We start from the raw sequence: 72,089 nt of genomic DNA on the forward strand, positions 1-72,089 counted from the left end.
AAAAACTGGGTTCATTTGTCCTATACAGTGGCTGTCCAAATTTGGTTCCGAAAATAATAATACGAAAAAAACAGTTTTTTTACCTAAACTTTGAAATATCATAACTTACTCATTTCTAAACATTTTTTAGTGTTTCAAAAGCTCAATTTTATGTACTCAATCTCAACAACATCACAGTACAATTTAATTTTACAAAAACAATATACAGTGGCTGCTTGACCCCTTGGAAGTCACAGCTTAAAACATGTTTTGTTTTAGGGTATCCTACAAAACCCTTGGGGGTTTTGGTTCCCATTTTCAAAAATCAATACACATGCATCATAAAATTATTAAACAACTACCATAACCTTATTACATCATCAACAAGAAACTCTAAGCATTAGATATACAAAATAATGCTTAAAACTAAAAACCCTACAACAAACTCATCAAAAGTAAACTTTTTACCTCTTTGGTGTTCTTGCTTAAGGTTTGGACCTTCCTATAAGCTTTGACTCCTTCAAAACCTTTCAAAAACCCTAACAAACTTCCCCCAACAACATAGTCAATTAGCTATTTGAAACTCTATGCTTAAAACTTTACAAAAACCTAGATTAGTGAAAGTTTACCTTAGGGAAAATACTTCCTAGACCAAGACTTAGCCTCAAAGTTTCCTTGGTGTTCTTGGGCTTGAAAAATGGAGAGAACACTTTGAAAGGTCTTAAAAAATCAGATGAGTGAATGAGAGAGGGTGGTGTGGTCGGTTGGGGAGGGATGGTAGAGTTATATACTATCTAATTTATCTCAAAAACACTCAAGTGTTTTCCTCCCACTTGCCCACTTGACTTGACTTAGTTAAAATGAGATTTTATCTTTATTAAGTTGGGTTCACACCACCTAAACACCACATGGCCGGCCAACCCTTTGCCATATATGATCATTTCATTTTTTTTTTTTTTTAATAAAGGTTAATAAAGGTTTCATAAGAAGAAAAGTCCAAATTGGCTTTTGACACCTTTTTCACTTTTATTAAGTTTAAATCACCAAACTTAACATTAATTAATTAAATTAAATGTCTCTCACATTTAATTTAATTAATCACATAATAAAATTTAACTTAAGGTCCATTCATGGAATAAAATTCCCTATTTCGGTAAAATTAGGCATTTAACACAAAATGCCCTAAAATTTCCATTTTCTTTTAGGTTTATTATTTTTGACCAAACTTTAACTTTTATGAATGTATTTTATGCCCAAAATATAATTGCCATGATTTTTCATTTTATTTTCCGAGATTTTTTACCCGATCAGGGTTTTTGTGTCGGTCCAAGACCGAAAGTCTTATCTTGACTTTTAAAATCACAAAATTCATATTTTGGCTAGCAATAACTCATGGAATACTTACAAACAAAATATAATATTATTTAAAATAATATTCTTAACCCGGGCGAAAAATCCCGACCCGAGTCGTTTAAAGGTACCCAAAAACATAGGACGTTACAAGAGGCACATGGCTCCACCTCCTCGTCCTTTGAGTCAGATTCATGGCCTTGTCGCCTAGCCATTCTGAGCATTATCCACTCCAGACTTTCTAATTCTGCACGGAGCGGGTCACAATCCCAGTTGACGCTCTGAGCCGGGTTATCTCTTCTCCAAGCGTTTAGATTATCCCGGAGGTCCGACGGATCTCTCCCACCGGGCTCGCGTCCCTCTGCCTTATTCCATCTTTGGACATTAAGGTTGTATCGTAGGTCAGCATGTCCTCGAAACGCACCATTACCCTCAGGATGAGCCACTTCGGTCTCTCCTTCGGACTCGACATTTTCGTTTACCGAAATACTGATCCCGCGTTCTCAATTTTATGTTATATTATGTTATAATATAATGTAATATTATATTATATTATAATATAATGTTTTAGATTAAATAAATGTGACAAAGTGTGTCACATATTGTAACATATAATAGAGAGTTACAATATTTAGATATATGAGATATATCCAAATAATGTAACATATTTGGTGTTACAAATTTGTAACTTCCAAATATTACCCTTTGTTGTGTAAAATTGTTGTTACACAATATTGAGATGAATTTCATAAATCCATATGTGATATGGCTGTTAGAGATATGATTTTAACCCCAATAATGTGTTTTGGGAGTTACAAAATCATTTGGGAGGGTTTGGAACTGTTTGGAAAAACAGCACATTTTTTAGTGCTGAAAATGGTCGGTGGCCGCGGCCTGTGGGACAGAGGCTAGTGGCCGCGGCCACAGGCCAAAAACTGACCATTTTTTCAGTTTTTTCAATATTTGTTGAACAGCTCAAAAAACCCAAATAACTCTCAAATCTCATTTTTAATACCATATTAATCCAATTAAACATTGGTAACAGCCATGGGGTTGGTGGAATTTGAAATTCAAAGGGTGTCTCTAAACTCTATAAATAGGAGCCTATAGCTCACTTGTAAGATACAACATTTCTATCCATTAGAGCACTTGGATAGAAACACCTTGAGGCTTGATAATTCCAAAAAGCATTTCCAATATCTGAGAGAGATCCCTTAGTGCTTGAGTTAGGGGGAAATAAACTTTTGGACAAAGGTTTTATACCTTGTTCAAGTTGGTGATCCCCAACACTCTTCACTTATGTTGTGTGAGTGAGAGTTTTCTTTGTTTTGTTCTTACAATTTCCTCTATTGCTTTTCTTCCCATTCCTCTTGTTTTATTTACTTGTAATTTTGTTTAGAGTTGTAATCATCTTTTCTTTTCTTTTGTTTCAAACACTTTACTTTATTTATAACCTTTTGCTTAGAGTTGTATTTTACTATTCTCTTCTTCTTCATCATCTTCTTCATTTCCTTTGTTTATTTGTAATTTTTAGTTATAGAGTTGTAACTCCTTTTAATCAATCATTATTATTTGTAATATATTGCATAGAGTTGTAATATTATTATCAATTTCCATTGAGGCAAAACATTTTTTCCTAATAGAAATAATAATGCTGGTCGGAGGACCACTGACAAAGCCAATTCTTGGGGACCGGGCAGAAGCAGGAGTAACCCCCCTGGTCGGGAAGATGACGGGGTCCGATCCAGAACTGCCTCAACGCAGAGGGATAACTCTAGAACCCCTTCCAAGAGCCACCGATCAGAAACTTCTAGATCAGGGAGTCACCGATCGGGCAGTAAAAAGACTCTACCCAGGAAGGATCAGACCAGGACTCCTCGAGATAAGAGGACTTCATAGTTCAAAGATGGGCATGGTCATGATGAGGCTGATAGTCATCACACCGACCAGTCAAAGGATACAGAAGACAACAACCCACAAGGAGGAAAAGACTGCCTGGGACGTACCGAAAAGCCTCCACTACATCCTGGCCAGCAGCGTAGTGGGAGAGAAGAAGTCCCGCGCAGTAAGCCATCTGAAAAATCTAATAGCACAGTATTTGATCGATTGGGAAGACACACTTCTCAGAAGGATCTAAGGGATGTTGTTAGTGACAAGAGGAGGATCGTCCCGGTTGAAGGGCAAGATCTGAACCGCCCTGTCAGTCTAGTAGAAATACTTGACGACAGTGCACCAGATGGAAATGCCCGACCAGTCGGTCAAGACCTTGAGACCCCGACGGTCGCCCCAACCATCCAAGCCTAGCTTGACGCGCTAACAGCTGTGGTGCAAGGTTTATCAAAATGACCTTCCGGAATGGATGCGGTAGACCACAGGCGTGGCAGTCCATTTTGTGCTCGGATTAAAGCAGCCCCACCGTCGACAAAATATAAAGCACCAGTACTGCCAGTATATACAGAAAAGACAGACCCCATAAGGCATGTTGGGAAGTTTGAAGACCAAATGGAGCTGCTCGGAGTGAGTGATGATTATCGCTGTAGAGTTTTCCCCACTACGTTGTCCGATACTGCCCAAGAGTGGTATTGGAAATTCAAGCCAAACTCCATGACCTCTTGGGAGAGTTTCAGGAAAGAATTTTGTAGACAGTTCAGTGCTGCTCGGACTCCTCCAGTTTATGCCAATCACTTGGCAAATATCAAACAAGGGAAGGATGAATCTCTCAAGAATTACATACAGAGGTTCATGAGAGAGGCCAACCAAGCAACTGCTGTCGGAGACGAGGAAAGATGGTTGCAATATCCTCTGGGATAACTTATCGGAGCCCCTTGTGGGATAGTATACATCGCAATCCTCCAACAATTTCTTGATCGAGCAAACAAGTATATGAAATTGGATGATGCAATCGAGAAAGAGGAGAATGGCATAAACAATCCGGGCAAATCAGCTGACCCTCTTAAGAATGGTGGAAAGAAACGTGGGAATAACGGATCTGACCACCATGAAGAAAAGAAGGCTAAGTTGAGTTCAAATGAAAAGCCAACCAAGTATGAGCCTCAGTTCACTAATTACACCACTCTCTCGATTAGTTGAGCAGAAATATATCTTGCTAGTCATGAAGAGGTTCCCTACAAGAAACCTCCACCCACCAGGAAAGAGATGAGGAAGAGAGACATGAATAAGTTTTGTTGTTTCCATGGAGATTATGGTCACGACACGAATGAATGCAATCACCTCAAGGAAGAGATAGAATTTCTTCTCCAGTCAGGCAAGTTGAGAAAGTACCGGGTAGAGACACCCCAAGGAGAAGGAGGCAGCAGTAATCCTGGGTTCAAACGACAAAGATCTCCACCCTTACAACCTGGGCCTATGGACTTTACCTTAAACACTATATGTGGAGGTCCACACTTGGCTGAGGATAGCAACAAAGCAAGGGAGAGGTATGCCCACATACTTCGACATGAGCGAGAGTGCTAGAACCAGATTGGGTGAATGGAGCTTGATCAAGAACCACTGGAATGGCGAGCATCGGAGGATATATTATCACTAAATACCGCTTTTAGAGTGGTAGTTTAATTTCAAATTGTTTAACTTGTTATTTAAATTTGGTTTATGAGCTAGTTATTTGCGACCAGTCATATATTTTTTAACAATTTTTGTTGTTTAAGACTCGTTATTAGATACATTTTGTCCTTTTTTTATGAGTAATAAAAGAGACTTCGCGCAGCGTGGTCGATTCTTGCTACAAATGTGTATGTGTGTTAATTATTCGAACAATGTTCAACTGGTTGGTAAAATCGGACAGTGTTCAACTGGTCGATATGTTCAAGCAGTGTTCAACTGCTCGAATATTTTCCATATATTCTATGTGTTTCACAAGTAATTAACTGCTCTAACAGATTCGGTCAAGTAGCAAGTGACTAAGGATCTTTCAACCCTCGATCACTTGGGGGCACGTGGGGTATACTGGTATATAATTTAACACAGGCAATAAGAGCACGAGTTAAGATATCTGTTTTTAGGCTGACTTGTAAATTTTCGAAGTCCAAAAAGGCCATTAAGCTAATTTGTTTGACAAAGATTAAGTAACTTGGAATTTTTTAAAATTTCAAGTTAGAAGCAGATATTCGTGTGACAATAACCATTATGCTCATAAAATGTTAGAGCAATAAGAGTGTGAGAAAGTATACTTAGTATGGACTTATGAAATATCTAGAATTTCTAAGTTAGAAAACTAAGTACTCATACGAAAATATAAGACATACATCAGAGTGACTTTACTATTCACAAAAAATTTATAACTTTTTAAGTCTTTAAAGACTTAGAATGTTTCAAGTTAACAAAGAAAAGTAAAGTATAAATGCCAACAACTCGGCTGTACGAGAAAATATCAAAGTTGCTAAGCAACAATTGTCTTCACCAGAAAAAAGAGTAAACTACTAGCCAGGTACAAATTTTAGCTGATCAGGTGCAAAGTTTTCCTGGTCGGGAGAGCAGATACAACTTCCCTGGTCGGCTGAGCATATATCACTGGTCGAGTAGGAAACTCTGTTGTTGAGCATGACTAACAGTGATGAGTCCCTGGAGTGAACCAAACAAACACGAAAAATGAATGCAAAGTAAAAATATTTACTACACAGTGAAAAAAATTTCTTTGAGAAGAGAAATCAATTTTCCCCAAGATCGATTGAGATATTCGAACAAGGTGTTTTAATGGTGTTCGGAGGGATAAGTTTTAGGCATATGCTTAAGTAGCTATGCCATATGCCTGAGCGGTTATGTTGCATGTCTGAATGACTCGACAGACATGCCGAAGAGCTGCTGGCGCGCGCGCATCCGAGGAGCTCCATGTTCGAGCGGCTGTGTGCGTCCAAGCGGCTGCATGTGTCCGAGCAGTTGAGTGCGCGTACGAGTGGGCAGGTGTGCATCCGAGGAGGCAGGTGCACCGAGAGGAGTTTGGCACATCCGAGGCTACATGTCCGAGAGGCTGGCATGTCCGAGCGACTAGGGTAGTGTCCGAGTGTTGGGGTGCATGTCTGAGGAGCTGTTGGCTGGCCATCCTAGGAGCTCCATATCCGAGCGGCTGCGTGCGTCCGAGAGGCTGTGGTGTCCAAGTGGCCATGCTGTCTACCCGAGCGAATGCGCCATGTTCCCAAGTGGATGCGCGTAGTGTCCGAGCGGCTGAGGGACATCCGAGGAGCAGCATGTCCGAGTAGGCATGGGCGTCCGAGCGGCTGAGGTGCGTTCGAGGAGCAGCATGTTCGAATAGGCATGGGTGTCCGAGCGGCTGGGGTGCGTCCGAGGAGTAGCATTGCCAAGAAGTTATTTGGGTTCCAAGGCACAAGGCTTCCGAGGGACAAAATAAATTTGATCGGTTAGGAATGGTAAAAGAAACAAGTTTGATGGGCTAAAGGAAATGTTTGATCGTGGGTTCACTTCAGAAGTGAAAGTTACTGACCGGGTGGAAGCTTTTGGACGACGTGAATAACTATCAGCTAGAGAAAAAGTTTATCATATGAGAAAATCATATAATAAACTTGGGGGGGCAAATGTTATCCCCAAAATTTCAGTTTGATGACGTGGCAATCAGAAGTGACAAGTGGCAATGCATGGTCAGTAAATGACACGTTAATAGTCAATAAATGAATTGGCCAAGGAGGGAAAGGTTTGGGATTAATCTTTGGAGTTGTGAAATTACTGGTCATGAAAATTATTTATCTGGTTTGGAAGTGATTTGACCGACCATGTAGAATTTTTGTCCGCCCGGTAAAGATTTTTGACTGACCAGTAAAATATTATGGCCGATCAGTAAAATGTTCTGGCCGACCAGTGGAGTATTTTGGCCGACCAGTCATTTGTTTTGCTAGACCAGTAAAGTGTGTTGCTAGACCAGAAATGTGTCATGCTAGACCAGAGATGTGTCATGCTAGACCAGAGATGTGTCATGTTAGACTAGAGGTGTGCTAGAGGAGTGCTTTGCCTATGCCGACCGGTGAGTTGTCTTGGCCGACCAGTCACTTTGGGGATGGATTTGGTCGGACCACGGATCAGAATCTCAGAAGTTACCGTCTAGTAACTCTTCAGTAAAAGCTTCAGTAACAAATTCAACCCGAATCATTTGCAACTGCCGCGGGAATCTCTCAGATATCCCGAAATAATAGCTATATTATTGAAATTTGAATTTATTTATATTTTAGTTAATTAAAGTATGTTGGAAGAACCAAGGACCCGATCAAAAGGATATATCTGATGTACGATCCATGAGCCTATAAATAAATGGCTCATGCCATCATTTAGGGGGATCTGATCTTTTTGGAGACGGAAAGAACTCTCTAGTTTTTAGACTTTGGGACTGTTACTTGGGGCATTCTTAGGGCATTTTCTGAGGGAGCTTAGAGAGAGAAAGCTTATATTCTCTAGAGAGAGAAACTCTATATTTTTCTACTTACACTTAGGAAACTCAGTTGGCTCAAGTTCATCTGTTCTTAAGTGTAGGATCTATATATCACAACTCCAAGTGGATTAGGCTATTACCAATAAATTGGGGCTGAACCACTATAAAATTATCAGTGTCGTATTTTTTGTTGAAGGTTTACTGTAGTTTTGACGTCTATTCGTTGTTGGCCAAAATCGTGGTCAACAGTTACAATTAAGCTATTCCAAGGCTAGGAAAAAGACTAAATTACACCTAGCCTTACCTTAGTTCTCTAATGCCCCCAATGACAAAATTGTCTTTTGCCACCATTTCCCCACTAATCTCAATTAACACCTCATAATTCCTCAATTAATTCCAATATCCCCAAGTAATTACCAAATAACTTCTCATTACCCGATAAATCCTAGTAATGTACTAAATTACCAAAATGCTTATGGGCTCACCCCGAGCTGGGTATTTGACCCTGTTGTGCCTAAACCGCTAACTTGCTCACTAGGATCGCCTCATGCCGAATAACTCAAATATATCCACATAATAATATGATTTCAATCATAAAACACATATATATTTACAATTATACCCTCAACGGGTCAAAATTATGAAAATGTCATTATAATAAGAAACGAGCCCACATGCATGTTTAACACACTTAAACATGCAAACATAGTCATATCATAATATAACTCACTTAATTCACATAATCATGTATATAATCACATAAACATATAATTAATTCAATTATTGCCCTCCTGACCCCCTAATCAAGACACTAAGCCTTATTAGGGAAATTGAGATGTTACATATTGTTAGTCATTAATCATCATTTGCATCAAATTTTTTTTAATCATTTAAAATTTTTTAGGATCTTAATTTAAGTACAACAAATTAATTTGTTAGTGACTTTTGCTGCAAATATTTTTAGAACATAATGGTTAGATTAACAATTGTACTAAAACGTAATATTAGAGACTTTAGCCATAAATTTTTTATGAGGTACAACTTTGAAAGGCTACAATTTAGGGGTAAAATATCGATTTCTTCTAAATTTAATATAAGAATAAAAATATTAAATTTATAGAAGTAATTAGAATGCTCTCTCTTGACCAAAAAAAATGATATTTTTTCTTAGTTTATAGAGGTTCTATCTAAATGGCCAAAAAATATATTTTAATATTAATTAAAGGAAGTATATTAATATGTTTAATATTTAAGTAATGATATGTGCACAAAAAATGTGCACCTACACAGAGTGATGTGTCACTGGTTCTAGTTTTGATAAATATGATTGATTATTCTAAACTGCTATGTCAGTGTATGTAATATTTTGATATATATTTTGAGTGCACATATCATTACTCTTAAAAAATTAAATAAAAATATCTAAATTATTACATTTCTTGTTTAATTAGTAATAATAATTTTTTAAATAGACTATTTGGTTGGGAATAATGTATGTACAAAAATGAGAATAATCTTGAAAATATAAATTCATAAGTTAAAATTAATATTTTTTAATTATGTATAAAATGATTTTTAAATTTTTTTTGAAGGAATTATTCCACTAAAATTAAAATTAGAAAACAAATGATCATACAGCCACATTTTTTTTTAAAGGAAAATCTTGTACTCACTTTTTAAAAAAAAAAAAAAAAAAACAAATTCATATTAATTATAGCATGCAAGTCCAATAACAAGTAAAGGGTCTTTAAAAAAAAGAAATTTGACTTTTAATGCATATAAAGGGATTGTATTTAAAAAATACCCTATCACTATATGAGTCTCATTTTGGTCCTATTATTACCTTAGTACCCAAAATACCCCTGCCATTTGTTCCGACTCTCTCTCCTCTCTCTCTCAATCTCTCTATATTCCCTCTCACTCTCGGTCCCGAACCAAAAAAGCTCTCAAAACCCACATTTGAATCTGTCGCAACCCAACGAAATCGGAGAAGAGAAGCATTGTCGAAGGTCTTTGGAACCAGCACTTGAACATCGGACTGGAAGCACCCACATGCAACCAAACAACTCCAAAGTAGGCGAAACAACTCCCAAGTACGCGAAGGTGAGGGTTTTCTTTTTAATCTACAATGTCTAGTTTTTTGTTGATGTTTTGTTCAGAGGATAGATCGGGGCTGGGTAACTAAGAAATGTAGGTTTTTCTTCAAAAAATTTGACCCACCTCGATAGGCCTCGATAGAACTCGATAGTATATGTTAGGTTTGTTTTTTAATGTGCCTCGATTGACCTCGATAGGCCTTGATAGGACTCGATGCTATTAGATATATTCAATTTTAGGGTGCCTCGATAGGCCTCGATAGAATGAGACATAAACCTTGATTTATCATCTGCCTCGATGATATTAGACATATGGCTGATTTAGCCCCTGCCTCGATAGACCTCGATGATAATAGAATATTGCTGATTCTAGCATCTGCCCCGATAGGCCTTGATATGCCTCGATAGAATAAGACTTATGGTTGTTTTAGCACCAACCTCAATAAGACTCGATATAATTAGATATATTATGATTTTGCCTTGCCTCGATAGGCCTCGATGAAAATAAAATTGTATAATAAACTCATATGATATCCATAAAAATATCAAGCATAAATTGTATTTTTCTTTTTTCATTATTCTTGAAGAGAATATTGGGAACACCAAGAATAATGAAAAAAGAAAAGAATAATTTATGCCTGATATTTTTATGGATATCATATGAGTTTATTATACAATTTTTTTTTTCATCGAAGCCTATCGAGGCAAGGCAAAATCATAATATATCTAATTCTATCAAGGTCTATCGAGTCCTATCAAGGCCTATCGAGGTTGGTGCTAAAATAACCATAAGTCTTATTCTATCGAGGCCCATCGAGGCAGATGCTAGAATCAGCCATATGTCTATTATCATCAAGGCCTATCGAGGTCTATTGAGGCCTATAGAGGCAGGGGCTAAATTAGCCATATGTCTAATATCATCGAGGTCTATCGAGGTGGGTCAAATTTTTTGAAAAAAAACCCAGATTTCTCAGCTACCCAGCCCCGATCTATCCTATGAACAAAACATTTCCGATTAAAAAGAAAACCCTCGCCTTCGCGTACTTGGGAGTTGTTTCGCCTACTTCGAAGTTGTTTGGTTTCCTCTGGGTGCTTCCGGTCTGATGTTCAAGTGCTGGTTCCGAAGACCTTCTCCGACAATGCTTCTCTTCTCCAATTTTGTTGGGTTGCGATAGATTCAAATGTGGGTTTTGAGAGTTTTTTTGGTTCGGGACCGAGAGTGAAAGGGAATATAGAGAGACTGAGAGAGAAGAGAGAGAGAGAGTCAGAACAAATGGCAAGGGTATTTTGGGTATTAAGGTAAATAGTAGGACCAAAATGAGACTCATATAGAAGGGAAATTTGAGTTTTTATGCTTCATGGGGTGGTGTAATTCAAAATAATGCTAAGCCTTTTTATCATTTCAAAATGATGCCAATTCTTTTTAGCACACCAAAAATACCCATATCACAACTCTCTCCTCTCTTCCCTCTTCTTGTTTCTTCCTCACTCTCTTTCACTCACCTCACCTCACACCGCCACTAAGAGCACCACAGTAGAAGGAAGTCGAGCAACCCCCTACGAAGGAATCCCCTACGAAGAAAGCCATTTGTAGAGATCAAGACTAAAGTAAGGGTTGAGGAATCTTGGAGAAAAATCTTATGTGTAAGAATTTTTTTCTTAATTACTTGGATAAGTGATGTTTCCTTTAAACTTTTTGGGCATTTTGAATAGATTTGAGCAATATTTGCACATATTTTTTGTTTTTGTTTTTTGTTTTTTGTCGATCTGTGTTTTCTGGAATTTTTCTGAGTTTGAGTTGTGCTCGATGCCTGCTCGATGTAGGCTCGATGGCACATCAATTTTTATGGTTGCATGTTGTGCTCAATGGTTACTTGATACCTACTCGATGGTAATGTGCATTCTCACTATTTCGTGCATGCTCGATGCCTGCTTGAGTCAGGCTTGATGGCACATCATTTTTTACGGTTGCATGCTTGCTCGATTGTTACTTGATACTTGTTCGATACAAGCTCGATGGCAATGTGCATTCTCACTATTTCGTGCATGCTCAATGGAGGCTCGATGCCTGCTCCATGCAGGCTCGATGGCACATCATTTTTTACGGTTGCATGCTTGCTCGATTATTACTCGATACTTGCTCGATGCAAGCTCAATGGTAATGTGCATTCTCACTATTTCGTACATGCTAGCAAGCTCGATGGTCATGTTTTTCAACATTCTTAAAATACCATTTCCTACCATCTGTTTTTCAGCTAATTGTATTTGTGTTTTTTTTTTATTTCAAGTTCTACTGTTTACGTATTTGTTTCTTACAACGGTGTTTGGGAAACAGATGGTAGGAAATGGTATTTTAAGGATGCTGAAGGTGAAGTGATACCAATAGAGAATGATGTCACGTACTTGCAACTACTTGACATACTACACGAGACATTTCAGGTGGATAGAGAGGTGTGTGAATTGAAACTTGAGGTGACATGCGTATGCGGTGACCAACCATTTGCACCGGTTCAATTGAGGAATGATCGTCAAGTTCGTGTATTCTTAGGAATAAGCTTGAAACAACTGACAGTCTTATGTGTGACTCCAGTTAAGAAGAATGTCATATCAGATCATTCTCTTAGTGTGAACAAAAAAGACACGACCAGTGTCGATCCATCTCCTACAGGTAGCAGTTACAAGCATCTTAGCGAGGTGGCACTTTTGTTCCAATTACTAATCCGATGGCTACTATTTAGCTTGATATACCACAAGGAGGTCCCACAGGTGTGCTTGAGGCATATGAGTACAATCCCTATGTGAATGATGAAGATAATGATGATGGTTCCGAGGATGACTCGTATTATAGTGTAGATATTTCAAATGAGGAGTTAGACATTTCCCAAGCCCAACAAGTAGAAGAAGAGTCAGGACTGCCTTTTGTACAGGCACACCTCCCAACTCAAGGACGCCGAACACCTGCCAGAAGCAGTAATCAACCTGCTAGGACAAAAGATAACACTAGGTGGAGGGAGACAATTGTATCAAGAGAAGATCACACCAGATGGAGTGCCACAATGTTTACAAAAGAAGATATTGAGGCATCTGCTAAAACCCATTCCTCATCATCTGGTGCACCAATGGGAGAAATATATGTTGGGAAGACTTTTGAGGACAAGATTAATTTAAAAACCTAAGTTTCTCTATTTGCAATGAAGAATAACTTTGAGTATATAGTGAAAAATTCTGGTACTGACGTGTAGTATATCACATGCAAAGATCCTGACTGTTGTTGGAGACTGAGAGGGAAAAAACTACCAATGTCCCCCATGTTTGAGATCACGATATACAAGAGCGTACACACATGCTCACTAGAAGTGTGACAAAAAGGTCATCGTCAAGCTGCACCGTAGGTCGTTGGACACCTCATAAAGAACAAATACGCAGTTGATGGGACCAATTACATGGCAAACAACATAAAAGAGGATATGAAGAAAAAATTCGGTATTGATATGAGTTATGAAAAGGCATGGAGATGTAGAGAGAAGACACTTACGTATGTTAGGGGGACATATGAAGATTCGTATTGCAAGTTGCCATCCTACTTGCACATGTTGCAGCAAAAGAATCCAGGTACAATTACTGATTTTGTCACTGAAGATGGTCGTTTCCTATATTGCTTCTTTTCCCTTGGAGTGTGTAGGAGGGGATTCAGATTTTGTCGTCCTGTGATATGTGTGGATGGCACATTCCTGAAGAATAAGTACGGTGGCCATATGCTATGTGCCATTGCTTTGGATGCGAATAGTCATTTATATCTAATTGCGTTTGGGTTGGTGGATAGTAAGAACCACAACTCGTGGAAATATTTCATAATGAAGTTGAAGGAAGCCATTGGGGACGTTGATGACTTGACTTTCATGTCAGATAGGCATGCTAGTATTATTCATGCTCTAGAAGCTGTCTTTCCTGATGCCTACCACTGCGCATGCTACCATCACATTAGTATGAATGTGAAAGCTAAGTTCAAGACTGATCACTGTCACAGTGAGATGTGGGCAGCAACCTATGCATGGAAGAAGATCGAATTTTTGAAGCATTTTGAAAATATTAAGCGAATGGATCCTCCCATAGCTGCCTATTTGGAGGGAATTGGTTTCGATAAGTGGTCTCATCCTTTCTTTCCTGGAAAACGATACAATATAATGACAAGCAACTACGCTGAAAGCTTCAACAACAGTCAGGATCTTTGCATGTGATATGCAAGAACCTTTCCAGTTACAATATTTTTGGAATTCATTCGGTTCACACTACAGTCTTGGTTTTCTGAACGACGTAGTATGACAGAGAAGACTACCACCAAATTATCCACCCTGATGGAGGCAGATGTATCGAACAATGCTGACAAAGGAAGGTTCATAAATGTCTATGCCCTTGGCCAATTCGAGTTTCATGTAACTAGTGCAGATAGCGATGCTGAGGTGAATTTGATGACGAAATCATGCTCATGTGGGGTATTCCAGCTCATAGGCACACCTTGTCCTCATGCAGCTGTAGCAACTATAGAGCATGGGGTGACCTTTTACTCTTTGTGTTCACCGTTTTACACCATTGAATCATGGAGGAATTCGTACAAAGAAACCATTTACCCAACTAGGAACGAGGATGACTGGATACTTCCAGATGACATTAAGAATATGGTAGTTGGTGTACCCATAGAGAAATAACAAGTTGGTCGTCCAAAGAAGCCAAAGCTAGGAAGACCAAGAACAAATTGTTGGCCATCCGGCGGGGAAAAAGATGTGAAAATGCGTAAGTGCAGTAGATGTGGTGGTCGTGGCCACAACAAGTCCTCATGCAAAGCTCGACTTTGAGTTTAATTTTTGTTGTATTTTATTTAAACTTAAAGTTGAAGGTTTTTTTTTTTTTTTATTGTCGTTAATGAATTTTGGTCGCTTGGATTTTTACTGCTAATTGTCGTTAATGATTTGCATGCTCGATACACAATTTTTTTAATAACTTAAATTTTAAGCAAAGAAATATAACAATAAGAGAATGTTCAATGTCTAACATTCTGATACCATAAGTTAACTATCCATTTGTTTCTGAACAACTCCATGTTGTCATCGCAGATTGTGTGAAGTAATAGCCTACCCAATAAGTGCTCGATGTGCTTGATGGCGTACGCACCACAATCTTCACTGTGAACGAAACATAAACTGCATTAGTAACAAAATCAACATAGAATTTAATTTAAAAAACTTGAATAAAAACTAGAATTTTGATTACCTGACTTTGGTTTGGGGTACTGAATCAACTGCATGCGGTGCACGTTGAACTCTTTGCATCTTTTAGCTCCAGGTGGAATCGTCAACAATGGGTCATCCTTGAAAAGTTGTGACTGCAATAACAACGATGGGAACAAAGTAGACCATGACTTCATAAAAGATTGCAGTTGTTTATCACTTATCACTGTCACGTCTGAATCATAAACATTCAGAGTCCAAGTAGAAATGGAGGCTTCAACTGCAAACCAATGCGCTTGAAGGTAGTTCTGGCACCAATATACAATGTCTACTTCCTTCCACGACGCTAGAAATTGATTGTCAATTCCCATAATCATTGACATCACATCTGAATCCCACAAAAACCTTTTCTTATCCGCTTCCTTGGCATTTTGATACGCATCATAACGGGCTGATACCACTTGTGAGAACATAATATTCATCACAACATCATCTTGTCGATACGCTCCGGGATAGAATTGTCGACGCCTACGTAACATATGCTTGGCCACATCAATATGCTGCAAAAATGAGAGGAAAGAAATTGTAAAACCATCTACCTCTACCCATCGAACCAACATCAAACCCCATCGACCTCAATTTCAAGCTACTAGAACCAAACCATCTACCTCTACCCATCGAACCCAAGTTAACGCTACTAGAACCAAACCATCTACCTCTACCCATCGAAACCCCATCAAATCCAATTTAAAGCTACTAGAACCAAACCATCTGCCTCTACCCATCGAACCCCATCAAATCTAATTTAAAGCTACTAGAACCAAACCATCTGCCTCTACCCATCGAACCAACATCGAACCCCATCGACCTCAATTTAAAGCTACTAGAACCAAACCATTTGCCTCTACCCATCGAAACCCCTATCGAACCCTTATCGAACCCCATCGAATCCAATTTAAAGCTACTAGAACCAAACCATCTGCCTCTACCCATCAAACCCCTATCGAACCAACATCAAACCCCATCAAACCCTATCGAACCCCATTTAAAGCTACTAGAACCAAACCATCTGCCTCTACCCATCGAACCCCTATCGAACCAACATCAAACCCCTATCGAACCCACATCGAACCAACATCGAACCCTATTGAACCCAATGTTTATTCTAGATAATAGATATTAATAAAATTACTTACCCCATCATCGATCCAAAACCGTGGTGTCTTCATCGTCAGAAACCAACTCGGACCATACACACTAGTTTGGACATCCCTCTTCGTCTTGTTCGGAATATCTCCAAGCAACCACTTGTCGATCGTCCTGTATGTGTAGCAAGTGGCTTCTTCAAAGGGTTGAGGACTAATGGCATGTCATCAATCGCATCCACACGAGCTTTCTTCCTGGTTGAGTCGGTGTAGTCTTCAAATTTCTTAGGTTTGCGTCTTTTCCTCTTGGCCAATTCAAATTCTACACCAGCAACATCCCCAGGTTCTATAATAGCAACACCTGGGGTCTCAGGATTTGCTGTGAGTGCTATCGGGGGAGGAGTGCCTATGTCATGTACGACAAAATCATCTGGGAGGTCAAGTGAGTCGGAATTAGAATCATCTGGAAGATCTTGTACAAATGTCAAAATCTTATTGACAGCATCCATGATGACCGCTTGGTTCTTTAGGATGGTATCCTGATGACTCTCGACTCGCTCCAACCTCTCCAACTCCTCCTGTAACTCAGGTTGATCAGGACCGGGGTGTACCGATGAGGCCGGGGCCGAGGGTGTGGGGCCGATGGGGACTGGGGTATCCTCATCATCAGGGCCATCAACAAAAATATTGGCTGCCTTCGCAACCTTAGCAACTATCTCCGCCACCTTCTCAAAATCAGTGGGAGTTTCTACCTCTTCTTCTTGGCCCAACCTGGGATACAAGGGAGCATCACCCTTAGTCAGAGCGCTATAATAAGCTATCTCCGAAGGTCGGGGCTTCAACATGGACAACACAATCAACTGCATCAAATACAAAGCATTAAGTTAGTTTGAATCCACCAAAGAATACTATATTTTGACATAATATAGAAGAACTTACACTCGTCTTCTTGAACATCGGTGCAAGGTCGGCCTTCGAAATAGGACGCTCCTTATTGCTCGACCAACTGAGCATCCTCAGAAACTGGTTTCCATGGTTAATACCATACTCACGTGCAAACTATTGGATGGCTTCGTATGCCCAATACTGCAACGCAGGGACATAACCATACAAACTATATTTTGCTTCTTTCTATTTCCCTTAACTTCCTTCTTCTTCTCATAGGTCCTCGTCTGATGATGCATGTCTTTTTGACATGCATCCATAAGCTTGTTAAAAGACACCTTCCCCCATGGGTAAGTAAAGAAGTACTCAGTGTCCTCCACCATCTTCAGCTAATCTATCCAGACATTTAACTTGCCCTCTCGTGCAAGTAAAATCCCCTAAACAAAGAAACATAGGCCCAACTTGTAGGCATCTTCAACTACAGCGCAATTTTTTAAAGCAACCTCCAACTGCATTATCTTCACCGTTTCTTCATCATTAAAGTACTCCTCGATTAAGCGGTCACTAGTCAAGTGTTTCTTCAAATCAGTCTCAGATGGCCCGGAACTGAAGTTCAACCCCCTTAACCAAAGAAAACTTGTCTCTACCAAATCTACAGGGTCTAGATCCTAAATGAAAATGCGACTCATCCTCTTTGTTGCACTGGATCTTGCGCAACATTAATTGATGTATGAGAGATGCAGAGAAGTCTAACTTCTCAGCCACGAAAAATTATTTGAAAGGGGATTCCTTCACCCTTTCTATCAACCCGAGCTCCTCAAACTTGTCCTTGATTGTTTTAAAGTACCCATTACCCCTATATGTGACTCGACCAGGAAAGTGATCTGTCAAGGGAAAAAGAAACTTCGGCATTTGCAAAAAATAAAAATAAAAATAATACAGTTAAACAAAGTCGCGTGAAAAATCCATAAATAAACATACATGCAACCATCGAACCACTATCGAGTACCCATCGAACACCAATCGAACCCCTATCGAACTGGACATTTCCATAAAAAAACTACCCCATCGAACATCCCTCGAGCATGCATCGAACCACCATGGAGCATGCATCGAATCACCATCGAACCCGCTCCTGGAACCCCTAAGACCCACCCTATCGAACAACCTTAGAGCATGTATCGAACCACCATCGAGCATGCATCAAATCACAGAAGCATAAACCTAAAACCCCAAATGACCTAACCTATCGAACCCAATCGAGCATGCATCGAGCGTCGTTTAACAACCATCGAGTATGCATCGAACCCCCTAAATGCCTACCCATTGATGCCCATCGAACCCCCTCAACGATGCCCATCGAACCATCGAGCAACATCAAATAAACAAAGCAAAAGCTCACACTCGATATTCAACATACCCATTCCAAAATACTCAAACAAATTAGATCAATATGCTCACACTCGTAAAGTATACAACATTCACACAAAAAATTTAAAAAAATCAAGGGAAATCGACCTTAACCTTTGTGATTTGATAAGGAGGAGAAGAGACGCAGAGGCAGGCGGAGGAGAAGAGACGCAGTCGACGAGGGCGGTCTCGGGGTCTCGATGCTTCGACGACGGCGGAGGGGTTGTGCTTCAGGGTCTCGGTGCTTCGACGAGGGCGGTGCTTCAGAGACCTTAAACTTTGATTTTTATGGCACGGGGTTCGACGGAGAAATGGACGGAGGCCAGACGGTGGTTCGACGGCGGCGAGACGAGCTTCTCTGATTGGATTCGATGGTTCTCAATGGGTATCGGGCAGGGGAGAGATGAACAGAGAGAGTGAGAGTGAGATAGTGGAGAGAGAGAGAGGATAATCAAAAGTGAGGGAAATTTTTTTGTGACGGGGGCATTTTGGGTACTGTTAAAAGTTTTGGCATTATTTTGCATTTTTTTTCGATTACAACACCCCATTAAGCATATAAAAGTTCAAATTTCCCATATAGAATACAATCTCCCTTATATGTATTAAAAGTCAAATTTCCCTTTAAAAATAACATGAAAATGGTCAAAAACTCCAAAAACAATGCCTCCCTAATAACCTAAAGAGGTGTCATCCTTGACAAACTGCTACCTTCCTTTTAAGCTTTCTTCGACTGAGAGTAAGAAACTACCAACACTGTTTGCAAGTTCTAACACTTAAGGTCTATTGCTTTCAAAAGAAGATTTCATGAGCAGATAATTTGCTTTGGTTTGTACAGGTATTTGATTTGTTTGTTGTGATTTTTTTTTCTTTGTAATGAGAGTGTAATCCTGAATAAGAGTAGGTGGGTGTATTTTTGAATTAGTGTAGATTATTAAGAATATCAAAACCTTTGAATGTATAGAATTAATTGTCTGATATAAGTTTGGAGGAACATATTTCTCAACATGGATGAATGAGAAGTTTATCTTTAATACATAGTTAAACTTATTATATTGAACTATTGGATTGTTTTCTCTATTAGGTTTAGGAGTTAGATTCTCATTTCTGAAGGAGGAAAGAGCTACAAGAGGAGTGCTGCATTGTGCTTTTCTAAAGTTATGGTATGATAAGTAGTATTAGTTGTTAATGTGCATATTAGTGGTCTGTAATTAGTGTTAGGCTTGGTCATTACCTAGTGTACAGGTGTCCATTTACCATTGAGTATAAAGCTCAAATTATGTATCTGTAAATGGTTAAGCTGCATATTCAATATACATTTTCTTCTACAACAAACCCTCTATTTTCTCTCTACTTTACATGGTATCAGAGCCATGGCTCATATTCACGAATCTTCCCAGGTCTCAACTGGCCGGAATGAGGGAAACCAAAACACCTCCGACCAAAACATCTCCGACAGTGATGTAGCTCCACACACTCACATTAATCCCACCCTCCCCTCCTTGAATCAAACATTTGCTATGAAATTAGATGAGAACAATTACCTCATCTAGAAGAATCAACTCCTCAATGTAGTTATGGCTCACGGTCTTGATGATTTCCTTGATGGAACTCGTCCATGTCCCCCAAAATTTCTTCCCATCGAATCCACTACCATCAATCCCGCGATATAATCGATTGCTTATGTCCTGGTTCTATTCCTCCTTGTCTGAGGTAATGCTTGGCGAAATAGTGACTTTCCAGACGGCTCAAGCAATCTGGGAAGCTTTGGAAGAGATCTACTCCTCCTCCTCCATGGCGCGTATTACAGAGATTCATGGAAAACTCCAAACCATCAAGAAAGCAGGGCTTACAGCTACTCAGTATATTCAATGTCTCAAGGGATATTGCAATCGTCTTGCTGTTATTGAAGAGACTGTATCATCCAAAGATCAACTCGTCTACTTCCTCGGCGGTTTGGGTCCTTAATATGATGCTTATGTTACAGGTATCCTTAATCGAGCTGATAAACCTTCTATGGAAACTCTGTATGGCCTACTCCTGAGTTTTGATTATCGGATTGAAAGACATGCCAGTGAAGACATTCAGACCTCCCTTCAAGCCCATCTATCTCAGCTCCATACTGGGAAGAAATTTTCCAAACACCAATACTCCAACCCACACAACAACCAGTCCAAACCCTTTCCCAATCAGTTTCCTCCTTCACAAAACCATTTCTCTTCATCAAACCAACCCATGAACTCTCTTCCTGGAGTCTTGGGATCTCGCCCATCATCTCATGCTCACTCTTTCTCACCACCTGCCTCTAAATCCTCTCAACCTCGCCCCTCTTGTCAGATTTGTGGCAAAGTTGGTCATACTGCCAACATTTGTTACCATCATACCAACCTTGCATACATTCCTCAAACTCCTCACAATTTTAATACCATGATCCAATCACCTCAACAACCTTCCCAGATGCCCATCTCTGGCTTCACTGGTACTGATAGTTCCTCTGCTCCTTCCCCTGCCAACTGGTTTATGGATTCAGAGCTACTCATCATTTCACTCCGGATTTTCAGCTGATGGATCATGCCTCTCCTTATCACGGGTCCGAGCAGGTTCAGGTTGGTGATGGTAAGTCTCTCCCTATTTCTCATATTGGTCATGTTACTTTACCATCTAAATTCCCTCCCTTATCCCTTAACCATGTTTACCACACTTCTACTTTCACAAATAATCTTATTAGTGTTTCTAAACTATGTCGAGACAACAATGTTCTTATTGAGTTTCATCCCAACCATTTCTATGTTAAGGATCAGGTCACCAAGAGAATCCTTCTCACGGGGGTGCTTGATCGTGGTCTCTACAAAGTCAGTTCCACTTCCATTCCCACCTTTCGTCCCTCTCGTGTTCAAGCTCATCTCACTCATGTTCAAGCATCTTCGTTATGGCACAATCGCCTCGGTCATCCCTCGTCTAGAGTTATTTCCAAAGTTTTTTCAGATTGTAATTTTCAAAACAATGTTTCTTCTCAGTTTGATTTTTGTAATGCTTGTCAAATGGCCAAGTCTCATAGACTGCCCTTCTCTTTATCTGACTCTAGAGCAACTGCTCCCTTTGAATTAATTCATAGTAATGTTTGGGGTCCTGCCCCTGAATTGTCTATTACTGGTGCTCGCTTTTTTGTGTTGTTTATTGATGATTTCAGTCGTTTTACTTGGCTTTATCACTTGCAATCTAAATCTGAAGTTTTCTCTACCTTTCTTAAATTTCAAAAAATGGTTGAATGACAATTTGACATTAAAATCAAACGTTTTCAAAGCGACTGGGGGATGAATTATGAGTTTTTAAAAGCCATTTTGAATCTTTAGGACTGGTTCATCATCTCTCTTGCCCTCACATTGCCGAGCAAAATGGCAGAGTTGAAAGAAAAAATCGTCATGTAGTAGAAGTTGGCCTCTCTCTACTTGCTCATTCTTCTATGCCCTTGACTTATTGGCCTTATGCTTTTTCTGCTGCCACATTCCTTATTAACCGTCTCCCCACCCCTGTGCTTGAGAATCATAGTCCATATTTCACTTTGTATCACAAACTTCTTGATTACAATAGTTTATGTGTCTTTGGCTGCTCTTGCTTCCCTTATTTACGACCTTATAACACTCATAAACTCCATTTCCGCTCTCATGAATGTGTGTTCCTAGGCTATATGTAACGCCCTGGATAGCCAAGACCATTACACTGTGTGTTTATAAAGTGCCAGACTTGCTAATCAAGTCAATTAATAGAATACGTGTCAACGAAACTGTAAAGGAACTAAGGTTTAAAAAATTTTGGTCTCAAAAGCCACATTTTTGTTAAGAAACATTATTTGTTTACACGGGATCCCAAAAATACAAGTTTAAAGATTTTTTACAAAAGTTATAAGGTTCAGATACAATAACCAGCCATACTAAGGCAAAACAAGCAGTTAGGTAATCCCTGTCCTGGTCCACTCCTCGACCATGGCGATCGAACAGCTGGCTATGCACATTCAGCCCCGCAGCCCTCCAACTCAGGGTTGGTCCAGCTTGCCTTTGCCTTTACCTGCACCACGTAGCACCCGTGAGCCAAGGCCCAGCAAGAAAACACAACAACGACAGAGCATAATCAATTAGCAGACAAATCAATATCTCACATTGCATTACATAATTTCAACCATATAACCATTCAGTATAATCAAGTATTCCACATACCAGGCATGTCAATTCATAACATTTACAGTTCACAAACGATAACTAGGGCTAGCGCCCTCAGGTTGCTCCCTCTGTTATCCCACTGACCCTGGCCCGCTTAAACCGAGCTCAGTGAATATTAAGCTGTCCTCGGCTACCAGTGGCCAAGTCGCGCCCTGTGCGCTAATGTTATGTACGACACTCTTAGGCCACTTTTACATGTCCCATGGCGTAATACCATCATTGACACGATACAGTTCTCGGGAGCACTTAGTCCCATCACAAACATATAATCGGGTGCAGTTTTCTTACCTTTCAATTCACTAGCTTTGATCCCTCGACTCCTTGAGCACGATCCCCCTCAAGCCCTAGCGCTCACCTAAACACAATCATGGGCCAAAGTCATTATCGGTCCTCAAGTTCAAAACCTAGCCCCAGGGCTAATCCCGAGCCCCCGGGAAGTCCTAGTTCCACCAAACAAAGTGGTGGAATCAAACCCCAAACCCTAGGTCAAAAGCCCTTGCAAATAACCCTAAAATCCCCTTCAGAAGGCAGGGTAGCGCTACAGCGCTCATGGGAGGGCACTACAGCGCTACAAACAGAAGCCAAAATCCCCTCAGCATCATGGCCTAGCGCTACAGTGCCCAAAGGCTAGCGTTGTAGCGCTAGTCACAGATAGATACCACCCTCAGTTCTTCTTCTTGCGATTTCCTCGAACCAACCTCAACCAAAACTCTTCCAACTCTTTCCCAAACTCAAAAACAACCTTATGACCATACTCTACTCATATCAAGCACCCCAAATACCTAGAACTCAAGCACATGCATCCACAAACTCAGAATTCACCATAGCCACTCCTAAACACTTAAACTCAGCAGACACCAATTGTACAGCAAAGTTAGAGTTTAGACTTTATACCTTTGATAGGATTTCGACCACAAGCTGTCTCTAGACCTCCTTGGCTTGCTTTTCCTTAACCTTTGCCCTGAATTTCCCCAAAGTTCCCCATCAAACTCAACTTACATACCATAGTTCAGAAACCAAACCAGCAACTAAAGAAATTACAGAATCTTACCTCAAGTGATGGCCTAAGCTTGCTAAACCTTTGTCAAATCCTCAATCTTAGCTCAGTAACCTTGTGGCTTAATTGAACTAGCTCTCCTCTGAATTTTACTTCAAGAAGAATGAAGAAAAGTGGTGAGAGAACCACAAACCGACTCAAGGAAAACCACTCTGTTTTTCCTTCCCTTTTCTCTTTTCTTACTCTTTTCCTTCTTTTCTCTCCTCAGACTTCTGTAATATTCTACAAATCCCACTAACATAAAGCCTCAGTAACACCCATCTTTAAAAGCCAAATGACCTTAATGCCCTCCCTATTAATTCTAAACCCTTTAATCCACTTAGGGGCATTTTAGTCATTTCACCCCAATTCCCGCTATCTCCTCGAGTGTCTCTATTATTTCCCGCTTAACTTCCGACACCTAATTAATCACCAATAATATTCCTCGATGTCAAAATAGACTCCAGTATATCCATTAAATTCCCATTTATACCCCTGAGCTCACCCCGAGCTGGGTATAAATCCCCGCTATGACTTTTTCGCTACTTTGCTCACTAAGATCGTCTCGAGTCGCAGATCACAGATATATCCACATAATAATGTGGTCTTGACAATTATCACATATATCAAAGCAGTTATGCCCATAATGACCAAAATTTACGATCATGCCCTTCTAACCTAATCAGGGCCTACATGCATACTAATACACATAGTCACGCATCTCAAATACTCAAATAGTCATATAACATGCTTTAACTCATAATCATGCATCTTAATAATTAAAATCACACATAATTCCCTTTATGCCCTCCAGGCACACTAATCAAGACCGTTAAGCCTTATTAGTGAATTTGGGTCGTTACACTATAGCTCCCAACACAAAGGTTACCTTTGCCTATATCCGCCCTCCGGTCGTCTATATGTCTCTCGACATGTTATGTTTAATGAGCACTCTTTCCCTTTCTCCTCTCTTCCTTCTTCTTCTTCCTCCTCCTCTCCTTCATTTTCCCCTTCCTTTCATTTTTTATCTCCCATTGTTGCCTCTCTTCCTACTCCTTCTCCTTCCTAACCATCTCCCATTTTGCCTTCCACTGCTTTACCCTCCGTTCAGTCTCCCAACTTCTCCCCCTCTTCCTCCGCCCTTCCTTCTCCTTCTCCTTCTCCTCCTACTCCCTCTCCCTTTTCTCCCCCCTCTTCTTCCACCACTCCTTTGGTGGTTGAGCATCATGACCAATGTGAGAACACCATTGCACCACCTTGTAATGCTCATCCTATGATAACACGGGCCAAGGCTGGTGTTCACAAACCAAGGGTTTTAATTAGCACCATCACTGATGCATTTTTTGAGCCCTCTACATATAAGCAGGCAGCCAAGTTCTCTCATTGGAATCAAGCAATGCTCACTGAGTTTCAAGCTCTTATGGCCAACAAAACTTGGCATCTTGTACCTCCTCCTTCTCATAGCAAAATAATTGGTTGTAAGTGGGTCTTCCGTGTTAAGCTCAAAGCTGATGGGACTATTGACAGATACAAGGCCTGCTTGGTGGCAAAGGGCTATCATCAAACCGAAGGGATTGACTATTTTGAAACCTTTAGTCCTGTTGTTAAACTGGCTACCATCCGCACTGTATTAACTCTTGCCATATCTGAAGGATGGTCCATTCAACAGCTTGATGTGCAAAATGCCTTCCGTCATGGGACTCTTACTAAAACTGTGTATATGGCCCAACCAGATGGTTTTCAGAACTCCAACTTTCCTGATTTTGTTTGCTGCCTTGACAAAGCTTTATATGGATTAAAACAATCCCCACGTGCTTGGTAAAACAAACTTAGCTCATTTCTCTTATCTTGGGGTTTTGTTAATTCTTCTGCAGACTCTTCTATGTTCACCTTTCAAGCTCCATCCATTTTCTTGGTTGTTTTGGTCTATGTAGATGATATTATACTCACTGGTAGTAGCTCCTCTGCCATGTCTTATCTTCTTGCCACTTTGAAGACTGAATTTACCATTACAGACTTGGGACAGCTCCATTATTTCTTGGGCATACATGTTCATCATACTTCCACTGGTCTTCATCTCTCACAACATAAGTACATTCAAGATGTTCTTCATCGTGCTGAAATGCTTGATTCCAAGACATTCCCCACGCCTCTGTCCTCTGCCTCTGTTTTATCAGCTCATGATGGTACTCCCTTACAAGATGGCACGCAATACCGAAGCATTGTTGGTGCTCTTCAGTACTGCACTATGACTAGGCCCATCATCTCTTTCGCTGTGAACCGTGTTTGTCAATATATGCATTCTCCCACTGATTCTCACTGGCAAGCCGTTAAGCGTATCCTCCGCTATTTAAAAGGCACGACTCACTTTGGCCTATCACTTCAGCCCTGTTTAGATTACAATCTTACTTGCTATACCGATGCTAACTGGGCCTCGTGTACCGATGTTCGTCGCAGCACTGGAGCTTATTGCGTTTTCTTAGGCCACAATCTGATTTCCTGGCATTCTTCCAAGCAAAAAGTTGTTTCTTGCTCGAGTACTGAATCAGAGTTTCAAGCTCTCGCTGATGGTGTTGCTGAACTCTCCTGGTTGCAGTTTGTGCTTCGTGATCTATGTATGCAACAGACCTCTGCCCCTGTTCTGCTTTGTGATAACATTAGTACCACTTATCTCACTGCCAATCCAGTTCTACACATACGAACAAAGCACGTTGATATCGACTTTCATTTTATCCGTGAGCGAGTGTCTTCCAAACAGTTAGTCGTTCGTTTCACTCCTTCTGAGGATCAACTTGCTGATTGTCTTACAAAGGCCCTGTCATCGGCTCGCTTTCTCCACTTACGATCCAAACTCACAGTTCTTCATCGACCTATGAGTTTGAGGGGGGATGATAAGTAGTATTAGTTGTTAATGTACATATTAGTGGTCTGTAATTAGTGCTAGGCTTGGTCATTACCTAGTGTACAGGTGTCCAGTTACCGTTGAGTATAAAGCTCAAATTATGTTACTGTAAATGGTTGAGCTGCATATTCAATATACATTTTCTTCTACAACAAACCCTCTATTTTCTATCTACTTTACATGGTACGTATTTCCAACAACTCCATATAAAGGAACCAATCATGAGATGTTTTCAAACATGGCAATTCGTATACTGAAAAGCATTCTCTTCCAAACCCCAAGACCAAAACCCTCGACCTTCTCCACTTCTTCCTCACCATCCAGTAGCTCCAGTAATGGTGAAATTCCAATCTCAACTATAGTTTCTGTCCTCACCCACCAACGCTCAAAATCTCGCTGGAGTAACCTCCGATCACTTTGTCCCAATGGCTTCAATCCGCATCAGTTTTCTCAGATCACCATTCACTTGAAAAACAATCCTCACCTAGTCATTCGGTTCTTCAACTGGACCAAGCAAAAGTCCCTCTGCAACCATGACCTCCTTTCCTATTCAACTGTCATTCATATTCTTGCCCGAGGCCGTCTCAAAAGCCAAGCCCTAGTTTTGATTCAGGAAGCTTTCCGAGTTTCAGGGTCAGAAGGCGAGTCCCATTCTAAGCCCTTGAAAGTTTTTGAGTCCCTTCTCAAGACCTACAAGCAATGTGGGTCGGCACCCTTTGTGTTTGATTTGCTAATCAAAGCTTGTTTGGAAACCAAGAAGATTGATTCTTCGATTAAGATTGTGAGAATGTTGTTATCTCGCAATATTAGGCCCAAATTCAGCACCTGCAATTCTTTGATTCGAAATGTATCGCAGTCTCGGGGAGCTCCTGAAGGTTACTTGATTTACAAAGAGATTTTTGGGTTAGATTGTGAAAGTGTCGAAGAAAAGTTGAGAACAGTTTCTAGAGTTAATCCCAACATAGAGACCTTAAATACTTTAATGGTAGCTTTCTATCAGGATGGTATGGTGGACATGGTGAAGGAGATTTGGGACCAATTAGAGGAATTGAATTGCGACCCAAATGGCTATAGTTACAGTATTTTGATGTCAGCTTACTGTGATGAAGAGAAAATGGACGAAGCAGAAGCTTTGTGGGATGAAATGAGAGCACTAAACATGGAGCCTGATGTTATGGCTTACAACACAATAATTGGTGGATTTTGCAGAATCGGAGAGATTGAAAAAGCTGAAGAATTTTACAGAGAAATGGCAATGAGTGGAGTAGAGAGCACTACTACCACACTAGAACATATAATAAGTGGCTACATAAAGGTGGGAAATATTGATTCAGCTGTGTTTGTGTATAAGGATATGCGTAGAAAAGACTTCAGGGCTGAGGCCTCAACAATGGATGCATTGATTAAGGGGCTTTGTGATAAGAATAGGGTGTTTGAGGCGTTGGAGATTTTGAAAACTGCAGAGGGGCATTTTGGTTTTTGTCCAACAAGGAAGAGTTTTGAGATTTTGATAACAGGGATGTGTTTAGAAGGGAACATGGAAGAGGCTCTAAGGCTTCAAGCGGAAATGGTTTCGAAAGGGTTCAAACCGACTTATGAGATATATAGTGCTTTCATTTCTGGTTACAGAAAACAAGGTAATGTGGAAATGGCAGAATTGTTGAAGACTGAGATGTTAGATACTCGTGTGTTCGAGAAAGAGGATTAGATGATTTTCGGCATTTGACTACAGAATTAGACTAATCTGTAAGAATTTCATAGAGTGACAGGAATTTCTTTTACTTAACTGTGAACTGTACTAATGTCTTGGTCTCATCAATCAATTTTGATTTTTTTGGTTAAATTTGTGTTAAAGTGGAACCGAATGTAACTCATGTGTGCAAAATTGAAGAACTACGCTAGAAGTTGAAGTCTTTGTTCATTGTAAATGAATATATATATATATATATATATATTTATATAAAAGAACCAATGTTTTGAGTGGTGGAGGAACTATATATATAGCTGTTGCAGATGCTGCCTTTAGTCACTCAATAAATCAGAAGAAAAAACCGGTTAGAGATATGATTTCAGTGTGTAAACATGCTTAATTTAATGACAACTATTCTGTCAGTGTATAAGTAGGTCATCATCTTGCTACAGGGTACTGCCCCAGGGATTTTAGGTGGTATCGTCAAAGTTGTTAAGGTTGGAAAAGTGGACCATGGTGTCGATTCTACTAAAAGTCCTAAATCCACTTTTAATCAATTAGAGGGAAAGGAATATTTCTGAAGACTCCGCATGCAAGCTCTACTTCATATGTAGATCATCAAGAAGCTGTGGAGCTTAATATAGGTCTTCTGTAAGTTCTTCATATTTTTCTGGAAAAGTGTTTCCCTTACTTACTGTTTGATTTCTTCCTTGTTTAGATGGTATTGAGATAGATATACTGATAGGCCACCATTGACCTTTGTCTATGCTAGAAGACGTTAGAGTAGAGCTGAGAAAGTAGTTATAACAGCAAGTATTATGTAAGGGAGGGTGTAGGTTTATTCAGTGGGTACCTAAGTATATAAGGGGCCCAAAAAGTTAGAATGAGGTGTGGAATTTGTAAACAGTAATTGGAGAGACTAGGCTCTCGAATCCTAGAGTTTATGGAAGGAGAATTCTGACTATTTTCTGTTTCTGTTTGGCTGTGCATTTTTTTTCTAGTTCCCTGGCTTGTTGTTGCTGTATTGTTTGAAATTGACAGGTTGATTCTTACCAAAGTGGTATCAGAGCATTCGATCTCATGGGGCCAAAAAAAGATCTGCAAACGGAAGTTTTGGAGGAGAGAATGGAGTTGTTGCAGTCGGAAGTTAGGAAGGAATTGGATGGCTTCAGAATTGAATTTCAGCACCTTCCCAAAGAGCTGGAATCGATGAAGACAGAGGTTCTTAGGCTACCGGCTATGGAGAAGAAGATGGATTTCTTGGTGGCTCATTTGGCTCAGCTGTTACAGGCATCGGGGAAGCCGACGGGGGGCTCTATGACCATGGAATCCGACAGGCAGCGACGCACGATGGAGGAGGAGCATTCACCAGGCGGCCAGAATTTTTCCCCCACACCCCCGATCATTGGGGAACCTTCCAGCCAGCCTCACGATCAGCAACAGCCATCATCGGAGCCGCCGTTTGCAGGCCAGACCTTCAGCCATGATTATCGGCCACCTCGAATGGAGCTTCCGCTGTTTTCCGGGGATAACCCCGACAGTTGGGTTTACAGAACAGAGAGATATTTCTTATTGATGCATTTGACGGAGCCACAAATGTTGGAGACGGCAATCATCGGACTCGATGGGGATGCCTTAACGTGGTTCCAATGGGAAAATCAGAGAAGGCCGATCACTTCCTGGGCAATGCTGAAACGGCTGATTTTACTGCGATTCCGTGCGGCACCGATTGGGTCATTGTCTGAGGAGCTTCTGTCGATCATCCAAACGTCCACAGTCAAGGATTATCTGGTGCGTTGGGAGGTCCTTGCTTCACGTGTTCCAGATATCCCTGAGCATATTTTGGAAGGCAGCTTCATGAGAGGTCTGAAGGATGAGATAAAAGCTGCTCTGCATATTCTGCAACCCATTGGGTTAGCCCAAATCATGGATACAGCACAGAGGGTTGAAGAAGGAAACCAGTTGCTGCATTTGGGCCTTGGGTTTCGGCCCAGTTCGACTAAATCAACTCAGTCATTTCCAGCCCATTTGAAACAAGCCCTAAACCAGTCTGCTTACCGTGTGCCTCAGCCGCATGCGTACGGACACCCAGCCTCAAGTGCGCCGTCCTCGTCACCGCCTACACGCACGACCGTTCCCAGTTCCGTCGCCGGTCAACCACCCAAAACGCAGCAGTTCCGACGGCTTACAGAAGCCGAATACCAAGACAAGCGCGCGCGGGGTATTTGCTTCAAGTGCGATAAGAAATTTTTTCGCGGTCATGAGTGCGAACAGCGAGCATTACAGGTCCTTTTATTGTCAGATGAAGAGGATAATGCGAACACAGATGACTCCCCGCCACCTTCGCCAGATTCGGAGGAACTTACAGCCGGCGAAGAAACTTTGGCAACCTTGTCCCTCAATTCCTTGGTGGGCATTTCATCCGCCCATACAATGAAGTTGGCTGGCCATATTGGACAACAACCAGTAACGGTACTCATCGACAGCGGCGCGACCCATAATTTTATTTCTATGGACGTTGTATCGGCTACAGGGATACCGATTACAGCAACTACGTGTTATGGGGTGTTGTTAGGCACCGGTGGGAAAGTGCGGACGGAAGGAATATGTGCACAAGTTGAGCTGGATTTGGGAGCTTTGCGGGTGGTGACGGACTTTCTTCCGCTGGAATTGGGAGGAGCTGATGTTATTTTGGGGATTAAATGGCTGGAAACGCTGGGCAATATGCAAGTGAATTGGCGTACAATGATCATGAAGTTTGAAATGGCAGGAACTTGGATAACATTACAAGGAGACCCAAGTTTGTGTAAGTCGCCCATTACATTGAAAGCCATGATTTGTTCGGTAGAACGGGAAGCCCAAGGGTTTTGGGTTCACTTTGGGGCGTTAATTACAGAGGAAGAGACGGCCATTCCTGCAATTCCAGCAGCCATTAACTCTGTTTTACAGAAATTCCAGCAAGTATTTCAGTCATCGTCGGGTCTCCCTCCTAGCCGAGCTAGGGAGCATGTCATCACACTTAAGCCCGGGTCGCAGCCTGTTTCGGTGAGGCCGTATCGCTATGCTCAGGTGCAAAAAAATGAGATTGAACGGCTGGTCTTAGAGATGCTACAAGTGGGTATTATTCGCCCAAGTACAAGTCCATTTTCGAGCCCGGTCCTTCTAGTGAAAAAGAAAGATGGGAGTTGGCGTTTTTGCGTGGATTATAGGGCGTTGAATAGGGAGACGGTGGCTGATAAATTTCCCATCCCCGTGATTGATGAGTTGTTAGACGAACTCTATGGAGCCCAAGTGTTTTCAAAGCTGGATTTAAAGTCGGGTTATCACCAAATTAGAGTGGCTGCCACGGATGTGGAGAAGACTGCTTTTCGCACCCATGACGGACACTATGAATTTCTAGTCATGCCATTTGGGTTGACCAATGCCCCAGCCACATTTCAAGCCCTTATGAATGAGGTTTTTCGCGACTATTTACGCAAGTTTGTTCTGGTTTTTTTTTATGATATTTTGGTGTATAGCAGCTCATTGGAGGAGCACATGCACCATCTCAGCTTGGTTTTGGACCGCTTATTAACTCACCAATTGTATGCCAATCACAAGAAATGTTTGTTCGCACAAGAGAGGGTGGAATATTTGGGTCATATAATTTCAGCCAAGGGTGTTTCAGCCGACCCAAGCAAGATTTCAGCAATGAAAGAGTGGCCAACCCCACAATCAGTTCGCGAACTTAGAGGATTTTTGGGTTTGACTGGCTATTACCGTAAGTTTGTGCGTGGGTATGGAGGTATTGCAAGGCCTTTGACAGACCAGCTGAGAAAAGACGCGTTTGGGTGGTCAACGGAAGCCCAAGATGCTTTTAATCGGCTTAAGGAAGCCATGAGTTCTGCCCCTGTTTTGGCGCTGCCCAACTTTGCGGAACCTTTTGTGGTGGAGGCAAATGCTTCAGGCGTGGGATTGGGGGCTGTTTTAATGCAACAAGGACAGCCAATAGCGTATTTCAGCAAGGTATTATCAGCCAGAGATAAGCTTAAGTCGGTGTATGAAAGGGAATTGATGGCCATAGTGTTGGCGGTGCTTAAATGGCGCCCATATTTACTTGGAAGGAAGTTTTTGGTGCGGACTGACCAAAAAAGTTTGAAATTTCTGTTGGAACAACGGCTGGTGGCGTTAGAACATCAAAAGTGGCTCACAAAGTTACTTGGATATGACTTTGATATCCAATACCGACCCGGGTTAGAAAACAAGGCTGCCGACGCGTTATCAAGACTCCATGGGGAGCTCATCCTCGCTGCCATTTCGGTTCCAAACCTCATTTCTATTCCGGACTTACAAGCACATGTTGCAAGTGACCCAACGTTGGCTGGAATCATAAAGGAGTTATCCATGGGCAAGCCGAGTGGGGGATTTTCTTTATTTCAAGGCTGTCTCAAGTTTAAGGGGCGGCTGGTTTTGCCATCCTCTTCACCATTTATACCATTGCTATTGCAAGAGTACCATGGCAGCAAAGTGGGGGGTCATTCGGGAGTTTTTAAGACATTTCAAAGACTAGCCGCTGACTTGTATTGGAAAGGAATGAGGAAGGATGTGCAGAAATTTGTTATGGAATGTTCGGTGTGTCAACAAAGCAAATATTTGGCTCAATCTCCTGCTGGGTTGTTGCAACCTTTGCCCATTCCGGAACAAGTTTGGGAAGATATTTCCATGGATTTCATTGAGGGGCTGCCCATATCAAATGGGTTTGATTCTATATTGGTGGTAGTCGACCGTTTGAGCAAGTATGGACATTTTATTCAGTTGAGACATCCTTATTCCGCAGCATCAATAGCGGCTGTCTTTGTGCGCGAGGTGGTGAAACTTCATGGCATTTCGCGGTCCGTTGTCTCCGATAGAGATAAAATCTTCTTGAGTTTATTTTGGAAAGAGTTGTTTAAACTCCAAGGGACAGCACTCAAGCAAAGCACCGCTTATCACCCACAATCCGATGGCCAAACGGAAGTGGTGAATCGTTGTGTGGAAACATACCTCCGCTGTTTTGTGAGCTCTAAACCCAGCCAATGGGTGAAGTGGCTACCTTGGGCTGAGTATTGGTACAATACTTCCTTTCATTCGGCAGCGGGAATGACTCCTATTAGAGCTGTCTACCATCGGGACCCTCCACCATTGATTAGATTTGAGTATAACAGCACTAAAGTCGCGGAAGTGGAGCAGAATTTGACGGAAAGAGATGCTGTTTTGGAACTGTTAAAACAGAATTTACAGCGGGCACAACAGAAAATGAAGCAACAAGCGGATAAGAAACGGCGGGATGTTCATTATGACGTGGGGGAGATGGTGTATGTGAAGTTGAGACCATATAGGCAGCGCACCGTAGCTAAACGCGTTAATGAGAAGTTGGCGCCTCGGTATTTTGGGCCTTTTAAAGTGACTACACGAATTGGGGCTGCTGCTTACCGCTTGGACTTACCAAGCACCGCTGCCATTCATCCAGTTTTCCACGTCTCTCTCCTTCGGAAGGCCTTGGGTCCAAACCAGCAAGCAACAATTCTTCCAGCAGGTCTCACGGCTGATTTAGAGTGGATGTTGGAGCCCGAATCAGTTCTGGAAGTTCGGCCAGGTTCACATAAGGAAGCTCCCCAGGCGTTGATTAAGTGGCGTCACTTACCAGATTTTGAAGCAACATGGGAGGACTTTGGCGTGATTCAGGACCAATTTCCGACATTTCACCTTGAGGACAAGGTGAAACTCCTAGCGGGCGGTATTGATAGGCCACCATTGACCTTTGTCTATGCTAGAAGACGTTAGAGTAGAGCTGAGAAAGGGTAGTTTGGGGACTGAGAAAGTAGTTATAACAGCAAGTATTATGTAAGGGAGGGTGTAGGTTTATTCAGTGGGTACCTAAGTATATAAGGGGCCCAAAAAGTTAGAATGAGGTGTGGAATTTGTAAACAGTAATTGGAGAGACTAGCTCTCGAATCCTAGAGTTTATGGAAGGAGAATTCTGACTATTTTCTGTTTCTGTTTGGCTGTGCATTTTTTTTCTGGTTCCCTGGCTTGTTGTTGCTGTATTGTTTGAAATTGACAGGTTGATTCTTACCATATACCTCTACCATTAGTATGTAGTTCAATTGATAATTATAAAATGTAAAGAAAGGTATATCATTGTGTGTATGTGTGTATATATATGTATTACTTGCATTATATGCCCCCATGAGCAAACAAAATTAAGAAACTAATAACTTGCACCCTTCAGAAAAAGGTTCTGAAAGGGAACGCTTGTTTGGAGGCGGGACTGATGATTTTGTGCCTAGAGTTAGAACTCGTGAAGAAATTATGGCTAAATATGGAAAGACGGAGGTAAAAAAGTTGATGAGGGTTTAAGTAGTAATGAATCAATTTATTGCTTGAACGGAATTTGATCTGGTCAAAAATGATTTCAGGATGCTTCCTCCGCAGCTGCAAATGCAAGAGAGAAGCTGGTAGAGTGGAAGGAAAAGTTTAAGGTAATACAGTTGACTACGTTTATAGTTTATACAAAATGTGAATGGTTTGGATATAGTTTTTGTTTACACATAGATTGGTCGCCAAATAATGTAGAGATCGAGAAAGAAAGGAAAATACATAAATGAAAAGATGATCTATTTGCTTCTGATTTCATTAAGAAGGCACTGATTGGTGATAGTGTGACTTGTTCTTGGTGGGGTGGTCAGGGGGTATGTTTGAGTGGGTTTCCATCGTAGAAGTAACCCCATCTACTGATTTTCATGTTTTGCTTGTATGCTTGGGATATAGTTGAAACTGACATAAACCTATAGTTAGCCATTTTCTCCAACTGTTTCAACTACTTTTTTTTTTCTTAACCATGAAAATGTTGTTCTTCTTTCCACTAAAAGTGGTTCGCAATATTCCAAATCAACACAATTCTAATAACTGTGAGTATGATGAAGAGAGTGACAACATTGAATTGGTTAAAAAAAATGAGGAAAAGAATTAGAAAGTTAATGATGAGATGATAATGAGGATGAAGTCATGAATTCTAAGATGTAATTCGGCCCTAGAATGTTGGGACATAATAATGGAAATGGAAATGTGTAATTACTTATTGTTTTCTTGAATGCGAACATATTTACAGGTTCATGTACTTGTTAGTGAATATCGTTATAGTTCAAAGTATAATTGCTTTCTCTGATGACTGGGAACCAGTGAATATCGAATTTTGCACTAAATTACGTACTCCACAGCTTTACTAGAAGTTCTTTCAAGTATTCTAGGAATGACTAGCAAAAGCAAAGTGGAATTTCCAAGATTTAATAAAGAACAATTGGAACTGTTTATCTGTTATAACACTAAAAAATTCAAACTTTACTGATTGAAATTTTATACATATTGTATGTGCAAACTCACTCTTATGGACATGTGATTCATGTAGCAACTTCCATGAAAGTTTGTGAGGCTGCACGGAGAAACATTGGTCAATCCTGTATCTTTGGAGCTTCCATGTAGTCATAAATGGAAGATAGGTTTGGTTGCCAAACATGGCAAATTATACCTAGAAGAAGGTTGGCCGGAATTTGTGAAGTATTATCAGCTAGCTCATGGATATATGCTGATATTCGTCTACGGAGGGAGGTCGAATTTTAATGTTATAATATGTGACAAGACCACTTACGAAATTGATTATACTCTTTTTTCTTCACAAAAATTTCAGTAGTGAGGAGTCTGACTCAGAAAATGAATGTAGGTAGTTTAAAACTTACAATATCTTATAATAAGAAAATATAATGTTTGTTATTAATCCATTGCTTTTGTTGTTTGTAGGCATGTCCAAGAAGTGTGAAGCTGGAAATCACACATCGAAGAAAAGGAATCACAAGAACAATCAAGACACGTATAAGACTTATAGAGGTACCAAAGCTTTCAAAGAAGCTAGCAATTTTACTTCGAATTATCCCATTTTCTTCAGAATTGTAAGGACTGACAGATACAGTCGTTATAAACTGGTAAGTAGTAGTAGATGAAGATCACATTAATTTGTTTATAAATGTTTCATTATAATTCTATCTTTATGCATATCTTCTGCAGTCTGTTCCAAAAAAATTCATTTTGAGTTATCTTAAACCAAAAAATCAGTCAGTAACACTTAAAGTGAGGACCCAACAATGGACCGTGAGTCTTTTACCGTGCAATTCTAGCTTTAATTTCTCTGAATGATGGGTCAGATTTCTGGGTGACAACTCCATATGCTCAGGGGATGCTTGTGTTTTTGAGCTAATAACCAAGAATCCAGTAGTACTAAAAGTGTTAATTATAAAAAAAAAATGTAGATTAGTAATTGATGATGCTTCTTCTAATCATGTATCTTTAATTTGAAGGTATTTTATTAATTGAAGGAACATTTACTTAATCTCCTAGAATGTTAAATGAGTTGTGTTTTAAGGGTTTGAAAGGAATCTGCTGCACTAATCTGAGAGCTTTTGAATTATATGCATCTTTTTCTTCAACTAATTGGTATTTTAGTTTGTCATGAATTGTGGTTGGATTTGATACTTGTAAGTATACAATTGAAATATGGTTTAATCATACATTCTGTAGTTTATGATGGTTTTTGAATCATATACTTTTTTCAACTAATTGATATTTGATTAGTTTGTGGTGAATTATAGTTTGATTGGATAATTTTTAGTATACTGTCCTACTATCTTGGCCTGAACGAACAAAATTGTAAATACAGTCCAACTATTTGTAGCATCTAGTTGGACTGTATTTACAATTTTGTTCGTTTAGACCAAGATAGTTGGACAGTATACTAAAAATTATCCAATCAAACTATAATTCACCACAAACTAATCAAATATCAATTAGTTGAAAAAAGTATATGATTCAAAAACCATCATAAACTACAGAATGTATGATTAAACCATATTTCAATTGTATACTTACAAGTATCAAATCCAACCACAATTCATGACAAACTAAAATACCAATTAGTTGAAGAAAAAGATGCATATAATTCAAAAGCTCTCAGATTAATACTGCAGATTCCTTTCAAACCCTTAAAACACAACTCATTTAGCATTCTAGGAGATTAAGTAAATGTTTCTTCAATTAATAAAATACCTTCAAATTAAAGATGCATGATTAGAAGAAGCATCATCAATTATTAATCTACATTTTTTTTTATAATTGACACTTTTAGTACTACTGGATTCTTGGTCATTAGCTCAAAAACACAAGCATTCCCCTGAGCATATGGAGTTGTCACCCAGAAATTTGACCCATCCTTCAGAGAAATTGAAGCTAGAATTGCACGGTAAAAGACTCAGTCCATTGTTGGGTCCCCACTTTAAGTGTTACTGACTGATTTTTTGGTTCAAGATAACTCAAAATGAATTTTTTTGGAACAGTCTGCAGAAGATGTGCATAAAGATAGAATTATAATGAAACATTTATAAACAAATTAATGTGATCTTCATCTACTACTACTTACCAGTTTATAACGACTGTATCTGTCAGTCCTTACAATTCTGAAGAAAATGGGATAATTCGAAGTAAAATTGCTAGCTTCTTTGAAAGCTTTGGTACCTCTATAAGTCTTATACGTGCCTTGATTGTTCTTGTGATTCCTTTTCCTCGATGTGTGATTTCCAGCTTCACACTTCTTGGACATGCCTACAAACAACAAAAGCAATGGATTAATAACAAATATTATATTTTTTTATTGCAAGTTTTAAATTACCTACCTTCATTTTCTGAGTCAGACTCCTCACTACTGAAATTTTTGTGAAGAAAAAAGAGTATAATCAATTTCGTAAGTGGTCTTGTCACATATTATAACATTAAAATTCGACCTCCCTCCGTAGACGAATATCAGCATATATCCATGAGCTAGCTGATAATACTTCACAAATTCCGGCCAACCTTCTTCTAGGTATAATTTGCCATGTTTGGCAACCAAACCTATCTTCCATTTATGACTACATGGAAGCACCAAAGATACAGGATTGGCCAATGTTTCTCCGTGCAGCCTCGCAAACTTTCGTGGAAGTTCCTACATGAATCACAACATGTCCATAAGAGTGAGTTTGCACACTAAACATGTATAAAATTTCAATCAGTACAGTTTGAATTTTTTAGTGTTATAACAGTTCCAATTGTTCTTTATTAAATCTTGGTAATTCCAATTTGCTTTTGCTAGTCATTCCTAGAATACTTGAATGAACTTCTAGTGGAGTACGTAATTTAGTGAAAAATTCGATATTCACATGTTCCAATACATAATGTATAAGTAAAAATTTATTTAATGCATTCTTTTGTATTGACTAATTTATTAAATCAAAATTTTATAAGCAAAAACCGAAAAGGAAGTATAAATCTATGTTTACCATTATTGACTCTGAACGTTTAGTATAAATCTTGAAAAAGTGAACACTAGTCATGGTTCAAGTCTTCAAGATAACTGTCTTCTTTGTTCTTTTTTACTCTGTTTGGCAAGTAAAAGTGTACTGGGTTCAATTTTTTATTTTAAAAAAAATAGAAAATTCTTACCAGAAAATAGGTACACAGAGAATTAAATAAATCACAAGAGCTGATGAAATTCAGCAACAATGAGGCAAAAGAAAGAAAACCCACCTAGCAGAAACTATTATTCTCAAAAGCACGAGATGAAGCAGAAAAAGAAGGGCATAAAAAGTTACTGTTAATTTTGAGCCATCCGCTTTCAATATATATACATATACATAAAAAGAGATTTGCTGATTTTCTGGTTCAAACCTTTTTAAAAAATATATATTAATACAGTCCAAATCATTCATATCAAGCAGATCTTTTACATTGCTAGCAGAATGTATGAAGAATGTTACATGTATACATCACACACAGATATATGTATATATATATTCATCATAGATATATATTGCTAGAGAATAGAATCCCACATGGAAAGTATGCCCATTTATAAGAGCATGAGTTATAAATTAAATATGGTATGGTAAGAAACATGAGGTTTCATTTTAAAATCAATTGGTGTTGACTAGAGTAACTAATGCTCTTATAAATGGTATGATAATCTCACCTACTTTCTACGTGGAATTATATTCTCTAACACATATGTATTCACATACGCATATATATACACAACATACAAGTGTGTTTTGGCTTCATACCTGAAACAGAGGGAGGTGTCCAAGAACAGGAGGCTAAGGAAGAAAAAGTCACCTTTGGAGAAATAAATGAAAACAGTAATGGAAGTAAAAGAAGAGAAACCAGAAGCTGAGCGAGAAAAGGAGGGGAACTATTTGTCTGAATAAGAAATAAAGAGAAATATCACAAAAGCAAAACCTATCTTCTCAAATGCATACATATACATTGATTTGAGATGTCATGTTGTCTTGTCCGAATGAGAAAAGTTAAAGCTTAAAAATTGAAAAGCCGTACCAGTTTTGAAGGTACGGCTGATTTGGTATCAGCTTTATCCAATTTTTGTAATTTTTTATTTTATTTTTGTTAGCAACGTTGAAACTATTCATTAGCTTAAGGAAACCATCCCAGGTGATTACAGAAAATGCCTCTTGGGATGGAGATGATATCTACTAACCCAAAGGACTTGGAAAACATTGCCAGTTTTTGTAATTAAGAGACTGAAATGCACTCCTACTAATTCAAATCAAATGCTCAACACATCAATACCATTCAACTTTACGGAAACTTCATCATTTATGAACCTGTCTTGTGTAATAAGGCACCAAAAATGAATAAAGAAAAAACAGAGAAAATCAAAAGGTTCGATTTTCTGGTGATTTACCTAATTCTCAACCGTCACGTACTGTTGCCATTGCTTCTTCGGCTGGTCCCTCCTCTGGATCAACGGAATCAACTCCATTTTGACTAAGTTTTCTCGCCGGCGATTGGTTTTCTTCTCGATCGTACGAAAAGGGCGCCAAAGCAAATAAACCATTTTTATTAAAAAAAAATCAAAAATATTATTTCAAAATCAAATTTTTATTTATAGTGAAAATTACATTTTTATATGGGATTTTCATTAAAATTTAAAAAAAAATATGGCTTTGTGTTTTACAAATATTATTTTATCATTTTTTTAAACTTGTATTTTCTTATAAGGGATTTTTTTTCCCATATTTTTGTAAAAAAATTATTATTATGCCATAATTTTGTAAAAAATTATTATTATGCTATATTTTTTTCTCATAATCTGATTTTTTTAATTAAATTTGTCCATACAAACCAAAAAGAAAATTAATTACCATATTTTTATATATTAATAGCTAAAAAGCAATATTTATGAAAAAATTCCTTATTTATATGAGGAAATTATATTTTATATGGGATTTTTAATAGAGTGTGCAAAAATATGACTTTTTTTAAAAAAAAGTTAATCTATGGCATTTTTTAAGAATTTTCACTTTTATGGGATTATTTTCCCATATTTTTGTATAAAAGTTGGTTTATGCCATAGTTTTACTCTTAATCAAATTTGGAAGGGTATGTTTGTAATTTGATTATTTTTTTTTTAGGTTTTTTGTTTTTTATATTGTTTTTAAATTACTAATTTTATATTAAATTTTTCTTTGGTTGTTTTGTAAATATTTTTGTAATATGAATTGTTTTTAAAATTATTATTTATTTATTATAAACATGTTTTTTTTTCAAATTCTGGGTAGGGTAACCAGTTACTTGATTGATCTTAAAAAAAATCCTAGAGCAAGGTTAAATAACATGCACCAGGAGGGGTAACCAGTTATCCTGAGATGAGTAACTTTTTGTCATAAGAGGGGTAACCAGTTACCTAAGAGGGTGACGAGTTACTCATATTAAATATGAAAAGAAACATCAAATTTGAAAGAAAAAATGGAAGAACACTTCATTAAAAAAGGAAGAAGAAGTAACTATGATTTTAGTAACATAAGTAACTAGTTACCATAAAGAAACCATATATATACACACACCAGAACGTGAAAGTAACCAGTTACCCTCAGAAATATACATACAAAGAATGTGAAGGTAACCAGTTACCCATTCACGTTTTTATATTTTTATTAGTTTTCTTTCCAAATTTTGGTATTCCTATAAGTGTTAAAGTAAAAAGAAAATACTGAAAAAATTGATTTAATTTTTTTTTACATATAGTGGAAAAACTATAAAAAAAATTACAATAATAAAAGATAATAAATAAAAAAAATAGTAGAATAATTATGTAATGTTAAAATATATGTGTGAAAAAAAAGAAAAAAAAAAGAAATAGAATGAGAAACGAATAAGTACAAAAATGAAAAAAAAAAAACAAAAGAAATGATGAATGAAAAAAAATAGATGAATAAATAAGAATGAAAAGAAGAAGAAGAAAAATAATGGAAAAATAAAAAGGAAAAAAATATGAATGAAAAATTTGGTAGAAAAAAATGAAAAAAAATGGAAGAAGAAAAAAAAGCTCATATGTGTGAAAAAAAAAATAGAAGGAGAAAATAATAAATATAAAAATGAAGAAAAAATAGAACGAAAAAAAAAACTGAAATAATATGAAAAAAAAGACAATACAAATGAAAGAAAAAAATAGATAAATAACTAAAAATGAAAAAAAAAAAAAAAGAAGAAGAAATATGAATGAAACAATGGAAAGAAAAAAAGATGAAGGAAAAAATTAATAGAAAAAATAGAAGTAAAAACAAGTAAGGAAAAAAAAAAAATAATAATAAAAAAATGATGGAAAAAAAAATTACCTTCAAAATAAAAAATAAAACATAACTATAATAAAAAAAATATGACATTTTCATATTTTAATTAGCTACTAATTTTGTTTTACATACTTTGATTTTTTCTTTAATAAATTTCTCATACAAATTAATAAAACTCTTATATTTTTACACATTGGTATAAAAGCCATATTATTTAAAAATTCGCTATTTATATAAACGTGTTAAAGAAATGAGTTTAGAGTACGGATTTGGCTTGGGCCGCTCTGTTGGCTGCCCATCAACTTACTTTTATTATTATTTTTAATAATAATAAAAAAAGATTGACACCGTTGATTGTTGACCGTTTTTTGATTTTATTTATATAAATAAGCTTACTTCATAAATTAAAAATCCAAAATTCCGCAATGGTCTTTTTTTTTTTTTTAATGTGTAAGAGAATGGCCTATTTTGTTAGTTTTTAATGTAGTAATTAACACTCATTTTTTAAAATTCAGAAATTACGTTTATAAATTGATAAACAAAATGGCAGAAAAAAAAAGACAGCATTTTTTTTCAATAGTTTTGATGATAATTATTTGCAAAAAAAATGGGGACTATTATAGTTGATGGTATAGAATATAGGATTGTAAGGGTCTGATTGGTTCGCGATTAGAAAACTGTATTTTTTAAAACTGAGATTCTGAAATGAAAATCTGAATTTAGTAACTAAAAATATGTTTCTGAAAATGTGATTGGTTCAATGTCAGTAAACTGTTTTTTATAATATTAAATTTTGATTTATCAATAAATTTATTTAAGTAAAATTTATTTATATTAATAAGCAGTGAGTCAAACATTTGAATATGTCTTATCACAATTTTGGTGGATCTATAATTAATGTAAAATTTAGATATTTGGATATACATATATGATTAGGAATTATTTCTTTATTACAGGACTTTAGTAATGCGTGACATAAGTGCATAAATATATGTCTACACACAAGCATATTTAGTAAAGGTCATTAAAAAAATAGTTGTTCATATCAACAATAGTAGTTGATGCATGGTTATTGATTATTACATCAACACAAGAGTACATCAAGAAAGTATATATGCACCAACAACAACAGAATACATATATATAGAGGGACCCTCCATTCTAATACATGTAAGTTTGTTTCTATGGAATACCATGCCACTTTTGGGTGGAATTTGACATTCCAATTTTACAAGAAAGCTACCATTGAAGGACTCAAAATTAGTTTCTGAAAAACTTTTTACTCTAGAATTGCAATTGAATAAAAATCATATTCCTACGATGCTTATTTGGTGAAAGCCCACAATAAAAACCAAGATTGCCAAATCAGAATTAAAGGCAAGAGAGCTTTTAGACTTGCATTTAAAAATTTCACCTGATTGTCAAATTTAACCAAATAAGAGCACAAACCATCATTCAAGTCCAATAACTAAATATGCAAGCAAGGGCATTGAATAAAGATATGGAAATATAAAAACAGAATCAAACAATATTATATATATTGCTTCTGATTCTCTTTTGTGTGTATAATGACTCATTTATTATTTTTCAGTTTCTTGAAATGTCTCAACATCTGCAATAAGCAGTTGTAAATTCTCTCATTGAGATGTCATGTTGTCTTGTCCGGATGAGAAAAGTTAAAGCTTAAAAATTGAAATTCATTCCTAAAACATCCAACGGTCAACAAAAACAAACCATTTCCATTTAGGGAAAGTTAATAACCAGTTTTGGATGTTATAACATGCACAGATAGGGATTCAAATGACAGAGAATTAACGATGGTTCTCTACAGTGCAGTGGAGGTCCTAGACAGTGTATTGACTAGGTTGTTTTATCCTGGGGATGACGGGGCTAATAGTGTGCTTGCACATTTCTGGGCAGTGCCGCAAACGTCTTAAAGAGAGCGACCTAGTCTGCGTCTCAACCCAGATTATTAATCGATAATTTCGTTCCTGTTTTTTATTTCTGCAGCAACTATCTCAACAAAACTTATCTAGAAGAGGCTACATGAATCACAACTAGTATAGTTTGACACATCTATTGAAATATAAAAAAAAAAATATGCACATAACAAATTATTTCTCAAAGTTATAATCAAGATTGAAAATTCGGTATCAATCAAAATATCGGTACTCTATATATTATTCATATTTGTTTTTAAAATTTTAATTTAGTTAACAAAAAAATACTATTTGTAGAATGCTATCCTCAAATTAATAAAAAATAAAATTAAAAAATCTCATTAATTATTAAGATATAACATGCATACGGATTAAAACTCATAAGTATAGTTTCTTATAAAAGGAAAGAAAAACTTGTATATTTTATAAATAATATTCAGCAACACTCAATTTAAAATGGAACTTCTAGTTCAAATAAACTCAAACAGGTATTAAAAAATAAAATTATGCTAAGCAAACATAATTATATACCAATAGGGAGCCATGTAGTCATAAGGAAACATATCCAGCATAAGTATTTACAATTTTGTTAGTTCAGGACTAAGATAGTTGAACTATATACTAAAAATTATCCATTCAAACTATAATTCACCACAAACTAATCAAATATCAATTAGTTGAAAAAAAATAAATTAAAATTTTAAAAACAAATAGAGGCTACATGAATCACAACTAGTATAGTTTGACACATCTATTGAAATATAAAAAATAAAAAAAAACATATGCACATAACAAATTATTTCTCAAAGTTATAATCAAGATTGAAAATTCGGTATCAATCAAAATATTGGTACTCTATATATTATTCATATTTGTTTTTAAAATTTTAATTTATTTTTTTCAACTAATTGATATTTGATTAGTTTGTGGTGAATTATAGTTTGATTGGATAATTTTTAGTATATAGTCCAACCATCTTAGCCTGAACTAACAAAATTGTAAATACTTATGCTGGATATGTTTCCTTATGACTACATGGCTCCCTATTGGTATATAATTATGTTTGCTTAGCATAATTTTATTTTTTAATACCTGTTTGAGTTTATTTGAACTAGAAGTTCCATTTTAAATTGAGTGTTGCTGAATATTATTTATAAAATATACAAGTTTTTCTTTCCTTTTAGAAGAAACTATACTTTGAGTTTTAATCCGTATGCATGTTATATCTTAATAATTAATGAGATTTTTTAATTTTATTTTTTTATTAATTTGAAGATAGCATTCTACAAATAGTATTTTTTTTGTTAACTAAATTAAAATTTTAAAAACAAATATGAATAATATATAGAGTACCGATATTTTGATTGATACCGAATTTTCAATCTTGATTATAACTTTGAGAAATAATTTGTTATGTGCATATTTTTTTTTTTATTATTTCAATAGATGTGTCAAACTATACTAGTTGTGATTCATGTAGCCTCTTCTAGATAAGTTTTGTTGAGATAGTTGCTGCAGAAATAAAAAACAGGAACGAAATTATCGATTAATAATCTGGGTTGAGACGCAGACTAGGTCGCTCTCTTTAAGACGTTTGCGGCACTGCCCAAAAATGTGCAAGCACACTATTAGCCCTGTCATCCCCAGGATAAAACAACCTAGTCAATACACTGTCTAGGACCTCCACTGCACCGTAGAGAACCATCGTTTCCCACACCCTTAAAAATGTTAAAGGTCTTCAGTTTTACCAAAAAATTATTCACCTTTTTATTAAATAAAATAATACTTAATAAATAATTTTTTTTTTCAAAATATAATAAGGTGCACACCACACCAACCAACCAGCCAGCTCAGCTCGGTCGGACGGCGGCGCGCGCGCGTGTGGTGTTCAAGTGAGCCTTTGTGTGACTCCTACCTCTTCCACAAAAGTGGGTACCCCTTGGGACACAACCCCAATGCTCAAGTCCACTATCTATATACCCTTACAAATGAGTATTCTAAAGCAATATGGGACTCTTCCTCTTGGGAGACAATAAAGTACCTTTTCCATTTTTTTAACAATTCACACTTATATTGATAAGTTCCAACAATCCCCCACTTGAATTATTAAAAAATATTTTTCATCGAGCAGTAACCTAAAAACAATAAGATTGAACATAAACAAAGGTATCTTTTGACTTGAACCTTTGCATAGTGAATGCAATTTAGAATATACTAGAGTGACACGTAGTCTTGAACTCTATCTCTAACATTGCACCACGCACAATCTTTCTAGGGTGTAGTCCAAAAGCCTGTGCTTTAATAGCCATGCACGTCTATCCCAGTATAGTGAACGCTCTAGAAATTTGCCCAAAATTTCATAGGAAGCGGGCCCCACTTCCACATTCACATAGGCGAGTCTATCAAGAGTACTCCTGTAGCTCGGTACTCCACTCCACATAGAGTATAGATCTCATTAAGAGTTTCTATTAACTCATCCTTATGTCGCTTCAGGAATTCATGCTTCAAGTTAACATTAAGTAATAGCATGATCTATCTCATATCACGTCATAACTTGTTATTACCCATTGAACCTATTTCTTGGGATCTCAAGTCTATAGGTCGAGTTACCATCATGTGTGACTCATCATTCTAAGGGCAATAGTCCCATTCCTTTTGATGTTTTAAGGACTTTCTCTCTATCTAATCCTTTCGTCAAAGGATCAGCTAAATTGTCATCAGTGCGTATATGATCCACTCTTACAGCTCCTGTAGAGAGGAACTCTCTAACAGTACTGTGCTTACGTCGTATCTAACGTCTTTTACCATTGTAATAACGGTTCTGGATTTTTGCAATAGCTGCGGTACTATCACAATGGATCAACACAGCTGGTATCGATTTTTTCCATAAAGAGATCTCAGCTAGCAGGCCTCTCAACCATCCTGCTTCTTCACTTGTAGTAGCTAGTGCTATCATTTCTGACTCCATTGTAGATTGAGCCAGAATAATCTATTTCTTAGACTTCCATGAAACAGCTCCACCAGCTATGCTAAAAATATAGCCGCTGGTTGCCTTGGAGTCATCTGACAAGGTGTTCCAATCATCATCGCTGTATCCTTCAAGGACAGCGGGAAACTTATGATAATGCAATCCAAGGTTCATAGTTCTCTTAAGGTTCCTCATGGCCCTTTCTATAGCATGCCAATGCTCAACACTAGGTCTACTAGTAAAACTGCACAGTAGTCCCACAACATAGGCAATGTCGGGTCTAGTACAATCACTGGCATACCTAAGACTGCCAATGATGCTCGCATATTCTATTTGTTTTACACCATCACCAGTGTTCTTAAAAAGCTTTACACTGGGATCAAAGGGTGTACACGCAGGTTTATAGTTAAAGTAATTGTATTTCTTTAAAATCTTCTCAATGTAATGAGATTGATCCAAAGAAATTCCCTTTTCAGACCTAGTGATCTTTATACCAAGGATCACATTCGCTTCTCCTAGATCTTTCATGTCAAAGTTTTCACATAGCACAAATTTCACATCATTTACGACATGCAAGTTTGAACCAAAAATAAGCAAGTCATCCACATATAAACATATGATGGTGCAAATGTCATTCTCAGATTTATAATAAATGCATTTGTCACTTTCATTCACTTTAAAACCATGTGAGATAACTAGATTGTCAAACTTTTTATGCCATTGCTTACGCGCCTATTTCAAACCATACAAAGATTTATCTAATTTGCACACTTTATGTTCTTGACCATGGATCACAAATCCCTCAGGTTGGTCCATGTAAATCTCTTCTTCTAATTCACCATTTAAAAAAAGCAGTTTTAACATCCATTTGGTGCACAACAAGATCATGTAAAGAAGCTAAATCAATAAGCACACGAATAGATGTTATTCTAGTGACAGGTGAGTATGTGTCAAAGAAATCTACATTTTCTCTCTGTCTAAAACCTTTGGCAACAAGGCGTGCCTTGTACTTATCAACAGTACCATCAAGTTTCAATTTCTTTTTCAGAATCCATTTACATCCTATTGTCTTACATCCTAGAGGCAAATCAACTAAATGACAGGTTTTGTTAGACTCAAGAGAGTCCATTTCATCATTAATGGCTTCTTGCCACAGGTCAGCATCTAATGAGGTCAAAGCTTCTTGGAGGTTCGAAGGATCCACCTCTAAAATATATGCACAGAAATCAGAACCAAAGTCTTTAGAGACTCTAGCTCTTTTACTTCTTCTAGGTTTAGTTTCATTCCCCTCATGATGCTCAATGTCCCTAATCACAGGCATGTTACTAGATGATGCACCCTCACTATTTCTCAATTTAAATGGAAATCTATGTTCATAAAAATCAGCATCATTTGATTCCAAAATAACATGGTCTTTCAAATCAAAAAATTGATATGCTTTACTATTAACAACATAGCCAATAAACACACATTCATATGCTCTACTAGCCAATTTTATCCTTTTAGGATCAGGAATTCTAACATATGCCAAACAATCCCAAGTTTTAAAATAAGAAATATTTGGTTGTTTATTTTTCAAGATTTCATAAGGAGAAATTTTGCTTTTAGATTTTGGAACTCTATTAAGAACATAGCATACAGTCAATAATATTTCTCCCCACCAATAAGATGCAGCACCAGAATTACGCAAAATAGCAACAATTGATTCAGTAAAAGTTTTATTCTTCCTTTCGGCTTTGCCATTCATTTCACGTGAGTATGGTGCAGTTCTTTCATGTATAATTCCATGTGAGTTATAAAAATCAACAAACATGCTAGAATCATACTCAGTGCCTCTATCACTACGAAATCTCTTTATCTTTCTATTAAATTGATTTTCAATATCAGTCACAAAAGATTTAAACATATCAAGACCATCACTTTTATTTTTCATTAAGTACACATATGTAAAATCAGAACAGTCATCAATAAAAGTGATAAAATAACGTTTTCCATTTCTGGTCAACGTTCCATCAAGTTCACAGATATCAGAATGAATTAAATCTAGAGGCTCAATTTCTCTAGTCACAGATTTATGCGGTGTTTTTGTGATCTTAGCTTGGCTACAATAGTCACATTTTTCAAAGTCATTTAAAGATAATTTAGGAATTAAGCCTAAACTACTCATATTCTTAATTATGCGCTTGTTAACGTGACAGAGTCTAGCATGCCAAGTATTAAAATTACACAACATATAAGCAGAAGCATTCACTTTATCAACATCAACATTCAATTTAAACATTCCCTCAATTGCATACCCTTTCCCTACAAATATCCCATTCTTAGTTAAAGTAAACAAATCATCCCCTATACTCTGTGTAAACCCCGCCTTGTTCTTTCTCATCTCTGGAGTGTGCATGACTTCCTTAAGAATTATAGTTTTTCCAAAGGTAAACTTTAATTCCACATCTCCAAAACCAGCAACAATCGTAGTGTGTGAATCTCCCAGCAACACTTTCTTATCCTCAGTAGCAGCAGTATATGTCTTAAACATAGTTCGATCATAGCAAACATGGCGAGAAGCGCTAGTGTCTACCCACCACCCTTCTGATCCACCAACAAGATTGATCTCAGATATCATAGCCGTGAAAGGCTTTTCAGTTGTCAGGTTAGCCTGCGGTGCAGAGCTTGGCCTGTTCCTGCACTTGCGTGCCATATGACCTGGTCTGTTGCAAACAAAGCATAGAAATGGAGCAGGTTCATTCTTCTTCTTATTATTATTATTATTATTAGGGGGGTGTTGCTGCTGCTATTTTGGTTCCTTTGATGGTTCCAATTCTTATTATTGTTCCGAGGTTGATTGTTGCAGTTTGAGTTCTGCTTTCGATTCTGATTCTTGAAGTTTTTCCCATTGGGTTTCAGAACTGCAGTGGACTTTTTGTTAGTGTTATTGTTGCTTGATACAACAAGCACTTCTTCTTTCTGGTCTTGTTTACGAGCTTCCTCCTCAATACGAAGGCGAGTGATCAGACTGTCCAGTGAAAATTCTTTTGTTTTGTGCTTGAGAAATTTTTTAAAATCTTTCCACGCAGGGGGCAGTTTGTCAATAATCACAGCAACTTGAAATTGTTCATCTAAAGACATACCTTCAGAAATTATTTCATGAACGATTTTATGAAATTCATGAGATTGGGCTTCCACTGACTTGTCATCGGTCATCTGAAATTTGAGGTAGCGACTGACAGCGTACTTCTTGGTTCTAGCCTCCTCAATGCCATACTTCTTTTGTAGTGCGTCCCAGATTTCCTTAGCATTTTTGTCAGAATTATAATAATCATACAGGTCATCAGATAAACCATTGAGAATGAAATTTTTGCATAAAAAATCATTTTCGGCCCAAGCCTCTAATGCCTTAGTTTGTTTGTCTTTTTCATAGTTCTCATCTTTTTCAGAGACAATGGGCTTATCAGTAGTCAGAGCGGTGTTAACCTTTTTCATTGTGAGAAAAAATAACATATTCTGTTTCCATCTTTTAAAATGGTTACCCTCAAAACGAAATGGTTTATTAATGTCAACAACACCAGAGTTATCATCGGTAGTCATGGCAGAAACTTAACGTCTTAAAATTTTTGAGATAGTTTCTACAGAAATAAAAAACAGGAACGAAATTACCGATTAATAATCTGGGTTGAGTCGCGGACTAGGTCGCTCTCTTTAAGACGTTCGTGACACTGCCTAGAAATGTGCAAGCAAACTATCAGCCCTGTCGTCCCCAGGATAAAACAGCCCAATCAATACACTGTCTAGGACCTCCACTGCACCGTAGAGAACCGTCGTTTCCCACACCCTTAAAAATGTTACTGCTCGGAATCTATAAAACTCAGTGCAATTTTCTGATTGAAAAAATTGAGAACCGATTTTCTAAAAATAATCGCACCATTTTTAAAGAAGAAGTGGATCTACATTAACGGCAAAAAAAATGTTTTATTAAAACGTGGGAGAGGAAGTTGGATCTCCCTAAAAAAGCTGAAGAGAAAAGGTCTTCAGTTTTACCAAAAAATTATTTACGTTTTTATTAAATAAAATAATACTTAATAAATAATTTTTTTTTCAAAAAATAATAAGGTGCACACCACACCAACTAGCTCGGTCGGACGGCGGCGATGGCGCGCATGTGGTGTTCAAGTGAGCCTTTGTGTGACTCCTCCCTCTTCCACAAAAGTGGGTACCCCTTGGGGCACAACCCCAATGCTCAAGTCCACTATCTATATACCCTTACAAATGAGTATTCTAAAGCAATGTGGGACTCTTCCTCTAGGGAGACAATAAAGCACATTTTCCATTTTTTTAACAATTCACAATTATATTGATAAGTTCCAACAAGTTTGTAATGCTATAATATAGCCTTTGTTAATTAGTGGATCAACATAGTAGTTTCTTTACATCTTCCTTTTTTTTTGGCACACCATGATAAAATTTATGATATACTAACTAGCTATATCAATTAGAGATTAGTTTTGTAAATAAAAGTTATGGATTTTTATATTGTTACTTTTGTCGATGCACAAGAACATACATTATAAGATCATTTAAGCCAAAGAAATTGAATAATTCCCTTTGGTAATCTTGAAATTTGGCACTAAAAGCCAAGTTTGGTCAATAATTATCTAACCTTATCATCTAGTGCTCTCTTTAAATGATAATCATCATCAAAGGACACTGCTCTAGTAGAAAGCAAAGAATGATCACTAATCAAAGTCAGTATTAGAAAATGAGAAATTTTTCTGTACAACATAATCTTAGCACAAGTTTGTTCCATATAGTTTGAACCTCCACAGGCATTATTTTCTTAACAAAATTCACTATGATTGTAGCTTTGAAACACATTATTTGGAGCTAAAAAAATCAGTTGAATGGAACATCTAAACTACGCGTTGCATGCTGTAAAATCCCTAGGACTAATTAAGCATGCAACACATTGCCTTTAGTGCGATGCATCACAACTAGGCATGTCCAACTTGTCTAAAACTGACTTTAAACACCTTTAAATGTTCACAAATTTTTTAGGCATACTTAGATGCCTCATTGCATTACCTTAAACAAAAAAAAATGTAAATGCCTACAACTCAAATTTAAATTCTACAACTCCATTATGTGAAATGGTTGAGGATTTAATACCACATTGTAAAAGACCACTTTATCTTGGTATTTTAATTCTTGTATGAATGTTATGCCAATTATTTTATAATTCTCAACTACTGCATTTTTAAATTTTTTCCTACTGGGTGTATTTTTTTCGTGCAGACCCAAAAGAAACAAGAGAAAGGGTTATCTTGAACCATAATATATTCTTTCCCACTACATTTTATATTTGATTTTTTTAATAATAATTTGGTTATTATAAATATTAATATAATGATTACAAAAATACAGTAAAAATAAAAACAAATAAAAAATAATAATTAATTAAAAGTACATATATTTTTGTTTTCATGTAGTTTTCGTGTTATATTTTCTGTTTTCATCACTAACTTTTGCGTTATATATTTGATTTGATTTATAATTTTAGTATATGTGGTTAAGGTAGATTATTATAACTTTCACTTATGCTAATTATTATATAATGTTCAACTGTTGCATTTTTTTTAGACCAAAGTCAAGGTTGTCCGAGAGGCATACTCACCTGTGAAGAGTGGGTCTTCGTACTTTTGGGTGGACATTGGAATCGGTTGGCAATAACAGAAGAAGAAGATGAGGTGATTGGGATGTCTGAAGTGGTGGTATCCAAAGGAAGAGCAGATGTCCGCAGAGGGCTTTTGGGAAGATTGTTGGTCCAAAAACCATTTAATAAGAATGCTTTCAAGGACACTATGAGGGAATTATGGCTCCCAGAGGGGCATATGATGATTTAAGATATGGGACGCAATATGTTTTTGTTTATGTTTGATCTAGGGTTCGATAGAAAATTGGTCCTTGAAAGGGTTGTTGGTATTAAAGCCTCTTGATGATTTTGCCAATACGGGATGGGATGATTACTCGCTTACTTCATTTTGGATTCAAATTCATAATCTGTCATTACATGGCCAAATGAAGGAGATGGGAGAATTGATCGACGATAGGATTGGGATACTCCTACGGGTGGAGACGAATGAACATGGTAAGTGTTTGGGTCGTTTTGTTTTGATGGTTTGTGAATTTGGGATAGAGAAAATAGTGACAATTTTTTGTAGTTTAGAATATTTGATGAGTAGTAGTAGTGGCTAGAGTAATGATGGGTTATGATATTATAGTTGATGTTGTTGAGTGGACAAGTGAAGAAATTTGGGTTTGGAGAAGTAAGGTTTATGTTTTAGAGAGTAAAAGATAGTAGAATTTTATTGATGGTTTGTAGTTTCTAGTTACCCATTTGCTACCCATGATGCGGTATTTATAGTGGCTAGCCTACTTTACATTTGTGGCTAGAATTACTTGTTCTAGATCCTTCTTTTACTAGAAGGAATATTAACCACACAAATTTACTTGTTTCTCAAGCATAACTAGAAAGTTCTAGACTTAAGTTTTATAGAAATGCTTATAAGAAATTCTAGAGTAATCTTGTTCTACAAATATCTAGAAAATTCTAGAGTAAAGTATTCTACAAATGTCTAGCATATTCTAGAGTATTCAAGAAATGTGTAGCAACTTCTAATATGTTTGTATTCATGTTAAGGTGGATATTTCTCGCCCTCTCCGGATGGGGTCTTGAGTTTGTTTGGGAGATGATCCATATGTTGTTTGGGTGGATTTCCACTACGAAAGGTTGCCAGAATTTTGTTTTCGCTGCGGAATGATCGGACACTGCATAAAAAGGAGTGGAACAGTTCAACTACGGAACATGGTTAAGGTCTAGCCATTTCCTTAAACCTTTTATAAAAAGGAACCAAGGTCACGGGAATACTCGAAGTGAGGGGGATAGCTCAATTCAAAGGGGATACTCTGGGCCTCGGGGTCGTGGAAGAAGTGAAGGGCTACGGGTTCCACCAGGCTTTGGTTTGGCTACTGCGACTACACCTAGTCTTGGGTTGAACAATAAAGTACCTCCACTAAAGTGTCCTACTACACTAGTGATTCAGATCTAGATCACAAGTATTCATAATACTAGTAGACCGTACTTGCAGTAATCAATCTAAAGATTCTAAAGAAATGGAGATGAAAAGGAGATCTAAATCATCAAGATAGAAACTTACCGAAAAACCTTAAGTTTCAAGAACTTAAACACCTAACCAAAAGCCATAAAATCAAGTTGGGATTTGAAAGAAAATAAAAGAACTATAAGAAGCTAAATCTGAGGATAAGAATACCTTGGATGGACTAAAACTTCGATCTACACCTCAATACCGAAATGAAACTCTACCTTACTTCCCAAGTGTTTATAAAGCTTTAGATTGAAAAGCTTTTAAATCCCAAACCCTAGTGTTTTCTCTCTAGAATAAACTTAGCAGCTTGGAGCCTCTGAAGAATGCTTGAATAATGAATGAAATGGCTGAGTACTAGGTCTTATTTATAGAGTTCAAGGAGTGAAACTAACCCCTTTTAAAATGAATAATAATTGAATATATATATGAATTTTCGGTTCAACAGGTGCCCAGAACTCGGTCAAAAACGTTCAAGAGCAAGTCCAAGTGGTTGAGGGTTGTATCTAATTTAAATCCACCAAGTTTCAAAAAAATGGCTCCAGGAGCCAATATATTGCCTACCTTAGGCGTTATATCACCCCTACCTATGCCCAGAGCTTTTGTGGTTTCGTTCGTGCGAAGTCGACGTGTTTTCTGTATCTTCCGTAGGCGACATATCGGCCCCTATAGCTGTGATATATTGGCATACGATGATATTTTAAACACGTTTTTGCACACTTTCAGCATATTTGAAGTTTGTTAAAACAACTTTGACTGAGTAAAACGTGATCCTAACAGCTACTGGAAGGTTCTAGAGCTTCTAGATTTATCCTTTATTAAATTATTCATCTAAAATCCTTAAATAAACATGCTTGTGACAAGTGTCACGTTCTTAATTATTCTATCTAAACCTTAGGTTATAATAAATAATATTTCTAGGACCAACTATATTAATCAAACCTCATGTTAAAATAATATTTCTAAACTATAGGTTAAACTTATAAAATCTATAACTGTTTCTATGTTTCCAACTAAATCCCAGCTTGAACCAATAACCACTAAAACTAAAATACTACAAGCTACTACTACTATCTAACTAAGTAAAAATCTGAGACGCTACACATAAATAGAATGCTTAGCAATTATAACTATACTTAGACATGCATTCAATTCAATTAAGTGGCCATAGAGCCACACAGGTGCCCATTGCACCATCCCTTTGGGAAACGACTATAGGGTCAGTCAAGTGTGAACCACACTCTATATTCCAAGCGGCTATAAAGCCAAGCAAGCGTATATCACGCTTCCAGGTTGGCCTAGCCATAACAGCCTGTGTTCCACACGCTTTTTCCGGCAACAACTTATAAGCCGGACTAATCGACTAGATATAACAAATAAGCATTCATCATTCAATACAGATATACAAAGTGCACTTAATCATGTTTACTCAAACATATTAGACATGCTTATAACCATGTTCAATAACCGGGGCTCGAGCCCTAATCTCAGAACAGGTGTAGTTTTCTTACCTCAAGTCCTGAACGAATAGAGTATCGCAACCCAGAATGCAATCCTTCACTCTCGAGCCTAGCGATATACCCTAGTCACAACCATAACAAGGAGTATCCATCAAGAAACGAACCAATAAAGGATTCCGGACCAAGTCCTAGCCTCCGGGACCTTGAATCCTTCTAAACCGGGTAGTAGAACCATTCCCGAGCCCTTAGGTATGGGTTCCCATAACCCAAAAACTGATTTTTGACCATTTTCCCATTTGAGTCGCAACGCCCCCACAAAAGAGCCGCGACACCCAACTAGGTAAAGAACTCGTTCCCAAACTCCCTTGCACTTGCGTCACAGCGCAGCTCACCAAGCGTCGCGGCACCAAGGCGGTTCGAGTTACCCTCATCCTTGTCTGTGTTTATGCGGGTCGCGACGCTCAAGAACAGTGTCACGACGCTACCCTGCGAACCCAGAAAACTTGCGATTTTCAAAAATCGCAAGTCTCCCAAAACAGTCCCAAAACACGATTTTTAACCCAAACAGACCACAGAAATGGTACCAGCAATAGATAAACATTAAATAGGCTTTAAAACTTACAATAACTCAAAATTTAAGAAATTCTTCAAAACTCTCAAATAAACAAAAATTCAACAACTTAAAGGATTGGATTACTTTCGAGAATCCAAATTATCACTGTTTCCCCTAGCTTGACAACTTCTAAACTCTCCCAAAGTAACTTCAATTCCCACCATGCAACTTCCAAGCTTTAGAATTTAAGAATTCTTGTCAAATCTCATAGAATCACTAGAGAGAGAAAGAGAGAACGTGAGAGAAGAGAGAGAGTGTCTTGTAATTTCTGAGTTAATCAACTCAACTAGCTTAAGTTAATGGAATTTTCCAAAAAACCAAAATTCCCCTGGCCACCTAGTCCTTCCCTTTAAGCCCCCAAGGCCAAAAATTACATTTGACACTCTAATCCTACATTACACTTATAATTCACAATTAATTATGCCAAATACAAAATATCATTATTTTCCCCAAATACGACTCATACTCCAATGAGTACCGGTAACCCATCGAATTACTAAAATACCCATTGGCTCACCCCGAGTCGGGTATTAATCCTTGTTGTGACTATATTGCTAACTTGCTCAAAAAGGCTGACTCCTATCGAATATCTCAAATATATCCACATAATAATGTGGTCTCAATCACATAATACAATATAATCACAATTATACCCTCAGCAGGTCAAAATTACAAATATGTCCCTTTAAATAAAAGCGGGCCTATTACGCACATTTAATACACTTAAACATGCATAATCAGTCATATCATAACATAACTCATGAAATTCTTATAAGCACATAAATATTCAATTAAATTACATAATATTCCAATAATGTCCTCCTGGCACCCTAATCAAGGCACTAAGTCATATTAGGAATTTTGGAATGTTACAGAGCTATCATGGATCATATGAGTGAAGCTTCATCCACTACAAGGCCAAAGCTGAAATGGTGGAAGGTCTTATGGCAGCTTCAATGTAACGCCCTGGATAGCCAAGACCACTACATTGTGTACTTGCTAATCAAGTCATTTAGCTAAAAACGTGTCACTGAAACCATTAATGGACTAGGGTTAAAAGGTTTTGGTCACAAAAGACACATTTCATATATTTAAACATTTGTACAAGGGATCCCAAAATGAACAGTGTTTGAAAGTCAGTTTACAAAATTTCCAGAATACAAACAACCAATAGCCACTGTAAGGGCAAAACAAACATTTGTGGTCCTCTTGTTCCTGTTTCCTCCTCAACCGTGGTGGCTTAGCAGCTGATCATGTACATTCTACCTTCAGAGCTCCCTGATTCAGGGCTGGTCAAGCTTGCCCTTGCCTTTACCTGCACCACGTAGCACCCATGAGCCAAGGCCCAGCAAGAAAATATAACTTTTATAGAACAAACAATGATAACAATTAAATAATCCTTAAAGCATGTTCACACACTTAGCATATCATATTAATCACATAATCCACAGACATAACCAGATAATCAATAAACCAACACTCAGCTATTCAGCATGAAAAATTTATCAATCAATAATAATAATCAAATCACATGATAATTAGGGTCGATGCCCTTAGGTCGCACCCTCTTTTTACTCCACTAACTCTGGTCCGTTTAAACCGAGCTCAGTGCATAATAAGTTGTCCTCAGCTACCAGTGGCTGAGCCACGCCCTGTGCGCCAATGTAAACTCTGACACTCTTAGGCCGTTTGTTTATTATTCACATGGCATAATACCACCCTTCAATAAGCATACAAGATAGGGAGCCCTTAGTCCCATTATTAATTCACAACCGGGTGCAGTTTTCTTACCTTTAGTTTTTAAATGTACTGGTTACGTGAGATGCCTCTTGGGCAGGATCCGTTTCCCGAGCCTCTAGCTTATACCTAGTCACAACCAAGACAAGAGATACCATTAATAATTGAAAAAAGGTTTCCGGATAAGGTTCTAGCTTCCGGGACATCGAATTCCACCAAACACGGTGGTGGAATTGATCCTGAGCACCTTAGGTTAGGTTCCTGCGCTTAAAACTTCCAAAAGGCCAAAAATACCCTTAAGGGCCGAAGCCCTTGAGACCCATGCCGCGGCCCGCCCCTTGAAACAGAGGCTAGGCCTCCCTGAACACAGACACACGCCACGACCCTGCCCCTGTGGCGCTGCGACGCTCCCTTACCTCAGAGCCTTCCTGGCTCTTCCTTGCTTTGTAGGGCCGCGACACTCTAGAACAGAGCTGCGACCCGTCCCTCGAACCCAGAAAATCCACCATTTTTTACATTCAAACCTCACTCAAAACCACCCAAATCCATCCTAATTCCATAACTCAATTATCACAAAACTTCTAACATGATTCCAGCAACATAATCCAGCGAAAACCTAGCCTAGAAACTCATCAAAATCCCACTTCAATCTCTGAAACCCAAAAGCTCAAAAACACTAAAACCAGCCAAGAAAACACCAGAATTCAAACATTAAATCATAAATTCGAGCTTACCTTCACTGCAGAACCAATTCTCTAAGCAATTTCTGAGCTAACTCCCAAGTTCCTAGCTTCAATTCAGTCTTCAATTTCAAAACCCAAAAATCTCTTAGAACTCAACCAAAATCACATAATTCTAATGACCAAAAATGTAATTCAATACTTACCTCAGTCCTGGTTGAATCCCTTAGCTAAAACTGAGCTAATCCTTCAAAACTTCAACCCAAATCATAGAGTTTCCAGCTTAATTCTCTTAGTTTTCAGAAGTTCCCTTGAGAGAGAGAGATAAGAGAAGAAAGAAGAGAAAAAGAAAGTTGGTTTGGGTTTCTTCTACTGCTTTCCAAGCTTTACCTAGTCTCACTTTAGTTAATTAAGTCAATCCCGAGGCTCGGGGTACCAAAAACGTCCCCGAGGGAAAAATGGTAAAATTCCCCAATATTCCCACTTAAGCTTCCTAACCTCAAATATATCTCCAATGATTTATTTCCATGACCCAATAACCCAAATAATCATCTAATATCTGAAATATCCCTTGACTTGCCCCAAGTCAAATATTAGGTCCCGTTGTGACTTTCCTGCTAACTAGCTCCCTAGGATCGCCTCAAGTTGCATGCTGCAGATTTACCCACATAATAATGTGGTCCTCACAATTATAACATATAATCACATTTACATTCATATAACCATACAAGTATGCTTATCATAGAATCATGCATTAAACTAATAAATTCACCCACAACCAATTATGCCCTCCTGGCACACTAATCAAGGCCCTTAAGCCATATTAGTGATTTTGGGTCGTTACATTCAAGTTCCCTCAAAGATTAAAATATTTTGCTAGAGGGTGTTCCATGGCATTATTCATGTGGCTCACGCATTACAAGAAAGAGACATAAACATCAATATCAAGTGCTTCAGATGTGGAGCTTTGAATGAAATAGTCACCCATGCTATAATTGGGTGACCCTACTAAGCTTTTTGTTGGTCATTTACACCATGGGGGAACATGATTGAAGCGTGGAGGAGAGCCTTGATCCATGAAGTGCTCTTAGAAATTGTAATGACCCAAATTTTCTAATAAGGTTTAGGACCTTGATTAGGAGGCCGGGAGGGCCATAATTAATTTATTATGCCATTAAATGATTATATGAATGATTATGTGAGTTATATTATTATATGATGATAAATGCATGCATATGGGTCCACTTTTCAGTATAAGGGCATTTTGGTAATTTGGCCCATTGAGGGCATATTTGTATTTTTTCATGCATGTTGGTAAATTAAGAATGAGGCCACATTATAATGTGGATTTGTTCGAGCTATTCGGCATGAGACGATCTTTGAATGCAAGTACGCGGTTTGGTCATAACGGGGTTAATTTTGGGGCTCGGGGTGAGTCTAAGGGTAATTTGATGATTAGTACATTACCGGGAATTAAAGGGTAATGAGATATGATTTATTAGTATTTGCGATTATTGGGAATAACGGGAATTGGAGGACGCTAATTATAATTAACGAGATAGACGGGAAATGACAATTTTGCCCTTGGTGGCTTAAAAAGGAAATAAATAGGCTTGGGGGCATTTAGGTCATTTGACCTTAGGATATGTTTAAAATCAGAAAGTTGTGGATTAAAGGAACCAAAAAGAGAGCTTATTTCCCTTTCCCCCACGATCATCTTCTTCTTCCTTCTCCCTTTGAAAATTTGAAGCTCCTTTTAAGGATTCAAGCTAGGGAATCAAGCCTTGAGGGTTTAGGATTGTGTTTAGCCATTGAAGAGGGTTTAACCTTGAGCTTGAGGTAAGATTTCAGCCATGGAAACTCTGGTTATAATCTATTTTTCTATTGATTTTCAGGTGGAATTTTAGATTTGATAGTTGAGCATTCATTGAAGTTTTTGGCAAAGTTTGATTGGGTTTTGATGCCTAGGACTTGTATAATGGGTTTTTGGGTTCATTTGTGAGTTTGGTTGAGGTTTGGAATCAGTTTTTGAAGATTGGAATTTGGAGAAATCGAAGGGGAAAAACCAGGGCTGAATCACCTGGTTCTAGCGCTACAACGCCCAAGGGAGGGCGCTACAACACTGTCCAGGGCAAGTCAACCCTGCTTGTAGCGCCTAGGCGCCAGGGGGGCAGCGCTATAGCGCTACCCTGTTTTTCCAGGGTCCTATTTTGGTACTTTTGAGGGTTTTTGGCTCGGGGTTTCAATTCCTAAGGCTCGAGATCGAATCTACTGACCGTTTGAGTACGATTCGAGGTCCCAGGAGCGAGGTTTAGATCAGGAACCTTTTATTATTGATTTTATTGATTGAGTTCCATATTTGGTTATGACTAGGTGACTGCTAAGGGGTCAAAGGATTGATCCTTCTCAAGGGTCATTCTTTTATTGTTTCATGCTCGAACCAGAAGTAAGAAAATTGCACCTAGTATGTGACATGCATGGTTATTGATGAGGCATATTGAGTGTTCTAAATGTGAACATTTATTGCATATTAAATGCTTAGAAATTTTGCTTACTTGTGAATGGTACTGACTTATTAGTCAGAATCGGCAATGGTGCCAGTATTGACTGTGAAGCTGTGACTCATTAGTCAAGTTCAACTGTAGTACTGAGCACTGGTCGTATGGTATTGACTTATGAGTCAAGAATAGTATTAGCGTGTTTAACGCAAGCTGAAAAGATTAGATCTAATCGACATAAGCATTATCATCATAAGCATGAAATGCTTGGCCGACCTTAAGTTCGATGAAAACAAAAGCGCTTGTCTAGTCTAAAGGCTAGTTACTTAGAGCTAGGGCCAAAAGGCTCAAGTAACTGTAACATCACATGGTTGTGGGTGCTGAGGCCGAGTTCGTGACTCATTCATTAGTCACTTATCTAATTAGGGTGCGTAGCCCAGAGTGTGACTCATTAGTCACCTATTCAGAGTGTGACTCATTAGTCACCTATCTAGGGTGTGACTCATTAGTCACCTATTCAGAGTGCGACTCATTAGTCACCTATCTCAAAGAGTGACTTATTAGTCAACTATTCAGAGGTAGACTTATCAGTCATCTACACAAAGATAGAATTATTAGTCATCTATACAAAGATAGACTTATCAGTCATCTACATAAGGGTAGACTTGTTAGCATCTATACAGAGAGACTTATTAGTCATCTACCTCAAAGATAGACTTATCAGTCATCTAACAGAGAAAGACTCATTAGTCATCTATACAGAGTGTGACTCATTAGTCACCTATACAGGGTGTGACTCATTAGTCACCCACACAGAGATTGACTCATTAGTCATCTATTCAGACGCAGGATCCCATAATCATTTATTTGAACTTGCTTGCATGCATGAGTAGGGTTATTACTGCTAGGCATGCATATTATGATTTAATAACATGTTATTACTTGTTCATGAGCATATTGAGTTTTCTTGTTGAACTTCGGCTCACGGGTGCTATGTGGTGTAGGTAAAGGCAAAAGAAAACTAGACCATCCTTGAGTTGGAAAAGGTGACGATGTGTACATATGCGGCTGCTCGACTGCCACAGCCGAGGGTTTAAAGTGGAACTAGGGTCAAACCCTATTTTGCCACTTAGGTCGGCTGGTTGTAAATCTTTTGTTATAAATAACCTTTAAATTATATTTTTTGGGATCCCAATGTATAAAGTAAACGTTTTAGTGAAACATTGTATCTTAACCAAAATTTGTAAACCCTAAATTGTTAATCATACTTAGTTACACAATTATGGCCAAATGACTCGATTAGTGAGTTTAGCACTGTTTAAAATGCACACCGTAGCGGTCCCTGGGTAGTAGGGCGTTACAGAAATCATTATTCAAGTTCCCAAACAAGATGTTGAAGCTTGCTTGTGTGTTATGTGGATGATCTGGTTTGAACGTAATCACACCCGCCAGGATGAAGTTGTATGTGAGCCAATGAAAGTGTGTGAAGTAGCTAGCCTTTTCCTCTATGAGTTCCAAGAAAGTTTTAAGTGCATAACATTGAGGTACCCCTCACTCAAGCCTTTCGCTCTCTTGGTCAAGCATTTGACAGGACCCAACCTCCTACTGTGTTGCCAGACTCAACAATGGATCAGCCCTTACAGGCGGTATTTGGAAGCCTACTGATCTTGCACTCCTCAAAATGAATGTCGACACTGCTACATGTTCATAGCGGGGGTTGCTGGGCTTTGGGACAGTCATACGAAACGATAGGGGACACGTGGTTCATTGTCACACCTCCCAAGTTTGCTCAAATCAGGCCTCTCTCGCTGCTGAATTGATGGCGATCTTGGAAGCTCTTAAATGGTGCCATCGTGAACAATTCATCATCCAATCTCTTGAGAGTGACTGCCTCAATGCTATTCGTGCTATTCAATCTTATGGAAACAGTTTTGTAGATGATGTTATTATTGGGGATATCCAACACTTCATGAATATTTGCCAAATTGATTCTTGTCATTTTATATCTCGCGAAAGGAACAAAGTGGCCTATTCATTGGCAAATATTAGTCTATGGGATGATTATGCTCGTTTATCTTATGATATTATTGAACAGTGTATTGCTCACCAAGTTGGAGAGGATTATTGATTTATAAAAGCTATCTTATTTTCAAAAACAAAATATTGCATTTTTATATTATTTCTTATTGAGTTTATCCTTTCGTGAAGACCCAAAAGAAACAAGAGAAATTTATTTTGTTGACTATTATGTGTTTTACTGTTGACACTTTGTTAATTCTCACCCAAAATAATAAAATTATTCAAAAAAAATTGAAATAACATAACCCGATTTTCATTTTCATTTTTAATTCTACAATTCAAAAAAATAATTTATTTAAAAATTAATATTTTTGATTGAAAATAGTTAAAAGAAAAATGAATAACTAAAAAACTATTAAAAGATCATTTTTTTTATTAAAAAAACGTTAATATAATAAAAAAATATTTTTTTTTTTACTATTTTCATTAAATAAAACTATTATTTAATTTTAATATTGGTTATTTTTATGTATTTATATAATTTTAAGGATTTTTTTATAAATTAAAATATATTTATGTTAACTATTTGGGTGGTGAAGATGCAACATTTTAGCAACTTTGAATATTTTTGTCACAAAAAAAAAGTTTGGGTATAAATGCAATATTTTGTAACTTTGGGTATTTCTTCTGTAAAAAAAAATTTGGTGTTTAAATGTTACATTCTGTAAAAATTGAGTATTTTTTACACAAATATTTTTAAAATATATTATATTAATTTTATAAAAATACTAAAAATTAATTTTTTTGTGGCAAAAAAATTAACACTTTCTTATTTACAACCAAACACATATTCCCAGGAATTAGAGATAACATTTCAGCGAGTAGCCAAACATAGTGATATAAGTTTCTAAATTATCATATTAGTTTCTTTAACTTTCTCAATAATATGAAAACAGTCAACTCCACATACCAAACATCCCTCTTAAATTTTTTATGAGGAGTAATAGAATAAAGTTTAATATGATTTTAAAAAATTGAGTATTAGGGTAACTCCAACCATACACTAAAAATTGTGTTGAACCAATACGAAAATGTCATAATTTCAACACTATATTATTTTTCTATTCTAATTACAAGACTAAGAGTATATTCTTTATTATTATATTATTTTATATTTATATATATATATATATATAAATGAGAGTTTCAAGGAGATTATGTGGCACTTTAAAATTTCTCTAAAACACTCTTTCTATTTTCTCATTTAATCTATTTTTTTATTCTTTTTATTAATTAATTTTAAAAAATGTAGTTACATGTAAGTAGTTAGTATAAATTTAGTTAGACATTAGTTTAAATTATAATAAGATATTTATAAGATGTTATTATTTAAATTAATAATATTATATATAAAAAAATTATGTCATTATTTAAATTAATAATATTATATAAAAATATTTCTTCACGAAATATATATATATAAAGGAAAGCATCAATGAGATGATGTGACATTCTAAAACCTCTTCAAATCACTCTATCTATTTTCTCCTTTAATCTAATTTTGTTATTCATTTTATAGATTATAATAATAATAAATGTATATATATAAGATAGCATCAAAGAGATGATGTGACACTCTAAAAACTCTTCACGACACTCCATCTATTTTCTTCTTTAATCTAAATTTTTGATTCATTTTATAGATTATAATAAGAATAAATGTAATTTTTTAAATTTAAATGAGATATTTATAAGATATTATTATTTAAATATAGATAAATATATATTTGTGAGTTTATACATATTCTAAACATTTTCTATTAATCTCATATTTTCCTCTACTCTTATTTTTTTTCTCTTATTCTCTCTAAATTCTTTCAATTTCAATTTTCAATGAATTCCAATTCATATTCAATTATTAATATTTGTTAATCTTTAAAGATTGGGTATTTATTCAATTTTTAATGTTTGTTAATCTTTAAGTTTTTATTTTAAATTATTGATCTTCATATTCTAACATTTTCATCTTATTTTTCTATCATGTTTTAAATGTTATTGGATGTTTATGTTGTGTGGATAATATTGAGATTGCTGAAGGTGGTTGGGAAAAAAGAGACATCAAAGTTTTAACAAATTAGTAAGTATAAGTTAATCGATAAATCTTCAAATAGATTATATAACATCATTAATTGAAGGATTTTCCACAATCTCCAATGGTATGAAAGCTATTGCAAGTTCTAATATATTTATATTTTATTTAATTACTATTATTATTTAAAATGAATAAAAAATAGAAAAAAAATAAATTTGATATAATCATCTTATTCTTTATCTGCTTATTTGTAGTTAATTAATTTACTATTATTATTTTAAATTTAAATAAGATATTAACTTTTTTATTTATAATAATATGTTCATATCTATTTATATATAATAATAATAATAATAATAATAATAAAAAATAAATAATCTATCTATTTGTATTTTTAACCTTTAGAGAAAACACGAGATCCAAATGTTACTTTTTAACAATAAATGGTCCAAATGGGTAGTCAACCAAATGCACATGGTTCAAATAATATAACTATATATTCCTATTTTTAACCTTTTGACAAAACACAATGTACACAAATTAATCTTAAAAAATAAAGGGTCCAAACGGATAATCAGCTAAAATACAAGGTTCAAAATGGTGTGAACCTCATAGAAAACATAAATTATATAGATAATTATATATATTTATATAATTTTCTTTTTATTAATGATTTTTAACATTTTGAATAAATACATGGTCCAAAGGTTAATTTTTAAAAATAAAGGGTCAAAACGAGTAATCAGCCAAAATATAATATTCAAATAATCGATCTATCTATTTCTATTTTAACTTTTTGACAAAACTTAAAGTCCACAAGTTAATTTTTAAAAATAAAGGTTCCAACAGGTAATCAGCTAAAATACAAGGTTCAAAATGGTGTGAACCCTTACAGAAAACATAAATTATATAAATGTGTATAATTTGATTTTTATAAAGAATTTTGAACAATTTGAATAAATACATGTTCCAAAGGTTCATTTTTAAAGATAAAGTGTCAAATAGGTAATCGACCAAAATATAATGCTCAAATAATCGATCTATCTATTCCTATTTTCAACATATTGACAAAACACGAGGTCTAAAAAAAGGGAAAATACCATTTTGGCCCCTGTGTTTTCCCCAAATATGCGATCGGCCCTTGTGTTTTGTTAAATGACAATTTGAATTCTGCGTGTTTACAAAATGGATCAAAATAGTATCATAAACCCGATTTTTGTCAAAATATTTTCAATAATAAGATTAATTCTCAGGTCGTTAGTGATGTGATGTGTTAAAAGAAGTAGAGAAAATGGTCGAGGAGCTGAGAATGAAATATTATATTTGAATTTTTTTTGACCAAAATTGGGTATAAAGTACTATTTTGATCCATTTTGTAAACACACAGGGTCTGAATTGTCATTTAACAAATCACATGGGCCGATCGCGTATTTGGGAAAAACACAGGGGTCAAATTGATATTTTCTCTTTTAAATAATTCAAACGGGTAATCGCGAAAATAAGCCTTCCACAAAACATAAATTTTCTTATATCATAATTTAGGCTTTATATATATATATAACCACCCAAAACTTATAATAATAATAATAATAACAACAACAACAACAATAATAATAATAATAAATAAAAATATATGTTCAACAAATTTTTTTAACTTTACTTTTGAAAAAATATTTAAAAATATATATATTAATAATTATAAAAGATTGCGGGAATTGCAATTTTATTATAAATACAAATAAACACATTCAAAAGCGGATATGTTTTCTAATTTTATTATAAATATAAATAATACATATTCAAAAGATATTATTATTTTAATATTAAAAGTATAAAGAAAATATAGGGCACTTTGTCCTAGTCTATAATTCCCACCAATGTTAGTAGGACACGACAGACAGCCAAATTTGGTGATCATTGTAACGTCCCATTAGAATTGTTTGTAAAATCTACACATATTTGTTGTTTTAGCATCCCAATGGAGTTGGCCTTATATAGTAATATTTCCTCAAATTTTTGGTAGAAATAGCCATATAAAAATTACAAGGCGTAATTATAAAAAATTAGATTTGTTTATAATTTACGGAACGAACTATATTTAGTTTGGATGCATGTATAAATTAGTGTGAAAATAATTGCCCTTGGAACTTACTCATTATATTTACTAATTTACCCTAAAAACAAATTTAAAAAAACAAATGATCATACACCCACATTTATTCGATCATGGCTAATACAAGCCAAACAAAACACCTTAAGCACCAGTATTGGCCAATAAAAGTTGGCATATAATCTATAATCTTGTGCCCCACTTTGAATATATGTAACTACCAACATTGTTCCTATTGTTGTCTCTGTCGGCCTTTCTGTGTCCAAATGGAAAGTTGGAACTTCAGCCCCAAAAGCAAAAATTAGGACCAAATACCTCCTCAAAGGCCACTAACTGTTCTTGAAATACCGATTCTCTTTTCCACAAGGCCTCTTAATTCAATTTCACCGGGGAACCTTTGTTCCTTCAGCTTAGAGAAGACCTGCAAAGTCCAAAGCCACAATAGTGAGAAGCAGATAGAGTTTGAGCATTTCTAATGTCATAAAAACTGTCAACAAATTTTCGAGTTTATGATAATCTAAGATCCATTGACAAATGACACTTGCTCTGATCAGAATACCGCATGATCTAATGATGTTCTTCTCTGCCATTGTTCTCCTAGACAATTTAAGGAACGCAGCATAATTGTACTAGTTTCCCTCCTATTACTGGATTCATTCAAACCCAAAAAAGGGAATAAAAGAAAATTTGCAATAATCACCAATATCCTTTGATTTAAGGTTGGGGTCAGACACTTATTGGAAAGCTAAACAAATTCCATACCAATGAGCACGACTGTATTTGATATAAGAATTCGGTGTCCCTGACATAGATATATGAGAATATACTTACCAATTCACCATTGCAAAATACTTCAAAAGCTCCAGTACTCTGTAGAGCAGATTGAAAGAAGTTTCCAAAGAGCCAGACACTTGCAATGCTTCCAAATCTATTGGCACGCAGGGAGTAATACCAAGCTGGTGGTGTCATAATCCCCAACCTTGGGAAAATTTGTTCACCTGCCATTATTACCCCAACAATCCCTACTTGGACAACTGGTATCACTTTGCTCACAATGCGTTTCGGGAAGGCAGGAGGGTGGTTTGCCAAAACAACATTGACCCCTGGAAATGCATTTTCCAGCATGTTTTTCATTGTTACAGCATTTCCTCTGCAAATAGAATCCATACAGGTCACGACAGAAGGAAATGAGATTTAAGACTTCATAATACAAACTAAAGATCAAACCTTCTACGAAAATAATCACCCTAATTGCAAACCAAAACAATATTATCTAAATGAAAAAACATAAGGATTGTAGTGATTTACATTAGCACAACAAACATATTTGACTTGAGCTTTGATAAGAAATGAAAAAATACAATATAGGGAAAAGGAGAATAATAACAACAACGAAATCATTCATTCTTATCAAAGTTGGAATAAATTATACATGACCACAAGAAGCATATTACAATTGGTGGCACTTGAAGTGAGTTTAATAGTCATAGAAGGATTAGGAATATGCCCGAATAACTTTTCTGTCAGAGAAAAGCCCTCAATAATTGCTTATATAAACATTACATCTATTAGGAATGAAATGGTTTTGTTTTTTCTCTTTACAAATGAAAACATATGTGAAAATTCAAACAACAAAAGATTTGAATGAATGACAAGAAAGGATTTCCTTAATTGGCCCCAACTCACTTCTTCTTTGTGAATTTTGGGAGTATCCCCATTCATAGATTCAACGTGTGTAACTGTATGTATGAAATTGAAAGGTCTTAATGATCAACTCTGTTGTCATTAGTTAGAAATATAATCAATAGCTCTTCAAACCATTCATTTCAAAATAGAGACTCAAATTCTTGATCAAAGGAAAAAGAATACTACCATATAAGACTCCACAGTAGATGATTAATTAACTCAATCCTAGAAATAGCAGAAAATCTTTTGAAAACACAGATTCCACAACCATATAGAAATTTTTTAAGCTGGATCTTCATCCTTTCAACTTCACTCAATAAAACTTCTCATCAATCAATACAAGAGCCATGTAAGAAAGAACCATGCCAATTGCAATCAAAAAAGAAACGAGACCCAGAAAAGTAAGAAACCTGTAAGAGCAGGAAGTGCAGAAATTGATAATGACGGTGGCTCCAACGCCATTTCCCCCAATATTAGAAATGGGATTCTTCATCATTGAAAAAGCACAAACAATTAGGGTTACATAAAGCAATTGAAAAGTTGAAGATTAGGGTTTAGAGAAAAGATACCTGGTGGATGGGATTGGGGAAGGGAAGAGGTTCTTGTAGAAGATGCTGCTGTGGTTGGGATTTGGATTGGAATTGATCATGGTGAGGCTGAGGTTGAGGATGGGAAGGGGGTTTGGGAGGAGCAGGTGTGAAGAGGTTTACAATGTCCGTACAGAGCAGAAAGATTGGTAACCCAACCAGAAGCAACTGAGTTCGATCCATTCTTGTATACAAAGTAAGATTTGATTTGATTACCGAAAGAAAAGAACTTCTTTTATGAGTTTCTAGTTAGACCAACATAAAAGTTTCAAAGTCAAAAGCAAGGGCAAAGTTGTCCTTTCCGCATTGGTTTTTTTTTTTAATCGGACCAAAGGTAATTTGTGACAAATATTTTCATTTATATATATACTCTATATTTATTTAAATGTGTATTTATTTTTATTATTTTTTTAATTATTATATAAATTTTAAATAAATAAATAAAATATATTTAATATAATATATAACATAAATGTAATAAAAAATTAGAGCAAAACGTTGTCTCTAATTTTAATAAAAACCAGTTCATTTTTTTAATATATAATATAATAAATTACAGTTTTATAGTATATATAAATATTTATATGAATAATTTTTACATATATGACATCTAAACACAACATTGACATAGATATATATATATATTTACATGGATACATGACATATATATAAATTACAATAATATTTAAAAAGAAATTAATAATAGAATAAAATAAAATAAGAATAGAAAAAGTCATAGTGTAGAGTAGTATACATGTATAAACTATTTTTAGTTTCTAATGTAACTCACAATGTCCTTTGATGAATTTGATGAAGAAAAATAACTCTAATCACTTTATAAAAAATAAACTATCACACAAATTTATAAGATAAAAAAAAATTATATGTATGGTTTTATTATTTTTAAATAAATATGATTTAATTATTTAAATAAGTTTGTTTCTACTAAGATAAAAAAAATGATATGTATGATTTTATTATTTTTAAATAAATATGATTTTATTATTTAAAGAAGTTTGTTTATAGTTGATAGTATATTATATTATGTTATATGTTTAATATGATATTATTATAATAGGTGAAGTTTAGGTTTAAGTTTAATTAAATTTACTTAAGTTATAAAATGTATGGTTTTTATTATTTTAAAATAATTTTCATTGTAAAATATCTCAAAAATATCTTATTTTAATTTGTTTATTTATTTATTTAATTTGATTTATGTTTAAATCATGTTTACAGTCTACCGTTAAATATAAGAATATTATGTTATATATAAGAATATTTAGTTAAAGTTAACAAAAAAATAAAAAAACCCTTAAAACTAAGAATTTCTGTTATCTACCCACTTATTATATAGAAGAGATATATATATATTTTTTTAAAAGGAATTTTTTAATTATATTTTAGATGATATAATTTACATCCAAGAATACATATAATCACCCAATTATTAGAGAAAAAAATCAAGTTAAATTATCTTCTTAAGATTTTTTTTTTTACATTCTTTATTGTGTTGATTTCAACCATTTTATTTTATCTTGTTTTCATAATTTTCTAAAACTAATGTATAATTATTTTTAAAAAATTTACTTAAACAAGATTTCTTTTTATATATTTATTTTTTATGTCTAAATAATTAAAATATATTTTACTTATATGTATTTTTCTAGAATATGAAAAAGAAGAAGAAAAAAATAGAAATATGTGAGCATAAATTAAAAAAATATAGACTTTATGTTGATTTTAAATAAGAAATAGTGTTGTCTTAATAAAATTTTGGGCTGTTAATATGATACCATATATTTTTTTGGCAAATTTTTTATAAATGGGATTTTAATAGGTTTTTTTAAAATTTTTTTGAAATTTTAATAACTAATTTATAAAAATATGGCCTTATTATATTATTAACTTTTGCTAACACAGCCTTTTTTTTTAAAGGGAAATGAACTCATTCAATGATTAAAAAGGAAAATGTCTTATAGGTCAGGCGATGCTCAAAGAGCTGCACAGATCTCGCGAGGAGATGACCAAACAATAGGAAACCACACCGATTACAATTATGGAGCAAAACCCCAAGAACATAGGCATTCCTAAACAACAACAAAATGACTTAGATGGGAAATCGATTAAGAACCCCACTCAGGCACACATAACAATGGATCATCTTTTAAAAATCTAACAATCAAGCGACGGTCCTCCAAACCGAATCAGCGACACCACCCAAGTGATACCTAAGCGAGGGAAGATCATACAAAACTAGCTCAAGCCAAGGTCTCATGGACATGGTGATAAAATACCATTATTACACCATCGACAGCAAGGGCAGCACCGACCCGAAAAAAAACCATAAGAGAAAAGTCTTAAACTTTTAGGGTGGCGGTCGGGGAACCCTGCTAACATAACATTCAAAATGTCATTTGGCCACGTTTGGGAAAACTTTTACTTTTGATTATATTGTTGGGAATATATTAAAAAATGAGATGATTACAATCAAAATGACACAAAATATATATAATATTAACAAATGATATTACAGAAGT

The 72,089-nt window shown here is 36.4% G+C and overlaps 2 protein-coding genes and 1 long non-coding RNA gene across 4 annotated transcripts in view; 1 reads left to right on the plus strand and 2 right to left on the minus strand.

Moving 5' to 3' along the window:
* Positions 1-721, minus strand: part of LOC133802420 (uncharacterized) — a 3,181-nt gene extending 2,460 nt beyond the window's left edge. Inside the window, exons 1-2 of the long non-coding RNA XR_009877317.1 lie at positions 609-721; positions 448-526 (exon numbers count right to left, since the gene is read on the minus strand). This is a non-coding gene — a long non-coding RNA (uncharacterized LOC133802420). The remainder of the gene's footprint in view (positions 1-447; positions 527-608) is intronic.
* A 26,031-nt stretch (positions 722-26,752) lies between these two features.
* Positions 26,753-35,180, plus strand: LOC133801027 (pentatricopeptide repeat-containing protein At2g15980). Of its 2 annotated transcripts, XM_062239156.1 has the most exons (4): positions 26,753-28,379; positions 28,776-28,974; positions 34,574-34,677; positions 34,761-35,180. In XM_062239156.1, the coding sequence occupies exon 1, from the start codon at positions 26,860-26,862 to the stop codon at positions 28,339-28,341; it is 1,482 nt and encodes a 493-aa protein (XP_062095140.1). In that variant the 5' UTR covers positions 26,753-26,859; the 3' UTR covers positions 28,342-28,379; positions 28,776-28,974; positions 34,574-34,677; positions 34,761-35,180. The 2 variants fall into 2 exon arrangements, with proteins under 2 accessions (XP_062095140.1, XP_062095141.1); XM_062239157.1 differs by lacking the exon at positions 28,776-28,974.
* A 32,121-nt stretch (positions 35,181-67,301) lies between these two features.
* On the minus strand, positions 67,302-69,763 carry LOC133801030 (selT-like protein). Its single transcript, XM_062239158.1, has 4 exons — positions 69,532-69,763; positions 69,373-69,449; positions 68,108-68,426; positions 67,302-67,697 (listed from the first exon to the last, which is right to left on the minus strand). Exons 1-4 carry the CDS (start codon positions 69,730-69,732, stop codon positions 67,596-67,598), a joined length of 699 nt encoding a protein of 232 aa, XP_062095142.1. The 5' UTR covers positions 69,733-69,763; the 3' UTR covers positions 67,302-67,595.
* Positions 69,764-72,089: the final 2,326 nt, after the last annotated feature.

Source organism: Humulus lupulus, chromosome 9 (assembly GCF_963169125.1).
Source record: "Humulus lupulus chromosome 9, drHumLupu1.1, whole genome shotgun sequence".
Lineage (NCBI taxonomy): Eukaryota > Viridiplantae > Streptophyta > Magnoliopsida > Rosales > Cannabaceae > Humulus > Humulus lupulus.

Excerpts from the sequence above, each read along its gene's own strand:
- LOC133801027 (XM_062239156.1), top strand. The coding sequence starts at position 26,860 with ATGTTTTCAAACATGGCAATTCGTATACTGAAAAGCATTCTCTTCCAA.
- LOC133801030 (XM_062239158.1), bottom strand. The coding sequence starts at position 69,732 with ATGGATCGAACTCAGTTGCTTCTGGTTGGGTTACCAATCTTTCTGCTC. Across the intron at positions 69,450-69,531 it reads TCCCCAATCCCATCCACCAG|AATCCCATTTCTAATATTGG; the intron begins GTATCTTTTCTC and ends TCAATGATGAAG. Across the intron at positions 67,698-68,107 it reads TATTTTGCAATGGTGAATTG|GTCTTCTCTAAGCTGAAGGA; the intron begins GTAAGTATATTC and ends TGGACTTTGCAG.